The sequence below is a fragment of the Caloenas nicobarica genome, chromosome 10, assembly GCF_036013445.1.
Source record: "Caloenas nicobarica isolate bCalNic1 chromosome 10, bCalNic1.hap1, whole genome shotgun sequence".
NCBI classification, from domain to species: Eukaryota; Metazoa; Chordata; class Aves; order Columbiformes; family Columbidae; genus Caloenas; species Caloenas nicobarica.
Genome location: NC_088254.1, coordinates 16,904,829 through 16,976,917, shown reverse-complemented (window position 1 = coordinate 16,976,917; position 72,089 = coordinate 16,904,829). Strand labels below are relative to the sequence as shown.

The 72,089-nt window shown below is 41.9% G+C and overlaps 1 protein-coding gene across 1 annotated transcript; it reads right to left on the bottom strand.

Moving 5' to 3' along the window:
- Positions 1-35,797: 35,797 nt before the first annotated feature.
- SV2B (synaptic vesicle glycoprotein 2B) lies at positions 35,798-61,348 on the bottom strand. The gene is made up of 12 exons (XM_065641683.1): positions 60,835-61,348; positions 51,029-51,209; positions 50,242-50,393; positions 48,269-48,402; positions 47,423-47,512; positions 45,150-45,260; positions 43,921-44,009; positions 42,918-43,082; positions 40,271-40,404; positions 39,385-39,585; positions 36,926-37,085; positions 35,798-35,981 (listed from the first exon to the last, which is right to left on the bottom strand). The coding sequence occupies exons 1-12, from the start codon at positions 61,346-61,348 to the stop codon at positions 35,798-35,800; spliced, it is 2,115 nt and encodes a 704-aa protein (XP_065497755.1).
- Positions 61,349-72,089: the final 10,741 nt, after the last annotated feature.

The following is a 72,089-nucleotide window of genomic DNA, read 5'->3' as shown; positions in this document are numbered from 1 at the left end:
ACCAAACTTAATATATGTTACTAAAGGTATTGATGCGCTTCCTGAAAAAAAAATATTACTGGGAAAATATGGAAATATACATGTATTTTATGCACCTTTTGCTGTAAGGAATCAAAACTTTGACCAATCTCTCATCCTCCCTGTTCTGTTTAAGGGTGCCTAGCACAGTTTTGAAAGCTTTGCTATTCTTCTCTCTTTGTTATCTGTCCTACACCTCTCTCTCCATCCATCTACCCTACATGCCTGATGGGCTCAGAAGCTGCTATTGCCCCTACCGCTGCTGTCTATAAGAGAATCCTTAGCACTTCAGTTGCACTTGCACTGTGTTTTCCTTCCATGTTGTTCTCCCTTTAGGAGCAGCTGGGATGATAATTATTAATCATTTAGCTTGGTGACTGGAGAGCTAAAACTATAATCTCTAGATAACATCTGTCCAACTTAAACCTGTCCTTAATACATGCGTGTTGGAGAAGCGTCTTGGAACTTTCTGTCTTCTGTTGCACCCTGGTATCACAGCACAGGGTTCCCCAAGGGAGTGGAGAAAAGCAACAGCAGACCTGATAGACCAGGGTTTCATCCTTTCCTTTCTGTCCAGAGACTGCACTCATGATGCTGTTACTTTAGCTGATGAGTAGATGAAAGCCTGAATTGTGGACAGGAGAGTTCATTTGTTAAAAGAAAAAAGAATTTCCTTAGCCTTTTCATCACCTCTTTTTACCCATTTGCCTCAAAACCTAATCAAGCACACAACCTTTTCTGCACCTATAAACATTCCATTCACATTTCATTTTTATTGCACTTCTGTGTCCTTCCAGCTCTGTTAGGGTAGATCAAAACAATATAAGAGCATATGTTCCTGTCAGATTCAATGTGCAGACCTTCTCAAAACCCCCAAAAGCCTTTTCAGATGCAGACCTACATTTAAGTAAGCAACTAATTATTGCATAGCTGTTCCAATGAAAACGCGATTTGTTTGCAATTTAAACTGGAATTCCAGCTCTTTTGAAGTTTCCTGTTTGTTCATTTCTAAGCTAAGGATTGTGCAAATTTTATCTCGGGCAGTACCTGTCGAGTCATCAAAAGGCATCGGGGAGCCTCCATGTGTCAGGAAGAATCTCTAGTTCTTCACTCACCCCTGTGGAGTTCAGGGATCAAGCAAATTCAATCACACATCTCTGTGTATGCAAACCACTGAACTAAAACCTCTCTCGTAAAAAACTTAAACACAGTATCTCACCTAAAAGGATGCAACCTTCCTATAAAAACAAGAGCAGAACGTTTAATCAATCCTATGACACTACGAAATGTCAGGCAAGAGGGTGTGCTTGGGGCGGGAGAGGATTTAGGAGTGAAGTGTTGGTTGTCCTGGTTCATGAGTCAGGGACAAAACTCTGGCATGATTTTCTGAAGAGAGGAAGTATCTGCAGTTCAGCTGTCACATTGTCAACTATTCCTGGAGACCCAGCATCCTGATAAGGCAGGGGAATAGTACCCACCAGTGCTGGGGGCGAAACATGTCTTTCTACTGGAAAACTACGGGCTGTACGAAAGCTTGTCATGCAGTAAATCACCTTCACTGTGCAATGTGTCACCTGCTCCTAACCCAAGAGAAGATGCTAAAGCCCAAGTACAGAAAGCCCCATAAATACACAGAGAAACAAAAAAAACACAACAGGGGATTAATGCAGGTCTTGTGTTGGTTTTTGAAGAAAGGCATATAATTCATCACTTGGGGCAGTGATGAGAGGGATATTTAAATTACTTAGAGAGCACAGAGCATATAAATAATAATGAACAGAATAAAATGCAAATGGCCTGGAAGGAATCAATAGTCATTAATGAAATCAGCCCTCAGATCCTAATTGAAATGAAAATGAGATGCATATTCAATATGTGCTTAATAGAATATACATAATATGAGCATCCTGAGCTAATGAACAAGACCTTTCCATCAAACAGAAACATACAGGCAGGCACCCCTTCTAGGAAGTAAATGCCAATAGATGCACCCACCCTCACCGTAATTCCATGTACAGCTATGGACATATACACATACATATAGAATAATGGAAACAATGAACTTTTAACCTGTGCTAGATCTCAACCACATGCATTCACGAAAAGACCAGCTGTTGTTTCTGAATATCTGTGAAGCTGTGATAGGTATTTTGCACACTGTTTCAATATTAATCGGAAGCTTTTGTTTGTGTTGGAAATAATGTGCCACAGCTTTACTCTGCTTCATATTTTAGGTCATTTTGCAGTAACTGATTGGGTGCTCACGTGCTAGTTGATCTGGCTGGTCTCTTGGTAGACCTTCACTGGACATCATTGACCTACACTGAGGAGTGGGAGCTGTTACCCTTTGAATCTAATTACAAAGAATTGAATTCTTCCCCAACACAGGCCTGAGCTGGGGATCTCATGATATCTCAGCAGAAAGCTGACGTGGCTTATCTTTGAGGTGTCCCTCTCAACTTCTCTGCCTCTGTCTCCTCATCTCTGCCACACACATGTCTTAAGGGCTGATGGTTTAACATTGCTATGGGGTTTTTTAAATGTTCTGTGCCAAATCCTATCTTAAAGTACCTAACAGATTGAGCTTATTTTATTGCTTTGCAAAGCAAATGTCATCTGTATTGAATTTCTTGCCTCATCTGCTAACAAAATGATTCTCTTTGACTATTTTTTTCCGTTCCTGTGGAGGCAGGGTTGTTGGGGAGGGAGCTGAACACAGTAATTTAGTGGCTAACCACACCTTTCTTGCTTTGGTATCCAAAAGTAATGCTACTGGCTTGTCTCTACTGAGCCAGGATGTCAAACTGATGCGGTCTTTATTACAGACCCATAACTGGAAGAAGACACATTATTCCAAATCTGCACCCACCTTACAACTGGATGGAGGCACTAACTGAAAGGGGAAAAGGAGAGAAGGTTTAATTATTTCTTACATTGCATATATTATAAGTGTAGTAGAAAGCTGAAATAAAATAATCCCTCCTTGCCACAGCACAGCAGCTGTTCTGGCCAAGCGGAAAGTTTGTTAAGGACCACTCAAAATTAAGCTGCTATAGAGATCTCAGTGTGCTGTCCTCATGAGAAAAATGGATCAGAACTATCACTGATGTAAACCACATTGGTTTTAGCTGTTATTTCAAGGATCACTGTAGCCAGAAATCTTCCCAAATCTGTTGACAAGCCAGGGAGCAGTTTGTGCCGTTGCCCCTCACTGACAGTTTGGCACAGGAGAATACCTGCAGTGAGCAACCACGGTCATCCTGCCTATGCTGACAGGGTGGGATTGCTCTTGCCCATCATGCTCCATCGCTCTGCTCAGTCTCAGTTGAGGTTTCTCCATTCTCAGAAGCAAAAACAGCCATTTGAGAGAACCTTTGGCCAAAAGCTATTCTCACATATAATTATATTCCTTTCTCTTCCAGCAGATGGTTGTCCATAATTGTTCCTTTGTAATTTTGCTCCATATTTACTGACTCCAGGCAGTGGGAAGCCAAGAAAATGGAGACTGTTGACATGATAGACCTGTCCTTGTCACCTGGCCCACAGCCTGTCACCATGCTTGCCCATAACTGGTGTGCCAGGTTCCAGCCCACCCTCCCATGGACGCTACAGCCTCTGCATCTTCAAGAGGGTGGCTTTGAGCTGTATGCAATAAGCTTGTCAGAACTTGAATCTATTCTAGGCTACCACTGCCAGGTACAGCAGATGCTATCTATTAGACTTTCCCAGAAATTCCTCTGTTTCATAAAACATTCAGGATTGTGGACCCTTGTTTTGTCCAGTCCTCCTCCCCTGCTGTGTAGGTTTTGGCAGTGGAAATGTGTGTGAAGTACTATAGAGCCCGACTTCTCTAAGACTGCTTTGCCAGAGCAACATTTGCTAATCCATGGGCCTCCAGTCCTGGGGAGTCTTCAAGGCATCAGGAAGTGATTTTCCAGATGAGAGAAAGAAAGAAAGAAATTAGGAAAAAAAAGAGGTTTTAAGCTATACATACAAATTCCCACGGATACAAACAAACAAAATGAAAAAGAATTAATTCAGTTAAAGAGCATTCAAAGTTCAGCCTTAATTTAGGTTTTTTATAAATGAAAACTCATGTAGTCCTTGGAATTTGTTTCTTTGTATTTCATTTTCGAAATTAGACAGTCCTTCAGTTAAAAAGGTCAGAGTGCTCTGGAATACGAGCTGAGAAGAAATTCTTGCTGTCCTCCTCAAGGAGCAGCACTCCAGGAGAGGTGCTTGTCCCTGGGCAGGTGAAGGCAGCAGCAAAGCGGCTCTGGGCACATCCCTTAGCGCTGGAGTGGAGCAGAGGAGAATTACATGGGTTGGTCTGGAGATGGGTTATTGCTGCTGGCCCTGGCAGGAGCGAGCATCAGCACAGGCTGAGCGCTGGCAGCTTGTAGTGTCACAGCTTGCAAGGATGCTACATTCCTGACATCCCTGTCTCAGAGGGGGACACATGGCAATGAAGCTGAGACCAGGCCTGAAAACCTAAACCCGTACCTCACCTCCCAGATGGCCACCACTGCCAATGCTAGAAGGTACCAGAGTGAACTGAGGGATGTGAGAATGGTTTTGCATAAAATAAATCAAGTATTTAGCTGAACTTTCCCTCCTTTTTGGAATAGCAAACATCCATATGTGATACACGTTAATAAGATACATCTATTTCTAAATCTACTCATGCTATTTAGGAGTCATCTAAGTAGGGCTCCTAGTCCAATAGAAAGGGGATGCTGGGAGTTTTAGGGAAAACTCTTACCATAGAAACCAATCTGGAGTCAGTACAACATTCAGGATCACTGTCACCCCCTTCCCCTCCAAGTCATCTTCGTCTTCTACTGCTAGACTTTGTATGAGGATTATCAACTCCTCTCTTCCCTACAACGTCACCCTCATCTTTTGGAAGACTTTGTTGCATTGGCAGTATCAAGATCATTTTATCACTTGTTATGGTGGTTTCAGAATTTTTCTAAGCAGAGGACATTTTATTCTAAAAAGTGAAATTACCAGATGGGAAGCTAATTTAATAAGTTGATAATATCTGTTAATTTTAATTAAAAAACTGCACATAGAGCTGTCTACTTGAAATACAACCCAACACAATCGAAATATTCCAAAATTGACAGATCTTTTTTTTTTGTAAATAAGAACTTGAGAGTACTTTAATTTATTTAAAAATGCATTGGAGAAGATAATGTTTCATTTACAAGGGCATTCTTTGAAGAAGACTGACTCAGGCTCTCAGAGACATTGAAAATGACAAAGATAAGAACAACTGAGTTGATAAACAGTGAAGACCATCAAATGAATGAAGCAAATAAAATCTGCAAAGAAAGCCCGATTTTGCCTTCTAAACCTTTGTTTCTTTTCTATAAGTCATGGGCAGATTGCTACTGCAATTCACAATACAGAGCTTATTTTAATATTCTGCTCTCTCCACACATATATTCCACGGTTGGGAGAACTGGGCTTTATCTCAATATTGTTGAAGAGTTTCCATTATAAAAATAGCATACAGAAACCAGACTGACTTGAACTGAATACAGAATTCATGGAGAGAAAAAAACCCAAAGATCCACAAATGTCTGATAAAAATCAAGATGTGACTTCCAGAGGGATTGTATAGACCACCCCAAACATAAAAAAGAGTGTACTGTTTTCACATGTACCTACTCTCTAACTCTGTTTCCACTGGAGTAAATAATAAATTATTTTAAAAATTCTGTTTTCATCCATGCAGCATCTCATAAACTTATTAATGGACAGGAAATGTTGGCAAATAATAATGTGGTCAAGAAGTGCATTACTTTATAATCATTTTACCTGGGTTCAGGTTAAGATTTCAAGTCCCAGAAGAAATGATTTCTCACTCTTTGTCAGAGTTTGAGTACTTAGAGCAATTCCGAGTGGAGATAATCCTTGCTGTATTTTACATAGGGAAAAGGCTGAGGTAGAACATGTCACAGGGAAGTGTTGGATAAAGTCACGTCTATTTTTTTGTGTATGCAGGGAGAGAGAAAGGAGCCCACCTCCAGATGTGTTTGAGTTACAGGCAAGACAGTGATTTCATCAAGAGGAAATGGGAGAAAGGAGAATTTTCCTTGTTTCTAAATGAAAACATTCAGATTTTTTTTCCTCACCACCTAATGCGTGTGATATAGCCAATGCAAAATGAGTTATTGTTCTTCAGCTACTTCAGTGTGCACATCTCTGCTCCATCAGCTCTTTCTTAGCTTAATTTCATCACAAATCCCACGAACACTGTATTCTCTCTCTGCTACAGCTGCTGTAACTGATGAAGGTTTCAAGTAATACTTGAAAAATCAGAGTTGGCTCCTTCTGCGAGCACCAGCTTCACATGAACTAGAGGCAAACCTTAGGGTTCATTCCACATATACTTTTTCGTATGTGTGTGTCTAGTTTGATTGCAACATGCAAGAAGTGTGTCACCTACATCCATCATCACTGCGACTTTATCACTTACCCAGGGAAAAAGGCTTGCAAATGAAAATGATGCTGAGAATAATTGCAAGTCCAAGACCAGAAAGTACAAGTGACCTCCTTTTAAATACCACAGAAATGTATTGGCAAACCTTTACAATTAGACTGTAAGATAAATATCCATCCACTCATGGTGAAATTTCAAATGAACATAATCTAGTAATCAATTGTTGTTTATTTAGCATGCTGTAACTACTCAAGTAAATCTGAATTAATGGTATGAGTAATTGGATTCATTTAAGACCTTATATTTCCTTTCTTTGTGCTCTATTGCTCACTGCTGCTTAAATGGGAGCAGCCAAATCGTTTTCTTCTGTAGTATCCCTAGAAAATGAGGAGTAAAGATATCCATAGTATTTATCTGTACCTTAAGCAAGCAGGGTATAAGCTGCCCAGCTCTTCCCTGCTGCTCCTCTCTTCTTGAAGCTTTCCAGCAGGTTCAAGCTGAGCCTCAAGGCATCTTCACTGGCACCCCTAGGAAAACGACTTGGTGCACTGACAGAAGTCCATGGCCAAGCCCAGCATAGTTCACAAACTGCATCCAACCTCTGCTGCAGGAGGGGAAACAGTGACCTAGAGAAGCCAACTCTCCAAATACTCAGTGGCATCTCTTCCAGAGCCTCAACTGCAACAATGAACTCGTTCCCTCGACTCTTCACCGCATAATGCTCACAAACAGAAGCTGCTGGGACTCAGTGCTGGAGATAAGGGATCCTTCGCCTGGCCATCACTTAAACCAGGCCTGGGTTTTCTGATGAGCCTGTAATTCAGTTATTCAATTGCTAATCAAGAATGACTGCACTCCTTTTTCATTTTACCATAAGGAAGGCTGGTGCTGCCTGTTGCAGCTCTATTTATAGCTTCCCTGTGCCCCCCTGCTCCCTCCCTCAGGGAAAGAAAGGAACAAAAAGCTGGAGTTGGGGGCTGCCGGGTGGAATAACATAGCTATTTAGGTTTTAACAATACTGTTGCACTACTCATCGTACCTCTGAAAGTATTTCTGGAGGCCGTCTGTTTTCTCTCAATAGGACTTTTTGATAGAACAGAGCTTTTAATAGCAACAGAATAGTTTTCACCTAAAATATTGAGGTTTTTGTGTGACAAAGTTGGATCCAAAAGCAAGGGAAAAAAATGTTACTTCTACCAGAATATTTCTGGAAGAGAACAGTCACCTTCTGGGCCTCATCAACAGTTTGTACGTCCCGTGTTTTGGTGAAAGTTATTCAGCAGTAATACAGATTTCCTGACACTGGACTCCTTAGTCCAGCTGGATATGCGAGGGTGTAACATTCACGAGGATGGACAGGCAGGAGAGCAGGACAAGGTGAGGGGTTTTGGTCCAGGAGCAAGCTGGATTGTTAAAGTGGCAGATTTTCTGAGTCTAGCAGCATAGTTGCTGACTCTATTTTAGACTATTGTTCCTTACCTTCCATGAGTGTTAACAGGCTATAAATAAATCCACAAAATCTTACTGCTAGGGAAAGCTAATGCTTACTGTATTTAGTGATGTTTAGACATTCTTTTCATGGCAGGTAAAAATCACTGGGGTGTTTGCTGTAATTTGGTGTAGAATAGCTTAAATCAGAGCTTTGTTTCCACTCCCTTGGTTGTTGGATTTGTGGGTTTGCAAAAGGTCAGAGGAATTAGGTGTCCATACCAACTTATTTTAGCCACTGGGCTGCCCGGGGTTACCTTGCAAGTGCAAACCTTGAAAAAATACATCCTGTTTTCAACACAAAACTTATTGAACAGTCTTCTGAACCACTGGAATTCTTTTTTCCTAGGGCTCTTACTTGAAACCTTCCTTTGGCTTCTGGTCTGTGCAGCAGACAAGAGGTGCTAGTGTTGAGAACACCTGAAAAGCAATTAAAGGCAGCAGCTGCTCGGGATCTGTTTCTTTATTGCCCTCCCCTAAAAAGGTTCATGGAAAATTATTTGCTTTCCCTGAGCCACTAAAGAAAAGGTTAGACAAGCTGTGATTCTGTGCAGAGGTTTGTGCCTGGCCTAACCTCTCATATCCATTTGATATCTGCAAATCTAGTGGCAAATTATTTCCTATCTGCTTTTCACAGTCACTAGATTCATGGGATGAGAGAGTTTTTATTTCTTTGCACAGCAGAACTATAGTGAACTAGATTAGAAAATATTACTTTCTAATAGATTTTTTTCCCATTTAGCTGTCCTACAGAGTGCTATAGTGAGGTGCACTGCAAAAAATAAATTCCACTCCAGAGATATCATTTTTCTATTAACCTCCTCACCCCAAACTTCTTCAGAGACATATATTTGTTTCCTATAGATTTCTACAGAATTTTTCCATAAGAGGTGAAAATTTTGTGGAAAAGAATTTTCTCGTGCTCATATACTTGTTAATTGCTTTTAAAATTAAATTACTTTTAAATATACGATAACATTGGAGATGGAGTCTTGTGAAGTCTTGTTACTGGTATAAGCTTCTAGAAAAGGCTTCCAGGAGCTGGTATCACACATGGTTCTCTACAGAAAGTTGGCATTTAACAAGAACTGGAATGGTAAATGAAATGGTGTATTGGAGGCTGTGTATTCACCCACTCATGTGGAGTGAGTCTGCTGCACTTCTTGGCCATGTTTGCCAGCAAATGAGTCCACCTGTAAAACACCATCGCTGGTACAAGGAGGGATGTGGAGTCAGGCACTATTAATCAAACTTTCCGAAAGCTGAAAAAATCCTTTTTATATGTGGCACGGGCTGAAAACAGCCCTGCAGAGGAGTTTGTCGCTGTTCCAAAGGGAGGCTTCCCACATTCTGATTGCATGAATACTTAGAAGAACAATATGTGGAGAGCTGCTATCAGAGTCTTATTTGCAATTTGCAATCGAACACTGCCTAATGCAACTCTGGTCCTTGTCGGGTTTTTTTTTGTTGGTTTTATACTTCCCTGATATTTTCTTTCTCTCGCTCTTCATTTGTTGTTTATTTTGTCCTTTCATGCATTAATTTCATCACTGCTAAATATAATTTCCTACCAACTGAGATGCAAGAGCGGTCAGGATTTACACTTCCAGTTTAATAAAACCAGTGAGAATGATTTGTTAAATCAATGCAAGAAAAACACAGAAGGGGAATTTCAAGGATCCCTGAATTCATGGGCATGATTGTATAGGATGGAAATAATAGCTTTGATTTCTTTTGAAATAAACGGCATTCTCATGATCCTCACACAGTGACAGTTGTCCTAGAGTCCTTTCTAAAGTCTTTTTTAATATCTGTGCCTTTTACTCCCATGAAGATGACCTCACACCAGGAATGTCCTTCCTTCACTGCTCTCTCTGCCCAATATATTTCATTACACTTTTTCTTTGTCAAGGTGTTTTCTTATAAATTTGGAGTTGATTCAAAGAAGGCTTTTCTAGATATTCAGGTCAATGGGCAATTGTGTACAGTATAACTTAAAATGATCACATACAAGACCTAAATTCAGGATCACGGGGCTGGGAGGGAAAAAAAAAAAAGGCACAGTAAGTCTTTAACCCATCTCCTCCCTGCTTTTGTTTTGCAGAACTTTAATGACCGTGGTAGAGTTTTGTGACAGGCAACTAAAATTTGTTGCAGTAATCAGATGCTTGGTGTTTATTGTCTAGGATTTTACCCTAAAAATCTGGAAAACTACTTGATTTCAACATAGCTCATTGCTACCTGTGACTCTAATGATTGAAGGTGAGCTTCTGAAAAGGGCCATTGTAGAAATGACTCCCTTGAACTCTAGGTATGAATGTGGGCAGCCTGACTTATTTCTGTTCAGAAGACACTCAAAAAACTTATTAATCTTACTGCAGTAGTTTACGTATCAATTCTTGTATCAGTGTTTTGTGTTGTTAACTATTGTGTTAGAAAAATCAAGGATACAGGATTCTGTGTTAATGGTTGCTGTGGAATAACAGGTACTGTAAGAGATAACTCTTCTTTTGGACTGATTTTACCACAGTAGATATTTTTGACTTTACACTACTTTCCTTCTCCCTGGTGCATTATTACTGGTGCTCTGTTGCACTTGTTCTTCAGGGGAAAAGGATTCACCAAAGAAAACTGTTTTCACTCCTGTCCACATGTCATTGTGTCATAATGTCGCTATTTTTCTCTAAGTTTTATCCATCATTTATCTAGTGCTTGTGAGGCTTTAGGGACAAGCACAGAGAGAAAAAAGGATGCTCCAAAGACTTTTTGGTTTTCCTTACTTAGAACAAAAAACAGATCTGCATACAGAGGTTGTAAGGAGAAGTGCAAAAGGGATAATGATTTGGCAGACAGATGTCTTGTTAGGTTTTCTTATTCCTATGCTTTTTTTAAACTTATGCTAAGTATATGATACACCTAATCCCATGGCAACTCAGTATACACATATGTGCAGACATACACAGACGCTGTTACCAAGGCATCAGCAACACACAGACATTTTGTTACTATGGTGGCAGCAAATGTTATATGCTTTTTATATGTGGGTATATATATGTATATATACACACATACATATTTTTGCGTACACATCTGTTCTGGCTTTAGACCTAAATTCAACAAGGCGGTCGAATGCATCCTTAAGTTGCAGTAACTTAAGAAGATGTGATGAAAGTTGCACATGCTTACACTTGCTTTTTGATGGGAACCTTATCATCCTAGTAAATCTGGTAGCTCAAAGATGGAAAACCAGGAGCAGTCAGATCAACTAGGGCAAACTAGTGCAAATTGTCATCTTCCATCACAGCTTCCCACGTACCTCTGCTGCTGTGTGCAAATAGAGCCAAATCCTGCACTCCTAGAGCTGGGTAGTTTTGCTGTGCCCTTCAATGAGTCTCACAAGTCAGTGGGGTTTTCCTTGGCCATCTCCGAGTTACACACAACAGACAGGGTAAATGCTTCTGAATTTTGCCCACAATCCAAAAGTCTTGTTGAATTATGGTTTTGTGCAAATAGATAAAAAGTATTGCCTTTCGTCATCCATAACCATTTTCCAAATAATTAAGCCAGTTTGCTGCTGGTCGCTATCACATTCACCTACACAAGGCCAAGTCTTTCCAAGTTGATTAGGTGAAGATAAAAAATAGCTTTCATAACCAAAGGTTCTATTAGTCCTCCATTTATTTCTCATCTTATCCCCAGCTTGTTGCCCACGCCAGATTCCCACGCGACGCTGGTCTTGCGTTACAGTAAAAACCTCATTCTCTCAGGAGGACGTTCATTCCCTCTGACCCCACACAGATATAATGACTACTGTAAAGCACAGGGTGCAGCCATTACCCATGCAAGTGTCAGAAGCTCTGCCTGAAGATGTATTTACTCTCTCTGCTTTTCATTTTTCCCTTGTTCTGCATCCTATAAAGGTCTCTGTCATGCTGCCAGCCCTTCGGTGCCTGTTATTTATTTTATTTACTGTTGAGAAATGCAAAGCTGTGTAAATCCATAAATAGCTAATGCAAGAAATATTGCTTTTGTGACACGAATCTGAGTCGTTCATGGCTCTTGCATCAAATGAACGGTCCAATGGGCCAGGCAGCTCCATTCAAGCCTCCCAGGACCCGGTGACATTTAAATAAAACTTAGCTTTCAGGGTTAGGGGGAAGAGGGGAGGGAGAACTGAAAGAGTTATGAAAATATAAATTAAACTACCCTACTAATGATTTACGACAGGTTGGGCTGCATTAGACAGCTGACGTGTCTGTTCTAAGACCTTGTCTCATTACTTCTACGTTTATGTAAACTTATTTCAGTTAAAAAGAGAGCAAGAAAGGAAAAAATCAATTGAAACGGAGGATTGAGATTTAATTTAGCTGGGGGGAAAATCAGATCAAGGAAGGAAAATGATGGAGATAAAAGTAACCCCTGTCCCAATGCAGAGAGAGGAGCTGGCTGTCTGATGTTCATTAGAATTAATTAACAGCGTTCTGCTCCTCTGGGACCTGGGGGGGGCGAGGAGGGTGGGATCTACTGCTGTTTTAAGAATGAATTAGAAACACAGACCAGAGGAAAAGGGAGCCAGGGATTCTCGCTCTTTTATTTTTAAGGGTTGGAAGATCTGCATTCAGATGGACAGAAGTGAGGAGCTTTAACCACAGCTGCTTGTCACCACAGATACAGCAGAAAAGGGCAGCGACTGAGGAGTTATTGTCCTTTACAGGTAAGAGAGCAGACAATGTCACTGAATGTAATGGAGACAACAAAATCTCGATTAACAGAATCCTTGCAGGCCTGGTTGAATGTGCAGCCAGACAAAGGAAGGTGGCATCCAGCCAGTGCACCTGAGAAAATGAGGTTTATGTGATCCACACTATGTATGCAACTGTCTCTTTGCCTATGGCTCCCTAAAAATCATAATGTCTGCTGGCTGATTTGAAGCAGGTATGTGAACAATCTGAAAGATATTAAGTTCCTAGAAGGAAATAGGCCAGCAAGTTGAAAAACATCTGTATTTATGTTCAGGCTGATACTAGGGCTGAACCCACATTGCTTATTAGACACCAGAGAATCAGCATAAGACAGAGCTATTATTAGCATCCAGCAACAGGAAAAGCTGCAATCCAGACACTTAAACACAGGATAATCCAAACACCAGACACAAAACAGCAGGAAAGAGGTTTCATAAATTCATGTAAGTTTTTTTTTTCCTCATCTATCCTCAAGAGGTCCTGCCAGGAAGCCTGTTTGTGCAAGCCCTGAAAATACTGTGCCTGTGCTCACCATGTGCTGGAGAAGGAAAAGCAGCGAGTCCAGGAGTACGAGCAAACCAGCAGATCTGCTTCCAAGAACATGATAGGCAGCTGAGTACAGGACACAAACTTTTTTTGTTCATTTTGGACTGAAAAGGAAGGTTCATGTTAAGCTTCATCAGGATTTTTTGACTGATGGAAGAAATCAGCCTTTACCAGCAGGGAAAATGTGACTTTTCAAAACCTGGAGGGGACCAGGGATTAACCAAACAAAGAGTCACTGAAATTAAACCATGCAAATGTACTTGACAGATTCCCTGTTCAGAAAATGATGCTCAAGAACAAACAGTTCTTTGGCTGTTGAAATGTTACAGGATATTGGCAGCCTAAAGAAATGAAAATAACCCTCTGAATAAAGATATTCTACATAGCCGTAGCTGTCGTGCTCCTGCCCTGCAGTTGGGATATGTGAATGCTACCAAGATGGTGATGATCGAATGATTTACAAAGTCCCTTTTTCAAAGGATGCCTTGATAGGTACATCTATAAAGCTGATCCCAGCCAGCCACAGCATCAGTCACTGAATAGTGTTCCCAGGTGATGTCTGCTCATTATGTAGAGTGTGGGCCACTGAAATCTTCATTTACTGCCTTCCTCATCAGTTTAGAGACTGGTCAAATGTGAACAAGATACATGCACTGTTTCATCTGGCATTCAAGAAACAAACAAACAAAGCAAGCAGGTGAAGCCAGAGGATAAGGACAACGTAGAAGATCACGTTGGTGCTTCTGTCTCTACCTAGAGAGATGTCCCTCCAACCTGCTGTGACTTCAAGCCTGCAGAATTGCCCCTCCAGGTAGGCATACTGGTGTCGACAGTCTGGGAAGATACAACGTTGTTGGGAGAAAAAAGCCTCTTTGTTAGGATCATTTACCTAATGGAACGATAGACACAAGAAATACTTTAGCTGGACTCAGGCTTTAAAAGCAGGAAAAGGAAGGGAAAGAAGCAAGAATCCTCTTGGACTGCACTCTGACAATCTGAAAATTTGCCTGGCATTTCGAATATCAAGCTACCCCAAGACACACAAGAAGGATAAAGCAAGAACATAGAGCAAGATCAGGACATGATGGGTCAATCTCTCTTCAGCGATTCTATCACACTAAATTCAATCTTTAGTTCAGAGAGGTGGCACAGAGCTGAAAATTGAAGCTCAGCTATCAAAACTGGGTCTCTGGAAGGCAAGAAGGCAGCCAGGCACAGAGGAAAAAGAAAATAATTTCTTAAATATCTTCCCCTTTGCTTTCTCTAGCTAAAGCCAGTGTTTGCCAAGAGATAATCCACATATAGTTTCCCCTCCTGTGCTTAAGAAAGTGATCAACTGGGGGCCAGATTTTGAAACCCCAGCACCCAAGCACGAACTGTGCTGCTGGGTAATTTCTTTCATGACTAATCCTGCCAGCTGCTCTGGTAGGAGGGGGAGCCCTTCCCTCCTTGCAGAAAAGGAAACTCAACCTGGGCCATGGTTTGCACACACAAATGGTCTTGAGGGCAATAGTGCATGATTGTTGTTGCCACTGAGATGTCCACCTACCAGGATTAGATGCTCAGTTGTCAGTAGGGTTGAGGAGGGAATGGACAGAAGATAAATTACTCTCCCACCTCATGTGTTGCACAGGAAGCCCAGGCAAATTGTAGAGCGCTACAGCCAGACTTTAATTTCCAGGACTGCCACCCACCTTGGAGCTGCTATGGTTCTCCAGGACGCAACACCATGGTTCTGTGTGGCCCTTGGAGCCAGTTCAGGTCTCAGCGTGAGGAGTTCTGCTCTGTCCTATGAAGACAGAAAAGTTCGGTCATAGACTTTTCTGCTCCGAAATATATTCAGACAAGAGAAAGTAGTTACAACAGTATCTATGCATTGTATTTTAAAACATCTTGCTTGGAGCGTTCTGCAAAGTACTGATATTACAATAATAAGCAACAATTTAGAAATTATCAAAGTGGAAAACCAACATAGATAAAAAACTAAAGACCCCAAGGGCATCATTAGGAGGGGGAGGCTTCCCTTTAGAGTGCAGCCATGATGCAGAAAATGCCTATTCATAGCTAGCTTTAACCCGATCCCTCTTCCCTTTGAGGAAAATGTACATTAGAATTTAACATTACAATTTCTGAGTTAGAATTCAAAAAGTAAACACAGCCATAAGCTCCTCTCACTCACTCTATTTCTCTCCTTGTAGATCTTATACATGTTTAACAGGTTGTAAAGGAAAGCACAGCTATCTCAACTGCAGCAGGGACCAAAAAGCGTTTCTGTTCTCTCTTAGGTGAAAGATCAGGACTTGAGGCAACAGTTAAACGACTTCCAGCCACAGTTTTACTGTATGACCATGTAGCCCAATAGCAGCATCACAAGGAGAGCAGCAGTATAACCTTAAAGTATTATAGACATAATTCACCATGCTTCTTAGGTTACTGTGGCTGCACAGATTCTTAGAGCAATCAAAGTCTTTCATTAAAACCTATTTTTTTAAGAGAACATTTGTTTCACTGGAGGGAAAAATGTTAAATACATATCTTCAAAGATATTCCTTCGAAGTCTGGGCATGTTCCTAAAAAATAATTGGAGTCTCAAAAGAAAATATTTTAATTTTCAGGTGGAAAATACTGGTCATTGGCTGCTAAAATTTCAGCTTAATACAGAATAGGAAAAAGCAATTGAAATATTTTTGCAAGAGAATCAACATCTTACTGTTAAAGAACCTTTCTAACAAAAAAGTCAAATGTCTTATTTTCCTCTTTGATTAAGTCTATTCCTCTTCCTCTGGGTTATCTTTTCCAGGTCACTGGTGCAAACTATGTGCTTTTTCTCCTCTTCCTTGGCTGCTCCAGAGCATCCCTTCCCAGTGCTGCTGTTTCCCTAGAAGTGCTCACCCCTGCAATTTTACTCCCACACGCAGGAGCTGGGGCCCTTTGATGCATCACAAGCCTGGCAAAGCCCTGCACAATACTGATCCAGAGCAGTGCTCTGTCATTGTCGTCTGAGCAACCCTTCCACCAGCGCTGAATGCTTTTTAAGGTAGTTTTTACATCAGTTTCTATATGAAAGGTGTCTTATGTTATGCTATTCGTGAAGTTCAAGGACAAAAGAAATCATTAGATGTTCTCATCCAACTTTTGTCAGACATCTCTAAACTTCACCCAGTTAAGCTGAACTGAACATGCAAACTGGTGTTTGGCTAATGTTAAACTTCTGATAGAGCATCCAGTCTTGTTTTAAAGACCATGGAAGACAGAATGTCTGTAACACTAAACTATTCTGCTGCTTAATTACTCTTCCAATTTAAAAGTTTGCATCTCATGTCTGAACAGAATTTTTTTGGCATTTTGACCTTTGTTCTTTTTAATATTTTCTCCAAAACCACACACGCACAAATATCAAGTAGTCACCTGCATTGTTAGTTTCTTTTGGTCCTAACATATTTTAAAATTCATGAGTTCTGCCAGCTGTGGATTATTTCCTGCTGTCTTTTCATTCTCACATCAATTCTCCACAGTTCTTGAAGTAATGGTTGTCGAGACCTCTTATTTTCCACTTATAACACATTGTATGTATATACATTTGTCTATTATATAGGTTTAGTTTCTAGCAGCTGGCTCCAAAGCAGAATGCCGGTTAAGCCAAGATGTCCTTAGTGGAGGCTGTTGAGTAGTGACTCTTGACCCATCTGTTCGAGACAGCAGGAGCTCCTCAATTTTAGGACCTTATCTGCATCTACTGAATTGTATCTGATACTTCTGAGGATTAAGTTCGTTGTTTAGTAAAAGCTGTTGAGAATCTCAAAGTCATTGGGAAAGCATTTTCTGGAGGTAACCAGGACTGATCCTTTGCAAGCCACCAAAGGCATTTCTGAGCCCAGCGAGGCCTGTCTCTCATCCACTCATCCAAACAGCTGAGCACATTTTTGCCTTTAATGATTTGATGTGGGAGACACACAGGCTGGCAGGCAGAGCCAGACCTGTCACATGGTGCTGGAGAAGGCTGACCAACAAGCCACAGGTTCCCCAATGCCACATTGTTAGGAGCAACGTTCCCATTTAGTCACTCACATTCAGTGTCTTTCAAGCTTCATTAAACTCCACCGGGGTAAAAAAAAAAAAAAAAAAAAAAGTCTTTGCGACAAATGTTATATACATCTCCAGGATGGAGATGTTTAGAGGATGTCATTGCCATCACTCGGACTGCGGGTAAGGCTGAGATAACTGCTGTCAATCCCATGATGAAAACAGGACAGAGGAATGCTGTTCACAACAGGCGCCCGTCAACACTTCCAAAACTCTCCTCTGAAATAAGGCCACTGGATTGTCTCTAAATCTTGCTCTGGGTGTGCAGCTCGCAGTGAGCTGCAAGTGTCTTGTGTTATGGGCTGTCCAGAGCAGCATGAGGTCCCACAGTCACGAGGACCCCAGCCAAGGGTGACAGCTGTAGAGGCATCATTACTTCCTACCTCCCGCTGCTCCACCCAAGCTACTGCTCCTAGCGACAACCGGCTTTTTGTTTTAGTTTAGTTTATACATGACATAATTTCTCCATAAAGGAGGGCTGATTGTAAATCCAGAAGGAAATGGAACAGTTTGCGTGAAATGCACTTTAATTAATTAGCTAAATGTTTGCAAAGTGCTTTGAAGATGTAAAACACCGTGCAAGTGTTAAGTGTTAAACGGTAATAATAATAAAATACCAATAATTCATTTCCCCAGGAAGCATGTGTACAGCACGTGACCAGAATACTCCTATCCAAGAATATTTTAAAAAATTAAAAATCCCACTCTAACTCTGATATTTTATTGAGGACTGAGTACTGCAATAAAATAAATTCATTCATTTATTCATCTTCGGAGACTGGAGTTTGGATCTAGTTTAAAATGAAAATAATAGCCACAGTGCCCGTTAGTCACTGTGACAGAACAGAAGTATAATTTAGAGCAGTTAAGCAAGACAGCACCGTTTAACAGTGGAGCATCCAATAAGGGGACCCAATATCACTGCTTTTCTGTTTTCTTTTCCCATAAAACCAGTATAGCTCAGCAATAGGACGGCCTGCAGTGGCTCAAAGTCTGGGTGTTGTTCTGAATATTAACTACAGAGGAGGTGGGCAAAAACCTGGATTCTGTGCTTTTACACATTGCCCCTGGAGCCTGGGAAATGCTGTTCCCTTCCCTTGGAAGAAGTGTTTGTTTCAGTCTTTGCATTCCCTTAGATTTGCTTTCTGCAAATATTTAGATAGGTTTCTGCCTGCAAGAAGGCAGCAAGAAGAGAAAGTCATTGCAAAAGCTAATACAAATACACATTTGCCAGAGGATTTGCTCTGCAAGTATTTCAAGGTTGCCCTGAAGGCTCTGCGGGTCTTCAGAGCAAATCTTCGCCCAGGCTTCCCTGTGCTATATCATCAGGGTTGCATTTGCTAAAGGAAACTGGGCCAGATTGTCCTCACTTTCAACAAAGGAGTTGACAGAACAGTGTTCTTCCTTCAGCTTCATGACAAACTTTCACTTGAAATCTCTCAGAGTTGTTAACGGTGACATCCCACAACGTACGTCTGCTTGTGCGGGTCACCACAGGGACTCGAGGGTAGGGTAGGGAAGCTCTGCAGATGGTCTGACTTTGCCTTGCATTTTTCATGCTTTATACAAGTGCATAGATGAATGGTGAAAGTTTGTCATTAATCAGTAGCTTATACCCAGAGCATTAGGGATTTTAAAGCTGAAGAAATAATGTGACAAATGAAAAAAATGACGTGAATTAGCGGAAAACTGAATTTTCCCCTTGATGTTAATTCACTCCTATGGCAAGGGTGCACTTTCAGAGTGCAATCAAATTCTTTATGAGGTTTTGATGGATATGGAGAGACAGGAAAGCACCATTTATCACTTAGAAAAGCTTCACAAGACAAAGGAAAGGCCCCTTTATGGTGGCATAACTGTGGGAGGTGTCATCTGCCATGGAGTCTATATGATGGGTCTTCCTCTCCAAACTGAGGACATGCAGATTGCAAGTGAGGCATTAAACTTCTCTCCAGAGCCTAGGTGCAGGAGTTTAATTTAATCTATTTTAGAAATACAAAGTGGAGAAGGAAAGCAGGAGGGCTGAGCCACTTTCTGCAGGACTCCAACACCCAATTCAACAACAAAAAGCATAGGTAAGATTCACATGCCTCAGATTCACATACCTCAGCAGTATTTTATGATAAAACCCATCTGTTTTATTCCAAGTACTGTTCTGTATAGTATAGTACCATATAACAAGAGGCACTAAAATGAGACACTTCAAAGCCAAACCTGAACTTTATCTCCATGTTTATAAGCAAATGGAGTCACACCAAATGGCTCTAGGTGTGTCTTTAACATCATCACTAAAGCAGAGGAAATATGCTTCTTGTTACTTCTGGTGGAGAAGGAATTCAAAAGGATTTCTGAGGCCAGCCATTATCCCTAAAGCAAATCCTTAGCTCTTTGCCAAAACATAGAAGAGTATCTGACAGTCACGAGTGTGACTTTTCTTGAAGAGGATGCCTGGAGTGAGAAGAAAGAGCTGATGGGTTTTGAGCATGCAAAAATAGGATAACTTTACCCTGATTCTGAATTTTGCTTTTGGAGAGAAGCAATAGATAGTTTGAAGCGTCCACACAACACCAACAGCACTGACTAGATAAAAGAACAAGACTGACCCGCTGAATTTTACCATCATTTTACTGAAAAAAATCCCACCTAAGGACTAGCAGATTTGGCCCTTGGAATTCCAATTTGTATTTGCAGAGCTATTTTCTGACCTTTTCTGTAAGCCAATGTAGTCACGAGAAGTAAGATCAAAGGCCTGATGAATGTCTGATGTGAAGAGAAAAGGCTTCAGGCTCTTCCCTTAGAGACTGATGAACACTCATTTCCAGTTAATTTAATAGAATATATGCTGAAAAAGGGACTCCTGTATACAGTACATTGAACACAATCTCTTATATTTTCTCTGCTTAAGTGGGTGGTCTGTTCTAGTGAGACTCTGTGTCAGCAGATTCCAAATATTACATTTGTCAGATGAACGTACCTCTTCAGGGGCTTGGTTTGCAAGGCACTGGATACACTACACTTCAGACATCCACAACACGCTACCAATTTGAGATGGGTATAGACACTCTCCTGGTTTGGGATGAAGAAAAGAGGTGACCCAGTGGGATAAACTAGCAAAGTTTCATTGATTTTGGTGGAACCACAACAATCACGGTCCCTGATGGTACAAAAGCGCTGTTTCAGATCAGTTGAGTGTAGAATAATTAAAACAATGACATGAAGAAGGAGCGTGTTTTAAGGCAGTAACATCAGCACCAGACTACCATTACTATCCCAGAGTAACATGAAAACCACAAAATTGCACATGTATACAACAAGGGAACAGGCTGCTCAGAAAAGCTGTGGGTGCCCCATCATTGGAAGTCTTCAAAGTCAGGTTGGATGGAACTTAAAGCAATCTGGTCTAGCAGAAGATGTCTTTGCCCATGGCAGTGGGCTTTAACTAAATGGTCTTTGAAAGTCCATTCTAAACCAAACCGCTGGGGACTCTCAAGTAGGTAGAGAAGTATCACTGTTCCCAGTTTATAGGTAAAATGGAAATCCACGATGGAAGTTCAATTATTTGAGAGATCAAACAACAGCAACTACATAATCCTTAAGAAAACCCAGGAATTCTGGATAACTCTCTTGTGGTCTTCCCTTCTCAACCATGTTATCATCTGAATGCGTAAGAAAAAAAAAATCTACAACAAAATAAGCTTCAATAATAAGTCAGGGACACTGAGGTGGCAGTAGGTCCCTCATCTTTCCTTCTCCAAGATGAATCATAACCCCAAAAGATAAAGGAAATTTAATTCCTTTCCGATAAAATGCTATTATTGTGTCTGACAATGACGGGGTTTGCATATGCAGACACACACATGCGTGCACATGCATACAAAGTTGCTCGATAATAACAGGTTGCCTGGCTTGGTCTCAAAGCTGACATAAATCAGAAGATCGTGAGCTTCTCCTCTGCTAGTTTATGGACTATGAATAAGATTGCACTTATCCTGATGCTCCTTCTACTGGGCCATCACTCATAACCATAAGATAGACTGCCCCTCACAAAGAAAGGACATATCCATACAGGGGGATCTGTCAGACAGAGTCAATGTGTCACTCTGAACATGACCCGACCAACATCTATTTGCCTCCTTTCTTTAATCTAGTTTTTGTCTTTTCTGATTCCATTTCCTTTTCACCTGCTCACTGAATTGAAATAGTATTGATAGGAAGGCAGAGATAACAGCTGCTCTGTAACTCTCCCCATTTATCTCTTTTAGGTCCCAAATCAGTCAGGTGCTTTTGTGCGTGCTTAACAATAAGCACCTGCTTGAATCCATCCTTATTCAGTGAAACATTTAAAACTCATTGTAAGCCCCAATGTTACCAAGTGGAGTTAAACACAGTTAATGTCATGCTTAAAATTCAGCTGAAACGAGTAGCCATTTGTCAGATCTTTATATGGTGTTGGATAGCAATGCAGACCTAAACGACCTCCAAAAAGCTGCTTTTTACAGTTGTCCATAGCAGTTGGGGAAAATACTGTAAGGTGCAGTTAAGGAAATGTACCTGAATTAAGATCTTTGCCGCTCACAAGCAAAAGTTCAAGGAAGCTGAGAGAAGGTTCAATTGGCTCTCTTTCAAAAAAAAAAAAAAGCCACCAAAACCACAAACCAACCAAACAGAAAAACCCCAAACAAACAAAAAAAGCCCACAAAAGCTCTGAGGAATAAATGCACGAAAACGCTGCTTTTAAAGTTCTTGAGATAGCAATTGCTCATAACTGCCATAAAACCCAGATGACTTCCATATATTTAACTTTATCTGCCTAAAAGCTAAATATACATGCTACAAAATCTGAATGTAACCTAGGGATGCTGTTATGTAGCTACATGCCTACAATATTCAACACTTGAACATCATGATCTAATGAGACAATTTGAGTGGAAACCATTCAGTATGTCAGTTACTCTTCTGACTCATCACGACCAACTGAGGTAACTCATCACTAACACAAACAGTTCATTTGCACATCAACAACAGCAGAAATACGATGTATAACGGACTGGCTAAGAAAGGCCCTATTCCGGAGTGAGGACTCCAAAACTGAACCTGCAGTCTATGTATCCTCAAGAACATAAAATAACTAAAACTGCCTGTTTCTGATCTGAAGAAAAATTGTCTGTGGTATTTGTAAGAGCCATCTGTTCTCCAAAAGTTCATTGACCATTGCACAAATGGAGTGGGAAATACTAATAGGAGGTGCCTAATAGGCAGATGAAGAGAGCAAACTAAACAGTGCGGTCTCCTCTAACTATTAAAAACTGGCTTTGGTTGGGCTGCCTGGCCGAGCTGTCAATGGCTCAGCCACTTGAGGGCTCAAGATGTTTATCTGCAGATAGGTTTAGGGCTCTTCATCAATTTTCAGCACTCTGTGGCTCTTTCTAACCCTCTGTGAACTCTGCCTGATATTTGGATCCTGCAGCTTTGTGCAAGATGAAGTTAATGCACTCAGAATGGAAGGTGTGTGAGAGCTGTAGAAAAGCAATAGATTTGGAGATGGAAAACATTTAAGTCTATATTTTATTTTCAATACAGCCACTAGTATCTATATCTCTGAAAACATCAGAAAATCCTTTCAAAGTGCAAGTTGTCTCTCAGGTCAGGCATTAGGCGGCAAAACCCCAGTGCACACCATGCCATCTGCAGGCAGCATCCATCAGTGCCACACTTCTTTCTGTTCTTGAAGAAGCCTTACGCCTTGAAAGAGCTCCCATGGAGCACACACAATTCATCTGCCTAGCAATACACTCACCAGTAAGGACTCTACTTTGCACCACATCCCCTGTTCAAAATATCTGCCAAGATATTTACATTTGGCTCTTCTATATGTGAAATCTCCCCTCAGCCAGAGCCCTGTGAAACAGCTTTGCTACAAGGCATCAGTGAAGCTCCGAACTGGTAAAGCAAGGGGTGAGGCAGGAGGCACAACCTCCACAGGAGGTAAATCACAAGAAAACAGCTTGCAAAGAATAGCAGATATCACCATGCTCACCCAAAGCTTGCCAAAGAATTCATTTGAGTTCCCTCCGTTGCCTCTTTTACACACGTCATTGCTCGGGCACACAAAGCCTATGGAGCACTATATGGAAATAAATACACACATGCTAAAACCCAATCAAACTATGCTCCTTCTGCCAGCTGGAAAAGGAGGATTGAAGTGTTCCTTGTTTTCCTTTTTTTTTTTAACCCCCACACAACAAACACTAAGATACCAAATAAGAACCAGTAAAGAAAAGGTAGACCAGCAAAAAGACAACAAAAATACCTGAAAAAACCTCCTCTGCTCTGCCCACGAAAAGATGCTATTTCACTTCAATGCCTGCTGAAGTTATGGATTCCTCCCTTGGTCTCAGCAGCTATTTCCTTTCCTTAATTAATCAATTACACATGTAACTGTGGTCCATTAGCAAGGCAGCTGACTGTCTTCAGACTCTGATCACCGGTTTTGGAAGAGCACAAAAATATTTCAGTAGCATGAATAAACTTCCTCTATGAGGTTTTAATGAGACCATTTAGCATTTTTTTTTAAAAAAAACCACAAGAACTGAAATAGGCATAATAAGCCAATCCACCTACATCATGCACTTGGGAAAAACAACAGGCCTCAGTTTTAGACCCTGTCTGCACTTAATTGTACTTGGAAGAGTATGTAATGGAGGACTAATGGTTTAGTTCACTTAGCAGCACAGAGGGGATGGTTTCCTACACACAGTATAGTACTTTGGTTGGCTGTTTTGTCAGATAATGATCAGGACACATTCATTAGTAATAGATTGCCAGGACTAGCGTGTTCTGGGTTATAAACCCCAGCTGGTCATGATCATAGTCATTAATAATAACAGTAATCTGCATTTCTAAAATCACATCTGACTGCAAGAGCTACCAAAGCCTGTCTATATAATATACATATTGCAGTAAGTTTAATTCCATCTCTGTATAAACATAGGGACATTTTTTCAGTGTGGGGGCATGTTTTCAAAGAAACAAAAGCTCAGTTCTTAGAGCAACTCAGTAATACTCTGCTACACACAAAAACATAGCCAGGATTTCAGTACTTTTCTGATGTCTTCCTATAATGTACACAGTGTGTCTATTCATTTCATTAATCCGTTATTGACAAGAAGAGCTCAGGACTTTGATTTTAAATCTCATCTGAGAGTCTGAAAGCCTCTACTTTCCAGTAAGTGCTTGCCCCTGGGTCACTGCTACTATTATATGCTGATTTGCATTTACATATTTTGTTTGGAGGCTGCATTATATTTTCCTTCTCCTATCTGTTTCTCTTCCTGACACTGAGGATGAAAACAGCAATCAGCACGAGACATCAGCAAGTGCTCACAGCTGTCCCCATCCCTGTTACCTTCCCTCAGCTTTTCCTAATTTTTTACTGATTATTTTTCAAACTGAGAGGCTTCAAGGCAGGAAATTCCTGAAAAAATAGTTTTGAAATCAATTGCTAAAAATATATATTTCGTATGATACTGAAAAGAGGACAAGGTGATCCCCCCCTGTACATTTGCCAAAGCATCTCTGAAATCCAAATAAATTGAACTTCTTATTCAATCAGTATTGCCAAGTGGATGGATACAAGCGTCTTGTTCTCTTCCAGTATTAAGCACTGCGTGACAAATATGTTTGCCATATGCTGGGACTTATTCTGGTAATTGTTTTACCAATAAGGGAGGCACCAGGGCCTTCAAACCCTTGCTGGATCAGTCTCCTACATCCCTGCTGGAACATCTCTGGAGCTCCTGATGCTGCCCTAAGCTACCGAGTCAACTGAGCTTTCACTCCTCTTTCCTCTAACGATGTTCAGACACCACTGAGGAGTGAGATGTCAGGAATATATGGATAAAACGGCCCAAAAGCTGGAATAAAGGCGGCTCAGTAAGAAGCAATTTGCATTGTAAAAAAGTCTTATAAGTATGCAGCTTATTAATAACTGCCTCTGTTTGTGACAAATGTCACCAGGCTGATTTGAGCTGCTTCAGAGGTGGATCTGAAGCAGGTAGTAATTATCTATCACCCCAGAAGACGCTCTCAACAAATGACTCATGTTTGAAGGGGGGTGGGGTCATGTTTTATTTAGTTTTGTTTTCCTGACGAGTAATTTCAACACAAAAATCCTGGTTTTCAAAGGCTTCAGACTTCAGGTCACCTCTGCAGGCCGTTTGCATCTCCCAAGCCCATCAGCCCTGTTGCACTTCGTGTTGCATAAAACTTGAAAGCAAAATGTGAAAAGGATCAGAAATCATTGGAGAAAATTAAGTCTTGGGGCATTTACATAGCTTCAGAGCTATGATGGCCAAGGCAAAGCTTGCTGCGGCAGCTGGAAAGGCAGCAGTCTGCAGATGGGTACTGGTTTTTGGTTTGACGTTCGCTCTGAAGTGGGAGAAAGGCCCGTGTTACAGGTGACTTCTCAGAAAAGGCCTGCTTAGGAGTATGTTTAACTCTCTCCAGGCATGGGCATGGACAGCACCAGGGTGCTAAAAGAGGAATACTGGTATCGATATAGTCAGCACAAATCCTGCAATGCGCTCTACTGAACTGACTCAAGTTTTCTGGAGTTGTGTCCACGTGGTGTCTGAGAGAGACCTGACCCCTGAAGGTTTCTGCTGCAAACTGCACAAACACAGGTGGGCTCAAGAAAATTTGATTCATCTCTGTCATATGAAAATTTGGGGAATTTGAGCTCTGTGGTGCCAGAATGTCACCTCTTTAATCCTGACGCCTGCCATCTACATTTTACAGCCACTGTCTTGTCCTCCTGCCTCCAGCTCACTGCAGCCAAGCCTTCAATGAGCTAAGTACCTCTTTCACATTGTTAAGGACACACAAAGTCTGGCCAGGAAATTCCTGAGGTCTGACTAGTCACAGAGACTTTAGGACACATTTTTTCTCTTCCAATTGCATATATATCATTAACAGGCAATAAACTTTGGATCTTGAAGTAGGGCCCTTGCAATGATGCGTGAAGATTCAGGAATCATTTGAATGTGCTCATCTAGTTTATTTATATTTGTGCTTCATTTTGGAAATAAAATGTGAGCGTAATTGAACATCTTGAGTGCAGTGTGTAGCTTGTGTAATTTCAGATGTGTGTTTGTAAAAGTCTTCCATAGCTGCCTCTGGGAGTCTTCTTCAGAGAAAAGTTTTGCAATTACCCAATCCTCACTGTAGTTTGACATTTTTAAGCAATTTGCCATAGAAGAAGTGCATTCAGAAGAGGAAGCAAACTCCCACAGAGGCAGAAAAATCACTCTGATTCATCTGGTGGATTTACTTCCAGGAAAAAGGCCATGAAATAGATCCCATTACCCTGTCACTGAGTTGGGGACAAGAGGAACAGAATCAGTCACTCCCCCAGATGTGACAGTGGACGGGAGCTGTCAGTCCTTGAGACACCATGAATCACGGAAGATAGACAGCAAACTCCAAACATTTCAGCTTCCTCCCTCTGTCCTGGCAGATGCACCTTAAACAGGGAATGTTTGCAGGGAGAGCCCAGTTTCATGTCACCAGCCAGTGGTCAAATCTCCAAATCCCCAGTGATGTTCTGCAGTAAGGTGAGATCTTGCTGAAGACTCGGCTGTTTGCGGGACACGGCTTTCTACAGGCAGAAGTGATCACACGAGGTGTTGTGACAAGCCACGTGGACATATCACAACCCAAGCAAGCACTGGCTACAGGCTTAGGCTAAGGGAATCATTTTATACCCTATTATAAAGGTACCAGTTCCTCACTGCCATCCAGTCCTCACCGTCTCTCAGGCAGTTTAAGAGACAGCAATGGCAAAGTTATCAACGGCTTCACATTTTCTGTTTTGTTACCTCCAGTACAAATATCAATTATACAGTCTGACAAGGAGAAAATGAAATTGCAAAGTGTTAGGCTGCAGGTATTTAGTTCAATGATTTGGGCTGCCTTTAAGACACTATAATGAAACCATCCCAGCCAGATAACAGAGACATGAGGTATTACGTGCATTCCTACACTTCACATTTAAATTAAAATTTGCTGTGATTTAAGATGTTATCTCCTTTGAAAGTCTATTCTTTCCTTGGAGAAAATAATTATTCTTAGCTAATAATGCGAGTCGCTAGACTAGTGATTAGTATATTTGCAAAGGGGTAAATTTGCTTCCTATTGTCAAAGAATCAGGTGCATTATTTACTGCATGATAATCTCAATCTGTAATGAGTCTTTGACTTGAAAGGACACCTATTCTTTAAAGCTCATCATCAGCTTGCCCTTCTTTTGCTTATGCCTCAGTCTGGAAGGTACATTTTTCTTTGTGATTTGCAGAAGTCGTTACCAAATGCTTGAAAGTCCATCAGCCAGGTTACCTTGATAATTTATTTTATGAATAGTGCTAACAACAATGACAATAAATAAAGCTAAATTATGTCCAAAGGAAAACAAAGTAGTCACTTGTGACCTGTGATTGCAAAGACAGGCAATAAGAAAGATGCAGGAACATAATATAGGTACTGACAGCATGATGCCCCTTGTCTCATTTTGAAACCTGATTAATCAGACCTCCATCCAAGGACTTTACTCAGAGGTGTAATGTCAGGCAACAGGTTCTTTTTACAAAGGAAAGGGGAAACATGGAAACTAATAGCTCAGGGTTATGACCACAGACCAGCTCGGGACGGGAAAGTGTAATGCTTTATCCCTAAATCAGCTCAAAAGCAGACACCAAACTAGATTAGGATCCCTATGGGACAGACAGAAAGATCTAGGTTTTGCTCCACGTTGGCTTTAATGTTTTGTGCACTTACACAAGAATGCCTGCTGTGCCTTTTGAAAAACAGGGCCACTGCAGTGGAAAGCTCTGCTGCACAAACATTTCACCTTGTGCTGGTTCCTTGTCATGCACCAGGAAATCCTGCCTGAGATACACCTGGGGATTAACTCAGCCCTTATTCCTTCCCTGCCACTATCTCATGTACTGGAGGAATTCACTCTCAATGATTATGTTGCTGATAAGGGAATTCCCAGGACTACAGTGACTGAACATATTAGATTTGCACGACTCCCGTTTCAAAAGCTTTGGCACTGGGCAAGGCTCTTTCTCTTCTAAACTTATTAATCAATGCTTTTTCATTGCTTTTTTATCCCCCTTTCCTGGGGATCAGACCCTTGTGACCTGTACCCGGTGGCACCGCTGCAGCAGCCTGGTCCTGTGTGCAGCCTCCTGCAGTTTCTGCTGAGCAGGGACCTGCTCTCTCTGCTGTGTGCAAATGCTGCCATCTCCTGGTCTCACAGAGACTCATTTCGGGCCCGAAAAAGCTGAGGCAGAACCAGTGAGGTCAGGTGTAATAATTTAATTTTATATATAAAGTCACATGCGTGTCATATATATGTAGGTATAGATGCATACATGTTTTTATAGGTGAAACAAGTGCTGAACAATAAATTTATGTCTCACTTGTAGTTTTTTCAAATAGTATTTTTGAGGGTTAGTGCCGCGCTAACCATATTACTCGTGAAATGTTTTTTATATATGTATATATGCCCTTTTTCATTTAATGGACTGAGATGTCAGCAAGTTCTTCAGTTAACAAACTTCACCCACCGAGAACAGTGAAAGAAAAAAAAAAACCTGTGGCAACCTCTTTGGCTAGTTTTTTTTTGTGTTATGCACATCTGAGAAACACATACTCACTTGATATCAGATACAAAGGTGTAGCAATATTTGTGCATCGGCAGGGTGCTCAGTATCCAGGAATTTCTGCCACAAGTTGCAAAACCAGGACTCCATCTCTCAGCACCAAGTGCCTGGTCAAGGTGATGCTCTTCCCCTGAATTTTGAATGAATGTGAACACAGATTGCCAAGTCAGAGCTCTACTTTAAGAGTCTCAAAACCAGGGTTTGAGATATAGGAGCACTGATAAAATGATGGGCCAGCATACCGTAATCTAACTGAAATAATATTCCCAGTATCAAGTCACTTCACAGTTCAGAAGCATCACTCAGACCTATTGCTGGATGTCGTGGCTGCTGGAAATGCCGTTATTTCCAGCCTTCTTCCTCCATGGGGTAACCTTCTGTGACAGCTTGGGTGAACGTGCACATCCAGGGAATCTGGGTCATTTATTGGTAGCTAGGGGAATCTGTGCCAGAAACTCCACATAGTGAGAAACATGACACGGCCAAGGTAAAATCATCAACATGGAAAAATATAAACACATTTGCAAAAGTTTTCTGATTATTCAGTCTATCCTATGCTATCTCAGGCAGCCATGTCACATAATCCTGCTTTTAAATTCCCTATGTCCTACTTTAAAATTAGTCAGGGCTTTTTAATGCACAGTTTTTATTATCAATCTTGTCTGCACGTTCAAATATGGGTTTTCTCCTGCTTACTGAGTTTCCAGCCTTACACAGAATGTCAACTAGCCTGGAGTAAGGGCTACTCGAAAGCACCTCCAAGGCTTTCAGTGCAAATCTCTGACCTTTATTTAAAAGTCCACTTCTTAGAAAATGCTTTTTGATGGTGTTTGCTAATCCACAGTTTCCTACATAAAGGCCAAACACGCACAAGGAGCTTACAGACTGTTGTCTCCATAGCCCTGTACTCCACAGCTGAACACGAGCATTGCAAAATTCATGGCTGGCAGCTCCCACCTGAGACCAATTCTTACCAGCTCCCACCTGAGACCAGCCCTTACCAGCTCCCCCAGCCTGGTTTTTGTTCACCCACTGGGACTCCAGTTTGGATGGGTCATATGGGACATGGCTGAACCTGAGGTGACGAAAAATGCCTAAGTCTCTTGATGGCAGAGGTGTCTTCGTGATTCCTTTATTACATTTCCAAGATCTTCTGGCTCTTTATCTCTCATTGGAATATTAGCTTTAGCATGTTGCTTATTTGGTGTACATGAAGAAAGGAATAAACTCTGATTGACCGGACAACCTTTCAGCACCCGAATAACTTATCAACCAGCCAGGGTTGACTCAAACTCAAAACCCTACTGACCTTCAGTGGGTCTGGGAGAAGAAACATCACTGCATTTTACAGAATACATGAAGTTGAAATTCATGTGTAAACCCCACAGTTTGCCAACCAGCCTCCACTATATACACCATGAGCTCTTTTCCCACTCAGTTGGTGTTGTGCAGGTCTCTATCACTCTGCTCTGAAAACATGGCATGGATATTTAGGTTTATATAAAGATCTACACATTTTTTTAAATGCACACATCCTTAGAAATACATCCAGTAGAGTATATGCTAGGGTTAAATGATGTCCCTAGCTACAAGAAGAAACTTTTATTTTTCACATAATCTTATTACAAAGCAGAGTTTAGCTTTCCGGTTTTGCATGGCACATTAAAATATTTCATGCTTCCTCCACCAGAAATCTTTTCAGGATATAGATTTTCTCATGTAGTTTGTTAGGAAGTACACAGTGTGATAAAATTGTGGTAAGGGGGAGATTTAATTGAGGTGGAATTGTTTAAGAGAGAGCAAGGACGTACACATAGCAAACATCAGAGGAAGTCCCAACATTGTCACAAAATCACCCGCAACAGCTCTTGTGAAAGGACTCAAAGGGCCCATTAAAGACAAGCACTACAAGCGTCATTCTTTTTCTTCCAGGTTTTTAATTTGACAGAGAGAACAAAAACAAAGTCCATTGGAACAGCTGCAATTTCCAGTGACAACCAGACACAGACCAAATAAAAAATAAACAAAAGAAGAAAGGTTTCAAGTGAAGAAAAGGAACCAAGGGACTGGAATTGGCTATTTCACACACAGACGCGACAGAACATCTAAATGAAACTTTTCATTAAATGCACGACACTGGGTGTTATTTACAGTGGAACTCGCAGTGAGTGTACATTTATACAGCACTAGCATCACATACAGCAAAGAAATTTCTTTCATTCTGATTCCTTCACAGTTCCCAGGCTTGATTCTTCCTAAAAGCAGCATTTACTAATACGAGGGTGAAAAACTCAGGGAGAAACTTGATGGAAATGTAATGTATGGGGCTCAAATCTACATAAACCTAAAAATATACTCTCCAGTTTTGTGTGTCTTTTGGAAAGAGAAAGGACACAAGCAGGGAACATCAATGGACCTAGGGCCTCCTTAATCACATCAGAGCATTCTCCATTGTTGGAGGTCTCAAAGCAGGACCTGGAAGAGACCTGCATGTCTGCAGAAAGCTCAGCTCCATGCAGCCTCCTCCTGTGCCCCTGTGTAAACCAAGCTTAGGGGCTGGACTGCTCCCAGGCTCAGGGAATGTCCCTTAGTGCACCTCTCCAGTATCACCAAAGGACATCGGGCTGCCTGACCACTCCCCAGTGTGCAGAACCTCTGGCTCTGGAGATACGTTTTCCAAGAGTGACCCTTTTCTTAGTCCAAGAGAGCCATACACCACTGCTTTTAAGTCACATAGCATTTCAAGGGGATGAGGATCATATGGAGTGGGATCACCCCACCCAGGCTGCAGCCACCACCAGGAGGATGCAATGAAACCAAAGGCGGTGGCAGGAGCCGCCCTGCACAGCTCAAGTGAAGGAACTGACATACAACCAGCTAAGTCAACAGCGTATATAAGGAGGCAGAACTCGTCACAATACCAAAGGTCTTTTATAATAGTATCGGCAGTTCTTTGTGTTCCTCTAAATGTCTGTTTCTGCATGCTCAGAAACTCAGAAACGCACTCCTCCTATGACCCCCATTACACCGCTGTACAGATAAAGACACCAAGGCTCAGCAGGCCAGTTTTGGTTCCCCAGACCCACCTTCTCCCTGGCTAAGCGGCTGGACTGATGTGCCAAGAGTACATGAAGAGGTCCAGCTGTCCTCCAGAAAAGGTCTTTGGGATTTAAGGCAAGTCCCCTGTCTTGGTCTTCTGTGCCCCCGTTGCTGTAAAGTTTGTTAATCCAAGGAAATAGCACTGTACAGGGATCATCGATGGACCCGTGGTTGGCAGTTCTCGTCTCTGTGGATGATCCAGCGTATCAAAACTCCAAGACAAGGAGATTGTTCACTGCGGCAAACCTGGGCGGGGGGAACCACTGAGGGGACATGCTGCCCCTTGCGCTGCAGGCATAACGCTGATTTTGCAGGAGAAAGCAAGCTGAGCCATCAGAGGAGGTACCCGATGAGAAACTTCCCCCTGCACGGTGCTCTGGCTGGCTCAGGCTCAGCCTAGCAGGTAGCCCACAGCTTGAAACTGAGATCCAAATCAAAACACAGCCAGTGCTGAGGAGACTGCGCCCATCTGCCATTTTGCTCTGGAGAGCAGTAGTGTGAAGCCTACATGGCTTTTACACCATGACAAGGACAATAAATGAACACATCAGGAAGAGTGACTAATCCTTGTTCACACTGAAGCTGGGTGGAAGACGTCAGCCCAGGTGTCACAAAGGCAAATGCCTGACCTGGAGCCATTGCCCTGGATTTCTCTGTTATGGAAGGAGAGGAGCAGGGCTATCTGGGGCAAGCTGTCTTCTTCTCATCATGACGCCCGAGCACAGTCACCTATATTGCCTGCGCCTTTCAACTGAGAATAATGGGAACCCAGGGTGATGAGTTCAGATCCAGACATCTAACTCATAGCTGTCTAAGACTAGGTGATATGGTTTCTCCTTAGCTTTTCCTTTTTTCCTTCTCTGTTCATTGTGGTCCTTTCCCAGGCTCTGGTGTGCCAGCTGCAGTGTGAGTTTGCCCTTTCTTATTAGGTTGTGAACTCCTTCGTCAAGTCACGGGTGGGAGCCTTGTCCCAACACACGTGCCTTTTCCCCTGGCCCTCAAGTGACTGACCCATGGATTTTAGGGTTGCAAGGAGTTTCTACAGTCACGTGGGTAGCCTGGGTGACACTGAAAACAAGATCCTATTGCTCTTTACCTTCTCCCATCTAGTCTCTCAAAGGTAGTGTTTAGCAGCCTGTGGAAGAGCCATTCTGTAAAGAAGAAAGGTTTCTAAGATCGGATAATATTTCCTAATATTACCTCACCATTTCTATCTCCTCGAGATCCCAATTTCTTCATTCTCTGAAAATTAACAAGGAAGATTTGCAAAATAAATGGTGTCATTAGAGTCACTTTACGATACCAATGGAGAACACAAATAATCAGCTTTACTGTCAGACCATTGGATGAGATATAAATAAGAGTGCTTCATAAAATAAATAGAGGTAAGTTCTGGCTCCACAAAGCAGCACAACAGAACAGTCCAGAAAATGAAACCAAATTTCTCCCCCCCAATTGCAATGTGGTAACTGGCATGCACAGCCCAAAAAATGGATGAAATATAAAAACCATGGTGATCTTTTGTGTTGAAACACATATTTAGCTGCTTCTCACCATGCAAAAGACCAGACTTAGAGGGGAAAAAAAAAAAAAAAGAACAAAAAAAGAAAAAACCACATTCTGGGCTGTGATTCTCAACAGAAACTGTGAACCGCTGCCAAAGGACATAATTACATTCACTCCTACCTTAGAGAAGTAACCTTGCTGTTTTGAAGACAAATCAAAAAAGGCCCTAAGCTACCCATAAAATGAAGAAATGAGGCATAATAAGCTCTGTTATTACCGCAGCTTGTGATTCTATCAATTTCATAAACCTCAGAATAAAGCTCAAAAATCCCAAATAGCCCATTGTAGCCTAGCTGCTCAATAAGCATTTATCCCTGATTGCCACAATGATAAAAGTGATGCTCATTAGAGGGTTTTGCCTCATTGCAAAGATTTGCTTCTTGTGATCTAACCACGCTCTGTGTCCTTCAGCTGTTCTCTGCAGCAATACTGACACTGACTCCCACAGTAAAAAAAAAATAAAATAAAAAAGGGATCCAAAGAAAGGTAAGAAAGGTAAATCAGAAAATCATTAGCAAAAGTACAAAAGAATATTTTATGTCACAAAATATCCTGGTGAGAAAAATTCCCTGCATTATGTGGCAGTTTCTGATCAATCCTGGTCTATTGCTGAGCTTGTTGAAAGGGTCTAATTAGCGCTATCTAGCAAATTGTGAGCATTGGTGTGTTATTTAACAGTATGCGCTTCTTTCTTGATCCCAAGAAAATATATCCAAAAATAGACAACTCACTTTGCTTCCAGGTGCAACAAGACTTAAGTTGTATGATAAAAAGGGCATATGAATTTCAAAAATGGTCTTTACAGGACATCAAATGTAACTGTGCCACTTAATGGAGAATTTAATATTCTGTACAGTGAAAGCTTGCTGCGTGCATTCCCTGTGTAACAAGTTAAATGGCTTTAAGTAACTGTGCTTACAGTGTTTCAATGAGACCCAAGTATATAAGAAAATCAAGCATCATATTCTTTAAATAATATGGCTAAAATGCTGGTATATTCACAGTTACCATACTCTAGGTATTAGACAAAAAATCCCCTATTTACATTGGATAATATGTACACATTTGGTTTGTGGAACACTCCAACATCATATCAATTTCTCCTCTCTGAATGCTGTAGGAAAAAAATTCTTAATCATCATAGAAATATTTATCCCTGGCCATCAATACATTTAAATATTTCGTGTCTGGATATAAAGAATGAAGTGTCACTAAGTTGGTCATGATTCCAGATAATGTTGAATTAGTGGGATTAGTTTTTAGTGTCTCTCTTAACATCTTCTCAAGGGTGCAGAAATTAAATATTATAAATTTTAATAGCTGATCACTTCAATGTGTGTATGTACATTTGCAAGAAAGTGTAAATACATATATATGTATAATTCTGTATATATTTCTCTCCCAGACCAAGAAGGTGCCTAATGATTCTCTACACCCAAGTGAAAACAGTAAAGGGCTTTGAAACCTTGATTCTTTTGAGAGGGCTGAGCATCCACCCTCTAATCCTCCAGAAATCAGGACTCCCTCACTCTTTCAGGTGGCTCAGGTGGTAACCCCAAAATCAAGATCTTGTCCCCATTTCTGGAGCTCACCTACGGTAGGTTGGTTACCTGCCTCCCCTTCGGATGCCCCTCGTGTCTGAGCACAGCTGATGTGAATGGCCAAGGAGCGCTGGGCAAGGCGGGCAGCATCTCACAGCTCAGCAAAGGCAGGAGGGGGTCAGGATCTGTCCTCCCGTCGGACACGCTCACACCCACGCAGGAGCACACATGCACGAAGCCACCGTTTGCGTCCTGTGTCGTTACACTGGGATGTAGAGGGGAAGGGCAGAGTCCCAGTGTAGGCGAGGTTGGACCCAAGCTCTGCAAGGGGTGTGTAGCAGCTGCATGCACCAGTCGCGGCTGTAAAAGGGTCAGAAACTAGAGGTTTCATTTTATCCCTTTGGGTTCTTTTTTCTCTCTGCCCTCTCTCTTTGAGGTATCGACAGAACAGTATAGAAATGGACATTTTGATTTTTCTGAACATGGCTCTTTTTTGTTCCTCTTCTATGTCTGCGCCCCTGACCCCCCCAGCCTCGGTTGCTCACATCAGGACCTGATCTCGAGTCTCTGGCAGGCGTAAAGCGAGCAAACCACCTCCAACCAGAGCAGAGGAAGCCAGAAGGATGGGAACCACCTTGGTTATTCCTACAAAGGAGGCAAAGATTGAGTTCCCCAGGATGGCACCAAACTTGCAAAGCCCATTCAGGATGCCAAAGGCTGTTGCCCTGAGGGGAAAAAAAGCAGAAAGCAATGGTTAGGAGGGGGGTTCTTGGCATAACTACAGAAGATCTGGATGGGTAATTTTGTGAACGTTCTTATGTTGCCCAGGCTACGCTTCTAGCAAGTGAGGCAGAATAAATGAATTGATAAAGAGATGTCACTGTTTTGCATGTCTGGGTTAATGAGCAGCATGTCTGTGTATACTCATTTCTCCATTTCATCTCAGCTTCTCCCAACCCCTAGAGCAGCCCACTGTGAGAGCCTTTGTCCTCCCCGAAGGCAGCAGGACACCACCTGCCCTAGAACTTGCCAAAGCCCTTTCAAGCACTGGCTGGAGTGGGTTGTTGCCAGTGAAACAACCAGAGCACTCCTCCAAATCCTGCTTCACCCAGCAGCTAAAAGCATGCTGCCTTCAAAGCACAGGCTTTCTCCTTCACTTCTGGTTTCCCTCAAAGGCCAGAAAAAGGCAACAAATGCTTATAATGATGTTGCAAAGAAAGATTTTATCTATAGCATATTCTCCCAAAGTTTCCTGTGCTGCCCTATCTCCCAAACCCTTCTGTGCATGTTTGTCTTCAGGTTGCGGAGGAGAAGGCTGTCACAGTGATGAGCTATGACAAGAGGCTGGGGGATACAGTCTGAAGGGCCAGACTTCATGCACATCCATGGAAATGACAGAATCCATATTTTATTTGCCTCTGATTGCCAAACACCCACGCGACTCCCTGTGTACAAGCCTCTGTGCATGCAGAATTATGCTTGCAAATATCTGTGCTGATCCTGTATAGCCACAGGACTACCCAACTCTTAAGGACTGGTAAAAATAATTTTAAAAAAATAAATAAATACATCTCCCCCATCTACATGTATCTAGAGTGACTTTTTTTCATCAGGAACTGAGAGGACAAAGTCAGAGGGTGGAGAAAAAAAGGAGAAATATTCCGAGCACCTTTTGTCAGTGGGGTAGAGCTCCACGGTGATCACATCCAGGGCGTTCCAGGCGGCGATGCTGGCCCCACAGAAGAGGCACTGCCAGCCGATCATAGCCGACTCGCTGTTGCCGAAAAAGAGAAAGAAGCAGCACACTGCCGAGATCAACATTGAGCCACCTACGGGGAGCAAACCAAAGGAAAAGCGTTGGCACCTGTTCCCCCTGTCCACAGTTGACCAAACTCATTTGTTGATAAAGATGGCTTTCAAGTGATGGCATTTCACTCCAAAATGAATTAAATCTGCAAGAATCCAAAAATACATTGATGCTGACTATCTGTCACTCTCTGATGCTGGAAACCAGCCTGAAAATGTTCTCAATGACCATCTGATCTTGCTGATAGTTTTGCTCTGTGGAGACTCTAAAGACAGGCTTTTCCAGGCAGGTTTCCAGCATCTCAGACATCCAGATGGACCCAGGAAGAGCAGAGGCAAGTAAATATGAAAGTCAATGAGGAGGAAGAATCATTGTGAAGGTTTTTCAATTTGAGTTTTGAGTGAAGAGCCGGTGCATTTCATATCATATTGGAATCACTTGACACATTTCTGGTCTCAATTAGGGTAATTTACAGTCAATTGTATTAAGCACTTGAGGTCTATTTTAATTACAAGAACATCATTGGATTTCATGGCACATTTGCACAGGAGCCATAATTTTATGAACACCACCGAGGGAGAAGGTGAGAGCGGTTCATGCTCAGTTAGGCACAGTTCAGATTCAGAAAAATTAACGGCTACATCACTCCCTTCTACCCCATTGGGAATTTTCACCTGAAAGATGCAGTTTTTGCAAAATCAAAGTATCTTTCACTGGAAAGTTCTGTTGTTGCTGAAATATCTCCAGGAAAGTGATTTTTTTTTAATTTGTTTGGGGTTTCTTGAATTGATTTGACACTGACCAAAATAATTTGGATGCTGAACTGGAACTAAAATGCTTCATTTTGGACATTATGTTGCATTTTGCTGCTGTGGTGCCCTACCCATGAGAAGCTGCCATGCAGGATTCCATATCCACTTCTCTTCCATGGTACTTTGCTAAACTACATCCCCCACTGTGCCACATGGATATTCCCTCTGCTGCAGAGGTACAGAGCAGCATTAGGGTCACTCTGTGTGCACCAGGAGATCTGCTGTTTTCCACAGGAGAGGGTTTAGCAGAACATGATAAAAATGAACTGAAGTCCCAGCGAGGCACAGAACGCAAAACCGAAATTCAGTTTTCCTGTTAAGATGACCAGAAATAATATGTTCAACAGAGTGATATGGGTGAGATGCCAGAAGGCTGTTTCAATTGAAAATTCCATAGTGAAACATTTCAGCGTGTCATTACTAATTTTTGTCCCGTACTTTTCATTCTGCAGAAGAAATAAGCATTTAGGATTCCAGCTGTCATCTCAATTCCAGATGAAAAAGTAGAAGTGCTGACATGTTTGCAGGGTGGACATTCTGATTCTCCTTCAGCCTTATTTAACTTATTTCCCACAGACCCTCTGAATTGTATGAGGTTTTTTTCCAAGTTCACTACATGAACAGTCATTTTGACTCCCAGCATATATTCCTGACACACTGGTGCAGTCATCTTGCTGACCTTAACCTGGCTGATGGTTAAGCTGAGCTAACTAAACTTCCCTCTGTTCTCAGAAGAGACAGAGAGGTGAGCTCAAGAGCATGAGCCTCCTCTTACCCCTGAGCCACATCCCTGACTTTATTAAACTCACCTGAGTGTCCCTCAAGGCACAATTCCCACAGTACCTGGAGAGCAAGTCTGAACCCTGGAGAGAGCAACACCAGAAATTCCCAAAGTAATCATAAAGCTGATAAGGTGATAACTTATTCCCATAACGCTAAAGGTGGCATCTTCCTTGGCTGTGTCATGGTCAGTTAATCTACCATATGCTCTCAGAAGCTGTTTATAAAATCATTAGAAAATCAGAAAACCAACAGAGGGAACTCCTGGGCTGTCAAGCAGCCACATCGAATAATCTTTGCTTGTAGCAATGAATATTCACAAAGTGTTTATTTATCTAGAATCCTAGCGACATCTGCATCAACTCAACGGCACCAAGAGGTCCTGCTTCAGCTCCAACCCTGTTGTGCTGAGAGCTGGATAATCATACAGGCTTTGACATAAAAGTCAACATAAAGAAAAAAAAAAAAAGCAGGATTTCACAGAAAAGCCAGGTGGAGAGGTGAGGAGCAGGTAACTTGCCCACTGCCATGGAGTAGATCACTTGCCTCACCATTGAGTCCTTTCACCCTTCTGCTCCATTTGATACAGGAATGACCCATCCCCACCTGCACCATCTCGCCTTGCATTGGTGTGTGCAGATGAAGTGAGACCTTCACACTGACCTTGGCTCTTTGCAGAGTCGTGTTCCCACCCACGACCTGCGCCACGCACCCGCCATCCCCACTCACCGATCATCTTTATCCTCCCTATTTTGTCCATGAGTAACGCAGAGATGATGTTGCCCGGCAGCACAGACAGGCTGCCCAGGAAGCTGACCAGGTAGATCAGGAAATCGTTGTCCTCCTCAAAGTCCAGGTGACAGCCTTCCTTCTCCTTCATAAATGTGCTGTTTATCAGTCTGCAGTTGATGAACTTGTGTTCATAGAGATCTGCAAGTGAAAGAGACAAACTCTTGATCCTGCTTGGCTGATCTCCCTTCATACAACAGCAACAGGAGTCAAAACCAAACCCAAGATCCAAGAGGTCCTCCTCACTAAATGTAAATAGCCAGGGAGGTTTTATTTTACTGGCAAACTCTAGCTGCACACTTTCCACCTAGTGGGTATAAACCCATGCACCTCTTATATTTGTGGAGTCACCTGGACCAGTATTGTCATGCCACAAGGACAAGGCAATGCAGGCTATTGCTTTCATGGCATTATGGTTTGCACTCTATTGGAGTAGAAATGAAAAGCTTTTCAAGGATAAATTAATGAATATTTTATTGCTTATGATCATCAACCAAAGGTTGGTTAAAATTCTATTTTAAGCCAAATTCATTGAATTGAGCTATTAAACTCCTAGGCTTTTTTGCCATTACTTTAATATGCCAAGGTCCAAGTGTAGAATTTTGTATTTCCAGTGCAGCAACCAACAACACCAGAAGCCATGGGGTTAAAAACACTGATGGAGCAACCTGAAGCCTCCTTCCAAATGCATCACCCTCTTTTTTCCATCATCGGTCTCATTAACCAGCACACACACAAACACACATACCCCTATGATCCTTTCTCCCAGAATCTGACAAAATAGTTCCTAATTACAGAGATGAGACTATAGCAGGAATCCCATTACCAGTGTTATAAAAGACAGTAGAGATGATGGTGCAGTTTTCGAAGAAGGTCTCGCTGGATGTCACATCTTCGAAGTAGCATTCCTCAAACAACGAATCTTCAAATCTCACTTCCTTGAATTTCATGCCAATAAATCTGTGGGGCAGGAAACAGAACTTCACTCTGTGCTTTAAAGGTATTTTCTACACTATATAACATGTGACAGCTGTTTCAAGAGACAGAGCACTAACAGCAATTTGCAGGGTCATTTACAGAAAAGGTGTTGCTTGAATGCATAACTGACCTTTCAACTCCATGCTTACATATTTCGTATTTTAGTAGGAGAGAAGGGTTTGAAGAGGTCTAGGGTTTCTGGCAGTTTTTCTGCTCCTCAAAATAGACACCTCTGAGAAAGCATACTTCTAAGGCTGAGTGAACACAAATCCTCTCACTTTCAGTATTAGTCCATGTGAAGAAGACATAATTTCACTGAGTGCATGGCATTTTCTTTATGAGCTGACTTTGCTGTCTTCCTTATTCTGCCCCTTCCTCCAGCATAAATACAAACAGACATTATCATGGCCGCATTGAGCCATTCGGTGAAAGGCTTCTGGCAGCTGTTTAAACTCAAAGTGATTTTTTAAAAGCAAAAATGCAGTAGAGTTTCTAGAGGGAGTGGGGAGATTATCTGAGTTCTGTTCGAGGACTGTTGCCTATCGTGTAATGAAAACAGATTACACTAAAAATAATCAGCTGTGTCAGGTGATTGATTTCTCCTCTGATGGGAAGCTTGACATGTCTGACCTGCTTGTCTGAAGGATGACACAATATTGATTTACCTGTGAAATTTTGCAGGGAGACTGGGAAAATGTGTTAGTTAATGCACTGGCAAGTTTTGAAGATGTAAGGAGCTATTAAGAGCAAGCATTATTGCCCTAGTTAGGGAGGTCACAACTGTCACTGAATAAAAAGCCTTCTAACATATACCCAGAAACTTAATTGAATTGAGCACTTACGACACAGTGTAGCGCGATGGTTGTTTACACCATTAAATGAACACTGCAGGGTTTTTTAACTGAAGCTGCTAGCAGATATTATTAATGTTTAAAATACCACAAGAAGACTATTCAAGGCTTTTGCTCCATGTAGAAGGTCTCATAGGTCACAGCAAAACTTAAGTTGTTCTGCATTTGCTCAGTAATAGCCTGTGAGGTATTTACTCTCAAAGGCTGTTAGAAGCCCTTTCCTGCAGTTTGCTTTCTTAACATCTATCTTTAAAAGAGTCATATGGCAATGGTCTGGCGTTCAATGGATTTTGAACTCACAGCCAAAGGCTAGAGGGAAAATGCAGCTATAAATCATATTGAGATATGCTCTGGGCATTACTGGAATGCGGCTTGATCAGATTTTGAGTTATTGAATCGGAAAGAACCAAGGCAGGAGAATAGTGACATACAGCACAGCTTTAGGTCTTCATCCCGCAAGGTACTGAGCATCCTCAGTTCTCAACAAAGTTCATGAAAACTGAGCATCTACTCTGGGCCTAAGATAAAGGTTCCCAATGCCTAAATTTGACCTCCATTTCCTTCTCACCAAGCTTTGTTTGGCTGCTCAATAGGCAGGAAAATAGGAATTATAGGGTTGAGGGTTGCACTATTAATCACAGCTCCTCACTGCACAGAAGGGTCTCCCACCAATGCCTATCAGATATACACCAAGGAAATGGTGACAAATAGTTTCTGAGGAGGGGGGAGCAACTTGCCTGGAGAATGAGGTATAGTTTCACCCATGAAGATTAAAACAATTGGTATTTTGTGTAACTTGAACATGCAGTGAGACCTCCCCACATAGTGCAAGGCATCTGGAGCAACACCCTGTCTAGTCTGTCTGGGGCAATGGGATCGCCACAGAATTTACATAGAAGTATTTTTCTACCCGTTTTATTGGGATTTAGAAAGGTAATAATGGCCTGCTACAAACCACCAGGATTTATATTACTGTAGAGCATAGTGTGATTGGGGTCCAGGCTCAATGCAGAAGAAAAACCACCAGGCTGAGCCCAAAGAGGAAAAGAAAAGGGGGAAAGCAACGATGTTCTGCCAGAGTAACTTCACTGATTTCAAAGCATTAAAAGAAAAGGTGACACAGTCTGTGGGGAGAAGCACACCAGTACAACTGGCCATGACACAGCTGGCACTAATGGGCTGCAGGAAGGAGTCCTGGGTAAGTAATATCGAGGATTTCAAGAGAAAATAGCTTTTTATTTTGGAAAGAGCAGCAAAGCAATTTAAGAAGTGATGGTCTCTGCTGCCCAAGACCAGTAGATGTCAGTGTGTGCTTAGGAAAGAGAAGTCACCTCCACATCCAGCCACAGCCTGGTGGGTAGCAGACCACTGCCCTGCTCACAGGTTTCCTCCCAGGCATCCCCTGGGGCTGGGGATGGGAATAGCTGAGGCAGTGTGTGAAAAACAGGATAAAAAAAAAAGTCTGTGGTCTGTGGAAAACTGCCTTCGGAATTCAAGAGATGCAGACTGAGTGTACAAAAAAGAGATATCTTCAAGTTGGTGGAAAGTGAAAACAAAAACGAAGTACTTTCTAGAACTATATTTCAGTTTGTGTGCATCGACTCACATTCTCGTCACTTACTTACCATTTTACTGGTCACTTACTTATCATTTCTGTATTCCCCATTTCTATGGATCTGGTTTTCCAGGGTGAAATTAAACGTGAAGTGTGATACTTCTTCCTCATCAAAGATCTTCACTCGGGATTCATATGCCTCATCTTGGAGATACCGGATCATATCAGGGAACCAGACAATAAGGCCATAGTAACTGTAGCAGGATGGTAGAAATACATTAGGCATACAAGATCCTGGCACCGCAAATATCACAACACTTTTCAAATTATCTACTCCGTAACTTGTAAACTTATTGAATTCCTGATGCAAATGCATTTCTGATACAAATTCTTGCTCCGCTCTGGCACAGGACCAGGCAAAGTATCTCCCTACTTCAAACACCCAGCTGCTCCAGAAACATGTTGGTACCTTTTCATTCACCTAAAGCAGGACAAACCATTTAAGTTTTAGTGATATTGACTCCTTGGCTGGGAAATACAGTGATGTACTATCCTTGCTGCCCAAAAGACCAGCAGAGCAGTAAAAAGTTTGGAAACTCCCCCAGAAGGCAGATTTCTGCAAGTGTGAGACTACAGTGAGATTTAGACAAAATTTAGCTGCAGTTTAGATTTAGGCTCCCCTGAATAGTTTTGATCTAGACTGATGAACAGCTGAAAATCAGGTAGTTTGTTTTTTGTTTGGTTGGCTTTTGTTGTTGTTGTTTTGTTAGTTTTGACATGTTTTTGTGGTTGTTTGGGGTTTTTTTTTGTGGACAAGGTCAAATAAAAGATCTAGGGGTGAGAAAGTCAATATACTACTGCCCTACTGAGCAATTTTCAAGTCCTGATTTGTTCAAAGCACCTTGTACTCTCATATAAGTAATCGGATTGATCGATAGTTCATAGGAGAGCAAGGCTCAGTACATGAAGACTTTTTAAAATAAGACCAGGATTAATTTTTTAATTTTTAAACTTTAAAGTGTAAAAAAAAAAAAAAAAATCCAAACTCTGAGGGCCCTCTAGTTACCTGAAAAAGTTGACAAAGTACCTTACCTTAAGGCCATTGTAAACCAAACCACAGCCAGCATCAGTGTGTTCATCCTGTACTGGGCTGTTAAACAATATAGCACATTGTCCCAGACCTACAAATTCACAAGAAGGAATTAGCTGCAAGGAAACACTAGCAGACACTCAATGGATTAATTTCTGAGTGCATCATAAATTTAATGTCAGTAAAAACAGCTCACTGGGGGAAGGTCAGATGTGTGACTTGTATTCAGTGTTTGTTCAAAATTATATTTTTCAAGATAAATGGGTTACAAAAAGATCACTTGTTCAGCTCTGTGCCAGGGTACTTGATCTGAACACTCTGTAATGAGGTGGACTACATGACTAGGACTGGGCTGGGACTATGCAGTGTCTCTCTCAGGTTATACGAGTAAATGTGGATATGATCATCTTTTCAAACCCTCTGAGAATTTTGTCCTTTCAAATATATGTATGATCTCAGAGGTGCTTTCAAACCAAGTTCCAAAGCTCACTGAAAAGCAAAAACCCAAACATAGCTGGCACTTTAGGAGGGCTAAGATGAACTCAGGTAGGGATGACACCAAGCAGAGCAGGAGGGAGACCAAGATCTCCTTTTCTTGACCTGCTACAGGCAATACTGCCAGAAAAACAAGGGGACATAACTCCTCATGCTCTTAACTTGCCAAATAAATGTAGTAATAGTATAGCACCTGCATTGCTATTAATTAAGAAAGCCTCTCCTTTAAGCTCATCCTCCTAGACTAGAAGCCTCTAGCAAGATTTTCCACAAAGATCTGCATGGGCATAGGCAAGCAGTATAACATGTGAAAGGTTAAATTAGCCAAAGAGACAATACAACATCGTTAGAAACTCAGTCTCAGCAGGAGGAAGGAGCAAACACTCTTCTGAATCCACTGTGGGTGGTAAATTCACTCAGGCTTGGGGGAGAGGGAATCAATCTTTATCTGCTCAGAGGAGAGTCAAGTGCTTGGGGCTGTGGCTGGTCCTGGAAGCTCATTAGCACAGCTGGATTATTGTGATGCTCACAGGGGTATTTTCAGGCCTGGCTGGCAGCATGGCAGTTTGCAGATGTACATATCTGCATAGAAAGTGCAATCAGATTCCAGCCCTTTGCAAATTGCAGCAGATTTTTTGGGTGGGAGTCAGGGTTTCAAGATGCCATGACCTGAAGCAATGAGGAACTGGACCCCCAGGCTCAAAAGCCCCTGTGGGATGTTTTTTCTTCCCTTTACCTGTTTGAAAGTCGTCGTCATTCTGACTAGCCACCGTTGGTACCAGGTCCCTGTTGAGCTCTGGATTTCAATAAATTCATCTACTTGCTTTGGAGTTTTGATATAGGAAACCTGGAAAGAAAGGAAAAAAAAAAAAAAAGAGAGAGAGAGGAAAAAAATATTGGACTGAAGTTTCCAGAACTGATCTTGGGTGGATTTTAAATCCCACTGTCTTCTGGGCATTGTTTCCACTTGATATCCCTTACTATCTTCTCCTTGAATGTTATCACTAACAATTGAGCTAACTGATTTAACTACAGTAAGATATTTTCTTACAGAAAGGAGCCTGCCTTCCTTTCTTCCGTCTCTCCATCCTTACACTCTCTCCTTCCATGCAATATTTTAAGTGCATCACATCCACTTCAGTCTTTCATTTATTGGCTAATGTACCTCTGTGCTAACTTATTTCTCTATCCTTTAGATTCCCACTAGAAATTAGGACTAGTCGATTACAGTAAAGTGTATCTCCATGACCAGTCACTTGTATCTGCATCCAGCTGTGCCCTCAGGATCCCTTTCTTCAGAGACAACTGGCAGGCATATTTCTGATTCATCACCTTTTAAATACCACTGCCAGAATTTCTATAATAAACTAACGTGTAGATGAGAATCTTTGAGTCTGAAAATGCATCCTGTCATCAAGTGAGCCCACACCATGGAATCTATTCACTCTGCCAAAACAGTCTGAATTTTCAACACCAAACACCTGAACTGAACTGCTCAAGAAACATTAAAAGATGAGTCCCAGAAAATATTACTCAGTAACTTTAAATGAAAGACATATTCAAGCAAACGAGATCTGTTTGTAAACATAAGAAGGTGGAAATTTCCTGGAGAAATGTCTGAATTTGAATGAGTGCTTTGGCTCGGCTGCAGAGTCTCCATGTTCCTCTTGCTGGCACCGTTTAAATGTCAGATCTGGGAACCATCCTGGTAACAGCTGACTCACCACAAACTAACAACTTCTGGCCTATCAGAAAAACACAAAATCTGACAGTTTGTGCTACAGCAGCCACACTGATCATCTGCCTGTGCCAGTGGATGTCAGTAAATCTTGATTGAGCCGGCGCACAGTACCTCGAGCTGCGATGTTGAGATCAGCTCATCCCATAGCATCCAGGACACTGTTGGATGGAGTAATGAGCACTAATGGGTGCTGTACAGCTGCTCCTTCACTCTTCTCCTCAGCTCAGACTCTCATAGTGCCCCGCTTTGAAATATATGTATATATATTTGAGTTTCAGCCCTCTTCTCTCTGCCTGGCCCAGCTCAGCATCACAGCAAAGCCAAGTAGGGATTTAGAGAGGCAGTCTCTCTCACCTTTGCTATCAAGGTTCACGTTAGTCAAGTGGCTGGTAGCCTAAAAATAATACATGCTCATTAAGTTCCTACCTGAACCTGCACACAATTGTCAAAAACAGACATTAAACTTTAATTTTCTTGAAGGATCCCTCCCGAAGGGCCTTGTTTCATGACAAAGCTTCTGAAGACAGAGCCTTGCCCTCTTTCTTGTTCAAAAAGACACGTTTTACACACAATCCTATCTCTTTTTCCCCATCCTTTAAAAGCACATGTCCTCTTATCTTTACAAGCATAAATCAAGAGCTATTCCCTGACTGGCTTACTGAGAGTTTACAAGTGAATTACAGTAATTTGTAACTAACCCCAGCATAGCCCTTTTACCTGATTTTACCATCGACAAAGTCCACTGGTGTGACCTTTTTCACAACAAGGAGCAGACTAATGAGTAACAGCCGCTCATCCCACTTTCCCTTGGAAAGATTAAAGATTGAGTATGAGGCAGGTGGAGTTTAGGAAGCTCATTAGAAGGTATGGGAAGTTTAATCAGAGTTTGATTAGAAGCCAGACTGGAGAAAGGAGTGACTCAGATCTCCCATATGAATAACATCTCTCTTATTTGGTTTTAGTCTCTTACAGCAGACTAAGTAAGTGTGTGTGAAATAGGAAAATTGCTGGTCTATAGGCTGCAGAGCAACACCAGAAATGGAGAGTACTCACTGCAATTCACAGGACTAATTCTTGAAAACACAGGCTGGTGTCTAAATTCAAATGCACAAAATGTATCTCAGAGTCCTTTTTCTGCTTGCGGGGGGAGGTTACGTTGAAAGAGTCTTAAGGAGGAATAAACTGGTGCTGTGCTGCACCAAAGAAGGAAAGTGCAAATTTTTGTTTTTTTTTTTTTTTTTACATGCTGGTGGCTTTGTCAAACTCACCGTAAACACCCTCTCTGGCTCGCCCTTGGCCCGCATGTTGGTGTCGTGAACTTGCTTGAGAATCATCCAGGCTTCATCGTGTTTACCTATCTGAAAGCACCAAAGGAAAGGAAAACAAATACTGGAGTTCCCAGCTCTGTAATTTACCAAAGCATAGAGATAAACCAATTCTACCGGTCAAATGTAATAGAGAAGCAGACATACAGCACTGGTCGCATTAAACACAAAGAGCTGAAAGCACAGTTTGTATTTATAGAGTGTAGCATCTCTGTGCTGAAGAAAGGAGTTACCCTAAAACTGTCTGAAACAGCAGAGGAGTCAGGAACAGAATTTTAAAACCGGATGAAAGAAGAGGAGATGGATGAGGAGACCTGGGCTCTAATCCCACCTCTGCTAAAGACTTGCAGGGTGAACTTGAGCTGGGTATCACCACATTTCACATCTGTGAAATGGGACTAATGAATCTTTGCTTAAGAACTCTGAGGTTTGTGTATTTTACTCAGTAAAATGTACTGTCCTTTGTTATTCCACTAGGATTCAGCAGTTACACACCCAAACTCCATGAGATGTTTTAAAAATGCCTTTGTTGGACTTATAAAATTCCCAGCATTCACCACCTTTTTCTGTACCACATTTGGCAGTGAAATACCAATCGTTGTTTGACCCTGTAGTCTTTGGGGTTTAAGCAATCAGTGGAGCTAGTGTAGACATGCCGGAGCAATTTTGCCTCTGAGCTTGTCCTATGTGTGTTTGATGGGACAAAGACAGACAGACTCTGTCTGACACATTAGGCACCAGCTATCCTCTGCTAATATCAGACTGCAGCGCTCAGATAAATCATCTTACCTCCAGCAAAAAACGTGGGCTTTCAGGCATGAATTTCAGTGCCACCAGGGAGGCGATGCAGGGCAGGGCACAGACAAGAACAAAGACTCTCCAGCTATGGAAGTGGTAGTTGGTTCCCATACTGAACCCCCAGCCTGCAAACAGAAAGAGCCAAAAGTAAAAATCCTGCCCAGGAATTCTGAATTTTTTTCTCTCCTAAAGCAGCTCTGAACTTTACAGCTCTGTGTGACATGGGGACAGGTTCGAAGTTTGTTATTCTTGGTAATGACAGCTCTTGGAGGCTCAACAGCATGTTCAGTAGATAACAGCGAGTTCATGTTCGTTACAGAAAATGGAACCTTCTGGCTCAGGCTCTGCCTTTTAAAAACCTTTTATCTTTGAGTTTAGAAATTATATAGTGATAAGAATAGCTCCATACAGCTGTAGGCAAGTAAAGCTGGGAAAGGGTAGTGGAATCAGGGCCATAATTTATTGCTGCTCAGTGAGGTTACAAAAAGTTTACAAAGGTTAAATCTTCTCTGATCTGAGAGGCATGTTAGAGACGGCTCCTTTCCATCTCATACACAAACATGTATTTCACATTTTATGGAAATGAGCTAGGAAAGCAAGTTTATTTTTTTTCCAGACCTACAAAACCTGACCTGAAATTCAAACTTAGAAGAATCAAGATCCTAATCTTGCATTTGAGATTCCCCCTTTCCTGTTTTTTCCTGATGTCTGACCAGGTCAGGTATTCCCCTGCTAAGGGCTAGAAAGTACAGCATCATTCTTACATTGCTCAACTTACTTTCCCTAGGCTCAAATATCAGAAGGAAAGTTTAATTCCATTTTTTTCTATAAATATTTTTAATTCATGTAGTAAGGAAATCATCAAGCAATGGCTTTTGCAGAGGTCTCATCTGAGCCAGTCATGGTGTTCTACTCATTTCACGAAGTTCCAAAATAGCAGGGGAACATGGGAAATCAAAAACTATAAAAACACAACATCAAAATGTAATTTGAAAAATAAATGCAATATCAATACACAAGGCTTTTAAAGGAAATGTAGTTGCAGATAGTAGAATTATTTCGACCTGACACAACTATGCACTAAGTTTGACTGTTTGTTCCAACAGTCTCCATCATATCAAAAGCATGAACTTAGTTTATAATGAGTGTACTTTAAACACAGTAAAAATGGATTGATAGGTGAATGTGAGGAGCTTTCTTCATGGTCTTTGTTGCCTGTCCTACTTTCCTCAAACAGGATTTTGCAAACAGCTGGTGTCACTGAATACTGAGGGGATTAATCTTTTCCAGTAGATACTTGCTTCCGATGTTTCCCTAGGACATACACATGAGTTACAAGGAATAGCATGTGACATGCAGATTTTTGATCCTCAGAGCACAAATACGTTTCAGAGTCCACCAACCTACTTTTTCTCTCCCAGTTCTAGCTCTGGGCAGGGAATCCATTCCACTCAACTGAATTAGGTGAAGTCAGGTGTGACTCCAGCCCATCGCATGCTGGGCAGACTTGTTGCCAGACACACAGCCCTGAGAGTGTTGACACTTGGCTATGGAAAAGAGCATGTGCTTTCCTCACTGCTGTCATTCATAGCACCCAGTAATTCTCTGATTGGTGTTACTTATTTTTGATAACCAGATCAATTTTTGCAATATAATCACAGTCCAGTTTTCCCTGAATGCACTGACATTTAGATTAAGAGCTCAGGCTCCTGCAGTGTAATTCAAGGGGTGTATTGAAGCTTTTGATGCAAAGCAGCCCTCATCAGTCCTACTTCCAGCCTTAGTATCAGTCAGTCAACCATGCAGTCAATTTATCAGACCTTTTATATGCACTTCAGGTATCTGTTATTTTAAGGGGTTTTTATGCTTAGATGTGTAAGGACTGACTAACGATGCCTGTGCAGGATTTTGAGGTAGCGTAGTGATGCAGGAATGTGGTATTGTCAAAAGCACAAACCAATTACCATAATGTGGGATGATGCTCCAAGCCATTGCTGAAGCAAAAATGCCACCGATCATCCAGAACATGCAAAGCCAGCTCAGGTGTTCCCCCCTCTTCTCACGAGACAGGAATTCAGAGAAATAGGCAAATACGATGGGGAGAGATCCTCCGATACTGAGGAGAAAAAACAGCACATGAGCACATGGGAAGAATAAGAGTCTTCTTCACGTCTTTGTAGCTAGGATTGGATACACGAAAAGGGAAAGTCACACTCAAAGGCACTGTACAAAAGTGAGAATTTTAGGAAAAATGCAAATCTCTTTGGCTTGACTGGTCTTAGACATCAAAGATAAATAAGATCCTTCTCATGCTTTGGAAGCTGAATTTCCTGTACATTTTATATAAAGCCAGTGTAGTGCCTTGCTCTTCACCTAGACATCTTCTCTGTTGTTATTTTGTGATCACTCATTTTAGGGAGGCAAAACACAGGCAAGTGATGGGAATGCCTGAGGATCTCACTGGAGGCCATGGCAGTAAGGGTCGTAAAATGAGGTGGGCATTTATCAGTCTCACTCACCTTTCTGCACAATTTGGGCTGTACTACAAGAACGTCAATGACAAAACTTTCCTGCTGTAAACTCTTCAAGAGTGAGGTAACACAATCACATGTGCTGAACGGCCATGGCGTCTTGGCTCAGTACCACAGAGGCACCTCCTGAGCAGCCTTCCTCCTCCCACCCTGCACACCCGAACTGCCAGGCTGTGATGGGATTCCTCCAGGACATGGGACAGATTCACCAGTTACCCACCCGAGGCCCGAGATAAGGCGGCAGAAGAGGAAGAATCCATATCCCTGGACGAAGGAGGAGAGGAACGCGAAGGCAGCATTGATTGCAAGTGATAGGATGAGGCATTTCTTTCTTCCCAGTTTATCAGCGAGGCCGCCCAGCATGACAGCCCCCACCATCATTCCTAAGTAGACTATCAAGCCTAGAGTAGAGACAGAGAGACAGTGAGTTTGGTAACCGTGTAGAAATAGTATGCAATGTAGAAGCTGATTTTAAAGCACCCATATGGCAGCTGATATAAACCCAGTATATTGTACAATGGAAATACCTCCATGTCCCCCCTCAATTAGCTATTTCAGGTGCCATAAACTCTATCCATTGGTGGAACCTAATGTCCCCATCTTCTGCCCATGAGCTTCGTTGCTCCCTACTACACTGCATCCTGCAATACAGACATACCCGCATCTGACCAGACCCATATCTTTCTTTCCCAGCCTCGCTGCTCACATATGCCCTGCACGTAAGCCATGGCCAGACATAAGCAGCTTAGGATGCACGTGTCCCAGCTATGTGCCACCAACAACACAACAGAATTCTGATGTCTTAACTCCGCTAACCCTCCTGAGCACAATGGGACTGGAAATGTGTAGGGAGGAGGATCTCTCTGGCTGCTGTTTGTGTTCAGAAAGCTGTGGCAGCAGAGACACTGCTAAAGCATGGCTAAATATCTTTGCAGGTTACCCATCCAGTATATAATCTCTTTTACTGCCTGCTTTTCCTAGCATCATCTGAAAGGATCAGTCTGTTACCAAGACTCATCTTGTGTAGCACAGCTATTTCCTTTGTTACTGAGCCAAAATCTTGCATCTAACTAAAGGAGAACTTTTAGAGAAGAGTACAGTCTTGCTCTGAAAATTTCAGAAGGGAGAAGCTACTGCTTGTCTTGACAGGGAAGAAAATGGATGCTAAGCAAGTAAATAAACTGCCTTGATAGGAAACCTCCCTGTTTGCTGATTGAAGAAATGAAGCTGAAAGAAGCATTTTTCAGGCATGGTGGAAGAACATCCCTTTGGAGGGTCAATCCTCACCTTGAACTAAGTATTGACATCTCTTGAGAACCAACGTCTTCCCCAGGACCTGTTCTGTCACATGCATCACTTGGGAAACAAGGCGATGAATTTTTTTGCGATTCATTAATGTTTAAACAAAATGATCAGTCTGATGGCTGAAGGCTGCTCTGTGCCATCCAGCAAAGCTAGCTAAGGACCAATGCAGAGAGATGTTTGGCAGCTGGTTCTGTCTTTCAACGGCAAATACCTACACTTAGTTTGAAATGCATTACTAAATTAAAAGCTATGCAGCAGAGAAGCACTGCAGCATTTGAAAGATGTTTGTCTCACGTTGATCAGAAGTGGAAAAGTTCAGACTTCTGAAGTCTCCCCATTCCATAGCAGGGCAGTGGGGTCACCTCTCTGTGAACGGTTCTGCTTTCCTTTCTGTCTACATGATGTCTAATTTTGTGTCTTGAAGGCAAAAACTCTATTCTTGTCTCTTAACAGCCTTTGTACCAGAACCATGACACAGGATTTTGCCAGTGCAATTGTACCTCCACCATAAGCATGTGGCTCTGTGCGATCAATATCCACACTCCCTGCTCTGCCCTCCTGACCCGAGCTGTCCTGGTGAGGTGATCTGAAGGTGTGTAAAGGTTTCAGCTACTGATTTGCACCAGTGAGAGAAGATCCGTTCACAGCTTGGAACCTGGGATCTCTTTCTCTGTTAACTCAGACTTCCAGCTTCTTTGCTGAAGTGCAGATTACAAGGGAGAGCTGATGCAAAAAACTGTTTCAGTCCAAAACTCTTTCTGAAGGAAGAATCTTAATGCAGTTCTGTAAGGCTTCATGCTTTTACCCTGGCTCCTGAGCTACATTTACCGGAGCAGCTCTGATCGCAGCCAGCAGACGGAAGTGATGATGCTCCCTATATCTACTCACTGGTGCATGGCAGCCGCCCATCTGACAGCGAGCCCTGCCAGCACCCTGCCAGTGCTCCCAGCACAGCTCAGCCCACACCGTCAGACCCCGAAGAGGAAGAAAAAATTATCTGCCAGAGTTTTGTGGGTTGTTTTTTTTTTTTTTCCAGAGAAAATCCCTGGATGGCAGATGTTCATCCAAATCCTCTTAATAAGAAAAAATGTCCCAGGTTAGGAGGAGGTGGAGGAGGTTGTTACTGTCTTCTAGGTGGTGATTTATCAGAGCTGGGTGCCCTGGCTGGTGGCAGGGCAGCCAGTGCTCTGGCCAGGGGAAGAGTGGGCTTGGCATGGGATGTGGCAGTATGTGAAACCGGGCATCAAGAAGTGGAGTGCAGCTGCTTTTCTGGGCAAACCCCTGCAGATTCTGACTGAGGAGCCCAAACTTGTGACGGAGAGGAAGATTATATCCCTGCAACACAGCATCCATCAAACAGTGAGCGACATAAAACACAGTAGAGATGTTAATGTCACAAACTCAGAGGATGTGGCTTTGATAGGTTATCATATGTGATAAACCAATGGATGCATTGTCCCTTAGAAATTTAAAATAATGAAAATCTGTAGTAAAGGAAACCTCAGGGGTGACCAGAGACCGTCCACTTGGCCAGTGTCTGAGGGGAAGGATTCCGGATATAGAAATGTTTACTTCAGGGCTGAAACAAAATCAGCAGGACACTAATTATGATGGAGAGGTCTCTTTTGGGAAGACTGCATGTTCTGGCCAATATCATAAAACCTTTTGTGGCAGCTGCTATAAAACACTCTGTCAGCTGACGGATCTTAGGACCCAAGGTGCGCATCCACTTCAGACTTTGCAGATTGCTGTGTCCTGGATTAACGATAAGGTGGCAGGGACATAGGGAGGAGTAGAAATGTTACTCATACAGTCTCCATGCAGGAGAGACAGTCTTCTGGAGAACACAGTGATGGTTGTTACCTCTGAAAGAGATCCAGCCTATATCAAGGCAACTAAAATTTTAAGGAGAATTAGACCAAGAGTAATGACCACTACATGGTATTTGTTCTGCTGTGTTACTTCTGGCCACCAAATACTCTAAGGAACAATATTACAATGGCCTGTACCAGAAACTCGACTCCAAACCTTGGCTTCAAACCACGCAGACCTGGACTGTGCTAAGCAAGCTCAGCTTCCAAATTAACACATGCAGTGGTCAGGTGAAACATTAAGGGCAATTCTGAATAAGCTGTTATTTACAGACTATTCCACAAGTAATGGAGTATAATGAATGCCTGTGGGAAAGTCTGCAATAGCTTCCCATAAAATCTGTGGAAAACCAAAGAGCAGAAATTCTAAGAATAAATTTCAGGTTATGACTCATCCAATGCTTAAGTTATAAGGAAAATATGTGACCACTGGCCGGGCTTATTCCCACTAGAAAAGAGGTAACATATAGAGCATTTCGACACTAAGAAATTTATTAGTCTTTACCGGAGTTGTGGCCTCCATGATAGACAGGATTTATGGACTTAAAAGCTGAACTTCTAGGAATAAAGGCAGATACAGTATATGGCTATGTGTGTGCTAAACTGTCTTTTTACTATTTCAATATAATTAGAAGTAGACTTGTAAGGGTTTCAGAAAGAAAACAAAAAATTCAAGGCTTACCTAAATATCACAAACATGAATTTCTTTCATCAACAGTTAGTGGAATTAAAGTTCTTAAAAATGAGTCACATCTGAAAAGAATCCCTTTCAAGTCAGGACAAGGACTCAGGGAATAAACTGAAAATTCTAGCAGGGAAACAAAAAAAAAGAAAAAGCTCTATGGGAAGGATTAACCCCAGAACCCTTGGAGCTGTCAGGAAGGCGAGGAGGCTGCAGGCTCCAGGTGCAGGGTTGTGTCTCCTAACAGGTCTGCATGGAGCCAGTAACCACAAAACCACAGGAATGTGGAAGCTCCTACCAGCCTTCAAAGCCCAGGCCACCACCAGTACAGCCCTAAAGTAAAAAAGAAGGCTTTTAAAAGGCAACAGCATTTGGACAACAGAAAAAGATTAGGACCTTACATATCTTGCAGTTCAAACTGTAATAAAAACAAAATCCAAACCCTCTCACTAGTGTAGCATCTGTTATACATGGATGCACTTTATAGACACAAACAAAATTTTGTGAGTCTGGTCTGGACAATTTGGGAGATGGATGAGGCAAGGCACAGGATCCAATTACACGTGACTGATTTAAAGAGAGGAATAAACCCCAGAAGTCCTGACTGTCTTGTGCTGTAGCGATGGCTGGTGTGTCCCAGAACAGGGGATGGTCTCAGCAGAGGATGAACTGAGGGCTGAATGGCATTTTTTCCCTTTCTGAAATTTCTTACCTGCTTTTCCTTGTAGTCTTATTAGTGCTTTCCCCATGAATCTCCTTGACCTTGTAAAAGGAAATCAAACGAAAGGGCAGTCTCGTTGCACTTGTCTTGTTGATCAAGTACCAGCAGAGAGACTTCATCTACAGCTAATGGCCCTGACACTGAGAAATGAATCGCACATGTAAAAAGTGGCTTTCCATTTTCAGAGATCTGGGGGTGGATATTGGGCAAATTTGGCTGATGAGATTGAGAGGATTCTGCACAGCAAAGCCAAAGGTAGATGCATGAATCTACAAATGCTTTGACGCAGCACCAGCGAGGCAATGCACACCGAAGACTTGAGTGAGTGCTGCCAGCACGATGTGGGTGGCTGTTTACACTCAGCCGGCTTCACAGTCCCCCCCTACGGGACTTGTCCATCACTACAATATTCATGGGACCATCTGGTTCCCACCACCCAAACTCTCTGCTGAGGCAAAGTTTTCAACAGAGGAAGCCAAACAAATCCTTTGCTGTTAAACGAAAACCTGTTCGTGCTGGCTCTCATCAGATGACATTCCTACAGAGTTTATAAACAGGGACATAGCTATCCCCATATTGGACCTGCACAAATTGTAGTGTGTTCCAAAATTAAAAAAAAAACCAACCTTTTTCCCCTAGCAGGTCCCTACCATTGAGAGTGATGATGCTCCTTGGGCTGCAGGAGTGTTTATTCCTGCCTGATACTGGGAACGTGGGCATGAGCAGGTCTCACCAGGGTTTAGCTGTTCCCATGTTGTGTCCATGGCCATGGAGGTGCAAAAGAGACAGCCGTGGGCCACAGCAGAGCAAGGGAACCCTGGCTGGGCTTGTCTGCACTTATCCAGTAAAAAAAGAAAAAGAAGTGGAGAAAAGCCACTGAGCTCTGCAGAGGGGATTAGGATTTACTGTCATATCAGGTGAATTCAGGTCAATGAGAAGCTGAGGCCAGATTTTATCTCAGCTGATAAAAAAACATCCTCTTCGCACAACTAAAAGCAGGGATATTGTTACACATCCTATTCAACCTGATTCGTACAGCCAAGCTTGAATTGCTACAGAACTGCATAATTACTGACAGGATCTTTTCTCTGTTTTTTTTTTCAATCTAACATTGCAAGGCTAAGAGTCTGTAAGATTACAACCTCCTTAAAATATTATTATTAAATCATAAAAAGAAAAAGAGAGATGTGTGCCTGAAAGACAGGTTTTCTTCTCAGCATTGGTGTGGCTGTTCTACAGTTATGGGCAAAGCTCTTAAAAATTTTCTTGTCTTCGTTTACTGGACTGTGAAATGATGATAACACAACTGCAGCTCTGGGGATGTGGGAAGTCTGATGCTTTAACTGTGCCTTGTGTTTTTTATACGCACGATGTGAAAAAGTTTAAAACATTACTATGACACCATCTCTTTTTCTGGCTGTGTATTTACTGTTCTATCTTGCAAATATAATACTTAGCCCTCTGAGAGGTGTTTAAAGCACTTGAAGGTATAAATTTATACGATATTTCTCCAAAAAATGATAATGTGTGCCTTTCAGCAAATAAGTAAATACAAATTTTATGACTTTTCATACAATTATACTTAGCAAATAAAATAAAATCTCTTTCTGACAGAATATACTATACTGAAAAGGAATATTCTGTTTCAGTAAATTTAAGAAATTAATTATTATTATTATGACTACTGCTGGTGAAAGCTCAGCAAAGCAGATTTAACAAATGAATATGCAAAATACTGTTGCTACAAGTTACCCAAGTTATTCTTAAAACTAGTGTTAAAACCTGTTGAAATTAAACTGTTAAAATATATACGGTTGTTTTTTCTTTTCTTTTTTTGTAATACCCCTGTGACAATCTTCAAAATAGCATTTCACATAACAGAAAAACTCCAAATATGTTTTTTGTCCCACTAGGGATATTTAGGGCTAAACTAGCTGTTAATTTGCATCTGATGGTGAGATGTTTATTTTCAGCACAAAACGTAAACGTTTTCTAAGATGTGTCATACTCATTTCACACATTTTGTGAAAAACTGTGGGCATCTGTTTATTTGTAATTTTTGCATAATTTGGCCATAATTTGCTTGATATTTTTCCATGCGTGCTTTCTGAGGGAGGAAAAATAGGCAATATACAGAGTATTTAATGTCCTCTTAGCAGAAGCTGAACTTCACTAAATTGGTCTTTAGGGGGCATCTACTTTAGCTCTCTTATTTGTCCCTCCCTATTTCTGAAAGAGTTTGATTACTTAACTGATTTATTTCCTTTTTTTTTTTTTCCTGTGGGCTTCTCTTGTTGATGGCTGAGACCTTCTCGTATGTTTAAATGTTAGCAGCTGCCTGGAAGCAACCTTAAGTCCATCTGGGATAACCTGATTATTTTCCTTAGCAAAAATGTGGTGAGAAAAAACAGCCGCTTGGGAATAAATATGAGCTCATCTGTCGGATAAGGTAAAGGGCAGTAACTCGTGTGGATGTTGACCCTCCATCCCTAAAAGCTCATGATAATTTGAGGGAAAGCTGTGCCTTCTCTAATCAGCCATCTGTTCATTCTGTGCAGACACACTCTTAGAAGATTGTCATTGCACGTTAGGCAGAAATTGAGGTGAAGAGCTCTTTGATTGCCACGCATTATTGTGCCAAGTCAACTGTAAGTATCACTGAACCCTGGATATTAGCAAGATCAATTTGCAATAGCACAATCCATAGACTGTCGCGGGAATGGAAATCCTGAGGGACATGAGCGTGTGTTGGAGGCTCCGAGCTTTGTTAGGAGATACCTTTTTCTAATTGCTGGTGGGGTGCTGAAGCCAATCCAGGAAAGGTTTTGAGTAAGATTATGTTCTTGTTTCCATCAATAGCACTTCCCCAGCCTTTCCCTCCAAGAGCTGATATCTGGCTGTCCTTATCATGGCATGTACCAACAGCTGCTCAGAAGAGGGATGAAACTCTTGCAGGGGCAGTACGAGGGAGACCAGGCTGTGCTGGAGGCAGATCTGCACCCAGACCTCATGTCCCCGTGCTGCCCTGATGCCCACCAAACATCCAGCACCCTTTGTTCCTTGCTGCTGCCCACAGCTGGGCAGAAAGCTCTCCTCTCCAGACCCAGAGATCCCCACTCTTCCCCTCTTACGCCCTCCAGCAGCCCCTACTCCAGCCTCCTCACACCCTCACTTCTTGATGCCCTTGGGTAATCATCACCTGCATCAGTGCATTGATCTGCAGTCTAAGGCTTTCTAAGCCACGCTTGATTCATCTTCAAAAAGGATCATCTCGCAAACCTCAGATCCAAGAGGAAACTTGCAGCAGTGGAATACCCAGCAGGCAAGAAAGTGTGTTTAACAAATAAAAATGACTGAATCAGAGATCTGCCTCATGTACAACACCAATCATTAACAACTGAGTGCTACCATAAATATCCACTTTCTTTTCTGCCTCAAACTAACATGAATCAACTTTTATTGTTTTGAGGAAAATTCTTTGTTTTCCTCATATTTAAGCCACAAGCTAGTGTGAACACAAGATTTTACAAACAAGCTAAGGACAGAAGAAATTGTTCTGCAAAACCACCTTCTCAAAAGTTGTCTTCAAGAGTGGGCAGGAAAGGCAGCAAAGAGTCTTCTTCCCCTAATTAGCAGTTCCAGATTAGCTTGGTTAATGTGCTGGAGGCTGGAGCTGGGATTGAATATGGATCCAAATGTCTCCTTGCTGATTCAGAGCTGATCAGAACACCCTGAACTTTCAGCCTTGCAAATACTGAGCTGGAAGAAGCAGAACGAGCTCTCTGGGAAGATCTCTTGTTCATTTTTACCTGTGGTTAGGCCAGAAATACTTCAAAGATAGATTTTCTTGTGACATTTGAAGTTTTCTGAGTCGAGTGCCTGCCAGAGCTTGAGCTCTACAGAGATAGATATTTATAGGGTCAGAGTTTCAGAAGATCTCAACTCTCATATAGTCACCAAAATAAGTGACCTGCTTCTCAAAAAAGGTTTCATCATTAAAAAGGCACCCAGCCTGGTGTCCTATAAGGAGATGGTGAATTCAGAAGTCCCTTTGAAAACAGAATCCAATTTGCTTTTAGATATATCTGACGTGAGATATTTCAAGCTAGAATTTTTAAGTGGTTTGCAAAGTAAAAAAAGGAACTAAATTCTTCAAGGCACAAAACTAAGTTACAAACCTAGCTAACTACAGAAATAAACATCCTGATCTTCAAGTTCAAAGAAAAAGAAGAAACAGAAAAGTGTCTAGGACCTCAGTACACCAAGATGAGTGGTCTATATAAGGGTAATTATCTATCACCTTTGCCACATGAAAATAATGCAAATAGAATGGAGTCAAGGGCTGTGGTTTAATCCAAAATCTGCATTTACCTTGCATCAGGCAGGATTCTGGGCCAGAATGTATGAACTACAGGCCCTGAGGATTCCCCTACAGCCCCAGTACATGTCCATCGAGACACACTCTCCCCTCCTAAGCAATTCTTCCAAGAGCTACTTTATTTTCCTTCCAGATGCGCTATACTATTGCACAGCTGGCTCTCACTACAGGTCATGCTGGATACTTTCCTGATTCTTGGAGATCTCTGAGGCTTTGCTGTCTTTGTCTTATAACATGCAAGGGAAAAAAAAATCCATCCAAATCTTTCCACCCAGTCTCCCAACAACTAAGCCTTTGTATTTTGATCACAGGGAGATGTCAATAGTGATGCAAAAGGGATGTTGCCAGTAGCCTCAGCCTGTAATCCCCACACAACACATTAATTGCATTCCACAGACCCAAGAAGAAACCTCCTTTGGCTACTTCTGATCCAGTACATATCAGCAAACTGCTCTGACCAAGAAGTTAACACGCAGAAGGAACAGACTGCACAGCTAATTTGCCAGTTGGGAGTTTGGGCTGAAGAAAAGGGCAATGTGGGCAAAGTGGAAAACTCTGGAGAGCAGGACAGCATCAAGAGCCACAACGTAACAGCCAAGTGATCCAGTGCAAATGGACCCCTATAACCATCCTCTATAACCATCATACTTGGATGGCACTGCTTGGTGGACTGCTCATTACAACATATTTTCTGAAAGCATTGAAATCTGAGTCACTAGATCCTCGAGTAGGAAAATCCAAATCCACCTTTAACCTTTCACTTATTTGTCCTTGAACACAACTATGAGTTTTGCCTTGTGTACCTGTTGACTGTGAGCTGCTGTGTTCAGGTCTAGCCTGCAGCGACCAGTACTGGGGCCACCACAGATTCATTAGGTGGGTGTAATTCTGCTGCTTTCTCAGTAGCATGCAAAGGCCTCTTGAGTCAGATCCACCCAGCCGTGAGTATGCACGACATACAACACAAGAGGAGAGTCATCAGGAGATCCTGAAATCACCTGGTCACTAAAAAAATATGTTCTCGCTCCTGTCTACTGCATTAGAAGAGCTGTTAGCAAGTGGCACTTACCTAGCATCCCTTTGTTTGAACTGGATAAGCACATATCCTTCTCAGCACTGGGAAGAACAAATCCAACCACAAACACCTCTACTCCATCTGCCATCAGTGCCAACCCTAAAACAAAGAAGAGGATCCACTGGAAGCGTCCATGGCCACACTCCTCAATGATGTTCTCATACTGGTGGGCAAGCTGCTCCTCGTCCTCCATCCTCTCTGCCATAAGGTCAGCACGGTCTCTATACTCATCATCCATGGCAGGAGCTCGCTTCTGCTTTTCTTTAATGTCATCTGGGTGTGGGATCCCTTGGTACTCCCCCTCATAGACTTCATCATCTTCATCATGGCCTTCTGTGACGTCACTCTGGGCATCTTCTTCATGAGCAGGCTCATCTCCACCACGATAGTAGCCGTCATTGGGTGCATACCCTTCGTAGTTACCATCCTGGTACCTGTAGTCATCTGAGACTTGGTTTGCCTCCCTGCCCCTTTGATAGAGGTTTGTGTTTCTATATCCATCATCCATTCTGAATGCAGATTTCTAAATGCTGCAGATCACTGTGTGTAGGTACTGTAATGTAAGTATTGCTTTGTGCAATTTCTGGTGTTGGTTACTTGAACATATCTCTGTTCTTTGGAACTGATGGGATACACAACTTCCCAGGCGCAGAAAGATAATCACTATATAAAGTTTCTCTTTGACAGAGTCTCACACAGCTTACGATAATGCTTCACTTTTCAGCTGTCATTTGTGACTTGCTGGCTGCTTCTGTGCTTTGGGTGGAAAGAGCTCCTGTCTGCTGAACAGCAAGGGAACAGCAAATTCCACGGCCAGGGAGCTAGGAGGATTTGTCAGTTTTTTCCTGATTCATTGTGATGGTGAAGGTCATGTCCTGAGAAAGAGGAAACAATAGCAATGAGATAGCAGTCACCTTGCAAGCACACATGCATTGAGTTTAACACCCCACATTTTGAATACAGACTTTTCCATTGCCAAAAAATAAAACGGCAACAGAGTGTGTGAGAAATGTTTTTGCATCATCAAAACCCAAAGTCTCAGAACAAAAAAAAAGCATTAAAAATTACCAACTTAAGTGGGAACCAAAAGCAGAATGTAATGTATGGTCTCAATTTCTGTCATTCCCAGAAGTCCTGCCTCCCACATGGGGTGTTCTGGTTTCTGCAGAAAGAACAGTTCTGGGCTGGGTTGCTGAAACAGAGCTCTTAGGTTGTTAAATATGTTTCTGTCCACCTACCAGAGCACACTCATCCCTGGTACCTACAATTGGCTAGCATCATAATGACACAAAATATGAGCTTGGTTTTGTTTTTCATTAAGATCCCGAACTTCATTTTATTTAATGGCTTCTTTTTCCCCTAGTATCTCTGCGTCTGTATGACAGATGTACAACTAGCATGCAGTGTCTGCCAAGATAAAGTCACCAAAAGTCACACCAAGCTCTGTTCTTCCCATATCTAACATCAACGGAGGATGATTTTCACAGAGAGCAAAAAACAAAACTAATACAGAATCACTGCTCTCTGCAGGGAAAACCAAGGGAAGCCAAGTCACATCTAAACATATTCTCATTTTGGACACCTGATTTCCATTATTTTTCAAGCGGTTTTCAGCCAGCTGGCTCGCCAGTGTTCTCCTGCGTTTGTTGCCGCATGCAGCTGTAGACAAGGAGTTTGAAAAGAGACTCACGTGGGAAACTGAGTAGAGTCACGCTAGAGGAGCCAGCACAGCGTAGGCATGTACAAAACGTGGACTTCGCTTTAAGCTACTTGTCTAAATTGTAAATGAGCTATGCAATGACATGGGCAGGCACATGCCCGTATGTATGTGGGTGTTGTTACCTACACAGTCAGTTGACCTATAGAAGTGCACACAAATGCACACACTGTAAAGAACAGTGCTACCTCTGCACTTCAGGATCCTATTTGGCAGACAGTATGGGTCTAAACAACATGCAGCTAAAATGATTTCAGAGAGAAATTCGGTAGAAGCACTCTCACAAAATGCTCAGAAAGGCATCACTCCTTCTGCAAATGCTGTGATTTTTTTGGCAGCCCAAACGTTCTGTGCAAGGAAAGAGCAGAGGTTTGATTTCTCTGCATCGAGTCATGGCCATGCCTTGCCTGTGCTGTTCATGGCAGCTGCTCCAAGAAACTTTATAAAAGCTTCCCCTGCATTTCTGTTTAGCTCCCTATGTATTTATGACATGGTCTCTGCAGGCCCTGTCAGAGCATCTTTCTTTTTCTGGCCCCTCTGACATTTGTCACTGCATTCAACCGTGTTTCCTCTTCACTTTCTTTATGCTGAATCACACAATGTATTTTGCATGAAGTTAAAAAGGCAGCAGGACATTCTTCCAGGGCTGAAAAGAGCAATCAATAAAGTTAAAGAAAAAAAAAATTCCAACGGCATTCTGATCAGGTTAGAAAGATCCAGAGACTAATGTGCAGGTAGCAGTAAAGAGAAGCATCTGCATCCACAATGGAGGTGTTAATGTGCAGGGTAGCTAATACATCTGACAGCCATCAGAAGCACTTAAATGGGTTTTATAGCTCTTATTTCAATGCTGGAGTGTCACCACCAACGGTTAAAGAAGTCCAAGAGTACTTTGAGTCTTAGAACCTCCTAGTCTTGAAATAACTTTCTTGATTACACAAAAATTTGTGTCATGACTGAACGTCATGTTCTCTGAGGCAATATAAATGTAATTCCACAGAGATGTATCTTCTTTTGAAAAGTAGGGGAAAGGGCCTTTTCTTAAATTTTTTAATTATCATGTGTTGGCAGGTTATGTTTCAAAGCGATCTCAAACAGCAGATCAGGAAGCGCAGTCACCTCACCATGTTTGTCCCTTTCTTGTTGCTGCCAAAGTGGATTGAAAACTCCTCTTAAGAAATTAAGTAATAATTATTTTAATGATCAGTAACAGCATTGATCAGACTCCGGGTCTCCACAGACTTTACCCATAGCCTTACACCTTCTTTTTCAAAAGGTAAAGGTCTGTTCTTGAAGACCAAACACTGGAAGCCTTTTTATTATCTGTTAAAAAAATGTTGAGGCTGTAAACTGGGCTCTTTGCCTCCCACAATAACAGGACCAAAGATCACAAACTGAGAAAAGACCTATTGAAGCATCTGTGCTCTTTCACTGATACACAAAAATCATTTACTGTATGGGATCACTTACATCTAGGAAATAATGACATGAGCTGACAAATCTCATAGACCAGTGACAGACACCTGTTTTAGGAGGAATGTGTAATCCAGGAAAAGGTTGTGGTAACTAGTCACTGGGTTCCCATTCAGTTTGTAGGATGGATATTTTCTGGGATCACCCTAGGAGAAGGGCAGTGCCCAGAGGCAGGCTGTGCTTTACTTGGATAATTCACACTACCTGTTCCCTTTCGTTTCCACATATGCACAGGCTGACTCACTCTATACCTGGTTCTTTAACACCCTTTCACTCAAGCTGAGCTGCATTTACTCATATTAGCAGCACCATTTAGCATTTAAACATGAAATCATGACTTCTCATAAAGATTGCAGACTTGGATTGCTATAATTACCCACTAGAGCGATGCATGAGAGCTTGAGACAAATACACACATCACATCGAGCCTGTTACAACCCTGGGCCCTTTTAAGCTGACAGCTACCTTTCTGAGACATGCAAGTGAGGTTTAAACACATGACAAATATAAAGCTCCATAAGGCAGAATCTGCAGGGGAGGAAGGGGCAGAGGGAAGATAGACTCATTCTGGATGTCCCCAAAGTAGCCTGTTAAACTGAGCTTTGGACATAAAAACCTACAGTACCCGGAAATACAGTTCCTTTCCTCACTTGTAACTCTCCATAGCACAGTAGTTATCTCTCAATATATTACCTTGCTTTTTCTCCACTCTAAGTAATTTTTACACTGGAGCTCTTCCTCTATATTCTGCTTGATATTTACTGTAATCTTATTTCCACACCAAACAGTCTATCTCATCAGTTATCCTGACGCTAGCAAGCATCCTTCACTTCTTGCGCACTCTGATTTATTTAACAGCAGCTCTTCAATGCACACGATTCACCTTGCCATTTTTTTGCGCTCCTTAGCTCTTTAGTCAGCTCAGATGTTGCATACTTAGCCAGGAATGTAGTCATTTGAGCCCTGCAACTTAAAATAGTACCTTAAAGTCTTGGATATACTTGTAATAGAAATGGTATCTACTCTAGGAAAAGGGACCTTTAAGAAGAGCAGCTTAACACCTGCATTTGCTCCTGTGAAAGAACATATAAAGGAGGTGCCTGGCATGTTCAGGTGATGGATTGTGGGCTGAAGGGCAGCAGAGCTTGGATGGGATGCAGAGAAGGGTGAGGTTTTTGTACTTGGCACTAAATTAAGACAGTCCAGGGCTTGTTAGAGAGCTAGCAAAGAAGAGAACATATAGCAAATTAGTGAGCAGGGCAGTTATGGAGAGGGGATTTCTTATGAAATATGTTGAACCTTGGAGCATGATGGAGTTTCTGGGTGCAGGTATGTGTGCAGCGGGGAGAGAGCCCACGCTGGGAGCTGACAGCCAGGTCCTTCTCTTGGCCTTTACCTGCTCAGAAAGAGAAAACTCTCAAAGTCAACAGCAGAAGGGAGAACTTATATGAATGCTAAGGATAAGAAGCAGTACAGGGACACTATAAAAATGCTTTCAAGGGATTTTTAGCATTCATCAGAATAATCCCTGTAAAACAGATGGCAGAGCAATTTAATATGCTGCCTGAAGGACAACTCCTCTAGCAAAACATCCTCACCCTCAGAGCTGCTTCCTGCTGGCAGCAGCTGAAAGATGCCCAGATCCTACAGTGACCATAAGGACACTCAGCAGTCACAAAGCTGACCATAAAAAAAAAAAAAATCCTGAGAGGAAATTTGCCTCACTGAAAGGAGAAAAGAAACGTTGCAGATAGGTTTTTGTGAAGTTCCAATCTCAGACTCCTAATGAGCATGGATTAATGGATCCATTTGTACACATGAAGGACCAGATTTTTGAGATACTTAAAAATTCACAGTGCCCGTGGGAGCAGTATCCTGGATTTCAGGCAGCCAGCAATTACACGAATATTATTAGACAGACTGAGTACTGTAGCAATGTTGCTAGATGAAGGTGAGGTGTTGCTGAGCATCCCTGGGTCTGTTCCTTGGCTTCTTGGCATTTTTGTGTCCCTCCAGACTGCACATGGAGCAGCACAACCTTAATCTGGTGTGAATTGCAGGTCAGTTGCTCAAATTCCTTGCAGCTGTAGCTGTGTGAATACATGGCAGCTTGTGCCCCCAAAAGCCTAAATAAACCAGAAACGGGAGAAAAGAGGTCCCTGTGCTCCCTGCTTCACAGCTGAAGCCCAGGAAAAGTACTTTGCCCCGAGTCCTTGTCAGGTTTTCACTGAACTCTTGCAGTCCAGCCTTTTTTCTTTCTTTTTTTTTTTAAACCAAGAAAGCTGCTATTTTCCCTCAAGAAAATTTTGAAATTTTCCCTCTTTCCAACTAGTATAAATAACAATTAAAAAATATCTAAGAAGTTAGTCCGCGACCCCATAATTCACGAAAATAATACTTTCAGATCAGGTTCATTAATTTTTTTCATTTTATACTGTAAAAGGTTGCCCTTTTAGTTAGCACTGAAAAAAAAAAGAGGCAGGTGCATGGAGAGTTGTTTCAAATTGAAAAACAAACATTTAATTTAAGAAATGCCAGCATGTCAGCTGCTTGATCCATTTTTTATTAGAAACGTTTGTTGAAACTGAATTTTTTTCCAAAAAAAACCCCAGATTTTGAAATACTGGCATTTTCTTATCAACAAAAATTGCATCAGAAACTCCTCAATTTTACTCTCATGGATATAATATTGTCTCAGGTGCATCTTTAAGAAGGCAGTATAAAGGAATATAATATAGGAAAAGTAATCCTGCTAGCTATACGCATATGACTAGAAGTATCTGACCTCTGTGCTGTGAAACAGAAAAGGGCTTTTCTTCCACAGGGCTAAGATTATTCTTTTTTTGCTAACATTAACATTGCTGCTACAGCCACACGATTCAACATCCAGAAGAGAGCTGAGCAGTATCATCATTTTCCTGGACAGATGGCAAGGCTGGCTTCTTGGCAAGGATCCTGCAGAGGGAAAAGCAGCAAGATCTGGAGATAATATGTACGTGAGTGAAGCTGGAACAAGGAAATGTGGGGGTTTGTAATGCAGAGGTAGAAACCAAGTGAAATCAGAAGTGAAGGAGCAAGGATGGGGATTAACGGTCCAGATTGTGGTCAGAATAAAAAGGATGGAAACCCTGATACATTATCGATTGACAGACTGTGGGAAAAAAATGACACCTACTGCTCAGTAATGGCAGCAGCTCTCACCTTCATATCTAAGGATTATAAACCCATCTCAGGCCACCTCTGTTAGAGCTCAACCCTAATCCTTACTAATTCTTGCTTGCCTTGTTGCAACTCTGTTTCACTGCCAAAATAATAAACAGATGGAGAAATATCTCAGAGCATAAGGTTCTGAAACACTTTCAGAAGAAGATGACTGTGGGGATCATCACTCAGTGAAATTTTTAAAAAAAATTTTAAAAGGAAGAAATAAAATTATTGACTGCTGTTTATGGGGGTGATTGTATCACAATAGATCACATCTCTTGCAGGTCTTCAGCAGTCCTTACTTTGCTTTTCCATCAAATATCCTAATCAGATAGTGGTGATGAGAAATGAGTCCCTGGGGAATTTCCAGTAGGATATTCTCTTATCTGAACACTGGCCAGTGAATCAGTGTGATTTAATCAGCTGAAGACCTGATCTCTCTCTTGGAAATACAGATCGGCCCTTGAGATGCAAGTTTATATATGATTGTAGACAGGTAAGGGAGCACTATATACACCACTGGTCCTTCTGATTCCTCCCATTCCTTCTCCAGTCTCACAAGATTGGAAGTAAAATTTGTCCTTGCAATTAATGTTGAAAATAAACCATGGTCATCAAGCATTCTTGAGGGAGGACTATGTCACAGTCCCAGGATGGAAACCCCTTGCATCTGGAGGAATGTCCATTCCAGATGTAATTTCTTAGGTGTCTTTAATGCTCTTGTTCAGAAACATCAAGGTGGGTGTGTGAGTTTTCTAGTTTTCTTAATTAGTGGCAAGGGAGCTGGAAGCAAAAAGGAAATACTTTGTCATCAAAGACACTGTGAATATGCATGTGGTCATGTTAATATATGGTTTTCAGGCATTAAGTTATGTGTTAATGGCTACAACAATCAATTGTGGCTGCAGATACTTACAGGAGGTTAACTGGATCTGGACAACAAGAGATTTAAAAATCAAACTCTGTAGCATGGGCTACCTGAAAAAAAGGTTTTTTTGAACTCTGGATAGAGGTGTCTTTTGTTGTGGCTTCAGAGAAGAGCACTGCATTAAGTCAAAACTAAGGATAAAAACAAGTTTCTCCTGAGACTTTTTCTTATTGTTAAGAAATTATTTGATAGATATGTAGCATGGGTTCAAAAACTCTCCATGGAGCTTATTAAGTGAGCTACCTGTGCCACAGATTCTGTATTAGAAGCCGTGAGTGAAAAGAAGAGCAAGATATTTTAAAGTCATTGGCTTGAAATTATCTGGTTCAAAGAACTGGCTTTCAGCAGTATAGATGGCACCTAATGATTGCTCCCCTGCAGCATGGGTAGGGCATGTAGGGTAAAAGTCCTCTGTTCAGTGTAAAAATCATTGATTTTCTCTAAGGTGATGCTGCTGGGGTCTCTGGAACAGGACTCATTTATTCACTTTTCCCACACTGTATATTGGAAGGAGATGGTACTGCTGCAGCCCGTATATATTGAGAAATGCAGGGAAAACAAGGCTGAAGCAATTTAGTGTGTTACCAGCAGATCAGATTAATTATTTAACAGACAAAGCATTTTAGTTCAAAATTCTCTGCTACAGACTCTATTGAACTTAAGTCATCTTACAGTTTCTGGATAATCTCTATTGATCTGTGGTGGTTTCTACTCGCCTCTGTGTAGGAGCACACTGTGTATGTTTTATTCCATCATGACAAAATACCTACAGCGTAATCTGGTCCTAGAGTCCTGCATTATTTTGCTGCAGCAACACATTTTTCTTTGAAGAGAAGCTATAATGTTTGAAGATGAGGCATTTACAATAGCTCATTAATTTGGACACATGATATGAACATGAATATGAGTAGCTCAGTTGTGGTTGATTGAACTATCCTGATTTATGTAAAGTAAGAATCTGTCTGTACTGCTCTAATGTAGTTACACTTTTCCATACTAACCCTTCCCAAGCGCATTGTGGGGAGATTTCTGGTTTCCAGCATATCAGGCACTAAAATGCCACAGTCTTACGTGGCAGTGACTTTCACAGCAAGGTGGCTGTGGGCTGAATTTAACTTGTAATCCACCATTCTATGTTATAAACTAAGGGACAGAGAGTTCCTCAGATTGTTGAAGGGAGACTATATCTTAAATCCCAATATTCAGTATGTGCAGATGCTTTAAAGGTCATATCTAAGACAGTATGTGCTGCAGCAAGCTGGCACAGTGAGCATGTAGCAGATGAAACAAGGAACAAGCATCAGTCAAGCAGAACAAACAGCTTTTCAGAAGTTAAGGAGGCAGACTAGCAAGTTGGGTGTTCGTGAGATATAGAGAGGAATGTCTAACAGTAGGAGTTGGAAAGCAATGGCTTAGCAGCACAGAGCTATATAAGGAGGGACAGACTACACATTAGGATTCCAGGGAAAGGCCATAAAAGGTCAATTTGACAAACTGAATATGGATAATGAGTTGAGACAGATGGTATAAGAATATGGTAGCTAATAAATAATGAACAGACTTGCTTCAAGGAGCAAAAGCAGGGAGAAGTCACAGCTGAGAGTTTAGTCAGAAGGGAGGTGGTGAAGGGGAAAAGAACAAAACCATGGAGAATGGGGGAGAATCACAGCAGGAGGACTGGTGGGAGAGGAATGTCCGGTTTCGAGAGCCAGAGTTTTGTGGAGATGATAATTTACCCAAAGAAAACTTAGAAATGCATATCCCTGAACTGGAATTTGGCCATCCTATTGAGATTAACAGTCTTTCAGCTGAGAAAATGCTCATGGTTTCTGAACATTTCCTAGATCTCTATTCCCTCTTCTCCTCCTCTCTCATTATCATAGTACCTAAGCAGCCTACAGTGCTCCCAGCTCCCACACAAGGCTGGGAAAAGTTCTTAGGTTTGTTTAGCACATCATGGCCCAAGGCAGAGAGAGACTAGAACTTCCTCTGAGCACTGAAAGGGAAATGCTGTGGCTGTCTCACACTCCCAGGGCACCTGTAGACCAGCAAGCTGAGGCATCCTTCCGACCTTCAGACCCAGCTGCCTTTGACACGATGCCCAAGATGAAGGTGATAATTGCTGCCCCACAAATCTTTTCCTGATGCAGAGCTGAGGCACAAACCCTCACCTGGATACCAAGGGAATACTCTGAGACCTCCCAGTGTAGATGGAAATCAAGAAGCCTGCCCAGGATCACCGGGGGAAGCATATCAGTGCCAAACATTCAGAGCATGTTTCTGTTATGTCCTTGTCTTTTTGAATATCATAGAGAGCCAGAGTCTTTGAGGCTCTGCTTGCTTATTAATAAACCAACCTCTCTATCAGCATTGCACCTGGCATTGTAAACCAATAGGTAATTTAGTGTTAATTTAGAAACAATGGTGTCCTGATGCCCTTTAATGAATTTGAGCATTTCTACCTGTGTTTGCCCTTGGACAACTTATTAGGTCTAAACTTCCTGGGCCTGGAGGCCCTGACAAGCTCCCAGACACAAGTGTAAGCAATAACCTTGGGAACAAACTGCCTGCAATTCAGCAAATTCTGCCTATGTCAGACAGCAAACACGCCTGATTAACTATGTACTGCTTAGCTTATTGGCAAAGATGTGCCTCTAGCCACAAAGGTGACTTTTATTTCATCACACTTGCAATCTGTGTTACTAAATAACAAGCCACTTAATTAACTAATTCATTAATATATGGCTGCGATGAATAGATTTGCTCCAGTGACAGAGTCATGACAGCAGACACAATCCTGAGTGATTTTTAAATACTGCTTTCTTTCAGAAGGGATTTCATTTGAGCAAGTATCTTCATTAAATACCTGGTTATTTCTCCTGCCTCTGGTCGATAGAGCAGTGTCGACATCTGCTGTGTCTGGCCTCCCCCAGCACTCCCTGTTCTTGTCCTTCACTCCTTGCTGAAGCCTGAAGCTCCCCCTCTCCCTTGGCTCCATGCAGTCAAGGTGTCTTCAATGTGTTGTGCCACAAAATCACTCTTGCTCAGATTTACCACACTGCTGTGGCCTGGATGCTGTGTCTCATCATCTCCAATCTCAAATGGGAAATGATTGCAGTGTTTCAGGTCCTGAAAAGCATTGTCAGATATTGTCCACCATCACCTTCCCGTTGCAGGAGGCCAACAAACCTCCCCGCAAACTAGAGACGGAAGGATAAATTATTTAATGCACCTCACAGCAGCCCTTGCAGGGTTGTTGTCTCCTATTTTGCACCATGATATCAGAGCATGTTAAGAAAGGATTCTAGCAGAGACATTTCCATGGGTTGAGAGATCTCCCTTCAGGGAACCATTCCTGCCATTGGAAACAGCTCTTTCCCAGCCAGGGATGCTCAGGCATCAGTCTCGAGAGACAGTTGCTTGCCAGCTCCAGTGAAGTGAACCAAGGCATTGGCCATGCCAGGACTCAGGCTTATTCCAAGAAATCCCCCGTGCCGCAGCCTGTCACTGTCACAGACAACCTTATGCTTCCATCATGCTCTTTAATACATTTTTTACTTATGTTTCCTTGTATGGCTGCTCAGCGATCAAATCTGAGGAACATAGTTACTACCGTGTTAAGATTAAAATTAAATAATGGGGGTGGTTCTCAAACTAAATTCAGCCTTTTTTTTTTTTTTGCATAAGCCCTCCAATACAATTGTTTTGTGTCCACAAAAGCTTTCAAAATTGCAAATGCACTGTTCATCATGCACCTTGTCTGTGGAGAAATACAAGTGCAAGCAGCAGCAGATTTAAAGAGATGTTCACTCTGAGACTCTTTTCAAGCTTATGCAGCAGGGAAAATACTGAAGCAACTGCTTTTTCTCCATTTTCATAGCATTTTGATTAGTTTGACCATTTTCTGGATATGAAACACTACTGAGG

Excerpts from the sequence above, each read along its gene's own strand:
- SV2B (XM_065641683.1), bottom strand. The coding sequence starts at position 61,348 with ATGGATGATGGATATAGAAACACAAACCTCTATCAAAGGGGCAGGGAG. Across the intron at positions 48,403-50,241 it reads GAGCATCATCCCACATTATG|GCTGGGGGTTCAGTATGGGA; the intron begins GTAATTGGTTTG and ends TTCTGTTTGCAG. Across the intron at positions 35,982-36,925 it reads CTCTACCCCACTGACAAAAG|GGCAACAGCCTTTGGCATCC; the intron begins GTGCTCGGAATA and ends TTTTCCCCTCAG.